This window comes from Lathyrus oleraceus, chromosome 1 (assembly GCF_024323335.1).
Source record: "Lathyrus oleraceus cultivar Zhongwan6 chromosome 1, CAAS_Psat_ZW6_1.0, whole genome shotgun sequence".
NCBI classification, from domain to species: domain Eukaryota; kingdom Viridiplantae; phylum Streptophyta; class Magnoliopsida; order Fabales; family Fabaceae; genus Lathyrus; species Lathyrus oleraceus.
The window spans coordinates 431,289,792-431,361,880 of NC_066579.1; the positions used below are offsets into that span (position 1 = coordinate 431,289,792).

Consider the following 72,089-nt stretch of genomic DNA (forward strand, 5'->3'; position numbering starts at 1 on the left):
GCAGTAACCTTACAATTACAGACGATTTTCTCTTACTTACACTTAGGGTTTCAATTTCAACCTTCTTAAATCTCTCCTAGTAGTATCGCGCATTCGCCTCGTCTTCGTTGCCATGTACATTTCACCTTTTATACTCTAATATGTCATCTATTATGTTCTTTATTTTTCATCTTTTATATTATTATTTTCTCTCCCAATTACATTTTTATCGCACCTTTCTTCTCAATCCCACATCTCTTATGTTCTTTTTTTCATTTTCTCTAATCTCTCATCTCATAATTCTTATTTTATGTTTTATTATAATGTCTTTGATATTATTTTATGCTACTATTTTATATATGTTTTTTATTCCACTTTTTTCTAATATAGTCTTTTATATATCGAATGAAAAGTTTTTTTGTTTAAATATGATGAGTTTTGATGTTATTTAGTAATGTATGAATGACTAAACACAAAGTTATGTTATTTTTTGTAGGTGTGTGTATGACTAAATAAAAATATTGTAAAAAACCGAATCAACCGAACCAATACAAACCGCACTAGTTTGGTTTGGTTTTATTTCTAAAAATCAACAAAACCAAACCGAACTGCATGCTTTTTTCTTTTGCGGTTCAGATGATTTTTATCGTCAAAACCGCTCACACTGTACCGCGAACACCCTTACTTAGAATGATTTGAAATCCCTGATTCCTAAATATGATGAACATGAAATGCTAAAGATGATCAAAGATAATTAGATGATATATATTTAACATATAAATATTATAAACAAAATGAACATTAGTCTAGTGGTTAAAAATCTCGCCCACAAAAGCTTAGGTACTAAGTCCGGATTTCATTGTTAGCAAAAATTACAATTTTTTCAATGTGCAACTATCCAAAACTGTAAAATTATATTTCGTCCATGTAATATAGGCGACTTTTGATTTACCCCATAGTAATAAAAAATATATATATTTAAATAAAAAAAATAAAAAAAATAAATAAAAAATTTAAATAAAATGCCACGTGGAATAAAAAACACACGTGGACAATCACATAGGATTTAAAAAAGATTATGGATTAAAATACTCAATCAGGAGTCAAACACACATAATCTAGACATCATAATGAGGGAATACAAAAAATTACATGGGATGAACTAAACTCGGTAACATTACAAAGTGAACCAACACTAATCTAGATTTAAGTATGGGCAGAGTAAAACCTAACTTGGATTTGGTTTGCATAGTGTGAGCATTTATGGGCTTAACTAGAACATATTTGGATTTAGGAGGTACTCCCTCCCTCCGTCTCATAAAAAATGTCATATTTAAATAATGCGTTATTCTTAAAAAAATAATTAGATGTGTTAATTTTAATGATAAAACTAATATAATTTACTAGAATACTTTTATTAATTATAGTTATTAAAATAGTTGAACAAAGTTAAAGTTAATAAATAAGAGTATATCAGTGAAAAAATAATAATAAATATTACATTAGTATTGTAAAAAGATAATTATTTTGAGATAGAGAAAAAAATATAAATGAAACATTTTTTATGAAATTGAGGGGGTATATAGAAAGACAAGACAAAAATTTGTTTGTTATCAATTTTACTGGATGAGAAGTTTAGGGAAATTGAGGGAGTAGATGAAGATTTAGTTGGTGTGTGTGATATTTGAAATATGACAATAATTACTCTATAAAATAGGAGAAGTTCGTACAAGTTTGACTCGTGATTAGGAGTTGAGTTATTATTATCTAGACTTGAAGGAGTGATATGAGAGGAACTTTTCCAAGACGTTGATTTTAGTGTATGTTTTATTCTTTGGTGATAAAAAATAATTTCTGAAAACATTAATCTGGTAAAATAGATATTGTTTAAAAATGAGTTGAATGTGAAGTAAATTATCTTTGAATACATTTAAGTAAAATTGAGATAAAAAATTCATTTAAACTACAAAATTATAAATCATAACTTCAAGTTATATTAATTCTTTGAAACAAAATCAATTTCACTTAACAACTATCAAACATGTTAAAATAAAATTTACTCCTTTATAATTAATTCTTGATTATTCAAATGTGAAACCAAACATATACTTAACCAAAGTGCCATGCTTTCTCAACTCAGAACACTTACCAATCCAGCAGAACAGATACTCTTCAAGCGGTTAATCTAGGCAACTAGTGTTGAATTGTAATTCCTTGCGTCGAAGCATGTTGCTCGACATGAACAAGAAAGTGTCGAACCACCTAGTGTGTTGAGTTATGTTAGTGTGTCGAAGTGTCGAAGCATGTTGCTTCACACAGGATTTCGACTTAGGCCTATTTTTAGTAATGTTATCTATTTTGGGCTTTTATAGTTTTGGGTTTTGGCTTGGGGTCCAAGTTAACCTAAATCTATAAATAGAGGGAGTAACCTTTATTCTTGTAATGAAGTGAATAAAGTATTTATAACATTGTAATTCACAGTATTTTGCAGTTGCAAAGTGAATAACAAGTTTTCCACAGTTTGTAGGCAGAGAGAAATTCTTGAGAATTTTAATTATTCTTCTTCTTCATCGTTCTTTACTTTCTTTCTTTCTCCATTGTTCTTCTTTTTTCATTGTTATTGTGTGGGTGATAACAATCTTGTTCATCAAGATTGATTGAAATTCTCCATAGGTTGTGGTGGATTTCTAACATTTGGTATCAAGAGCTCCAGTTTAATCGACTCGTGGGAAGAAAATCACAATGGTAACGAATCATCTAAACGAGTATTTTCCAGCAAATCTTCTGATTCCCAAGAACAACAATTATGAGAATTGTTGCAAGTAGATACAAGTAGTATTTTGTTATCAAGATCTTTGGGATCTTGTGAAGGAAGAAGTAACAACGCTTGCAGAAGACGCGACAGATCAAGAAAAGGTTGCACATAAAGAATTGAAGAAGAAAGATTATAAAGCTCTCTTTATAATCCATAAATGTGTTGATGCAGATAACTTTGAAAATGTTAGTGATGCAGAGTCAGCGAAAGAAGCATGAGAAATTCTGGAGAAATCGTTTGGAGGCGTAGAGAAGGTGAAAGAGGCGGAGTTACAAACTCACGAAAAAACGTATGAATTGCTTCAGATGGAAGACAATGAGAGCATAACTGATTTCTTCACCAAGGTTACGAAACTGGTGAATCAAATGAAGGTATGTGGAGAAGTGTTGACATCAAGATCTGTTGCTGGAAAGATCTTGAGGTCGTTGGCTCCAAAGTTCGACCACGTGGTAATAGCCATATAAGAGCCAAAGGATTTGTCAGAACTAACAAAGAAAGAGCTTTAAGGGGCGCTTGAATCTCATGAACAAAGAATGGCTGAAAGAGCTGCAAAAAAGTCGAAGAGTAATATGGCTTTGCAGGCTCAATCAACAAAAGGAAGAAAAGGTAAAGGGAGTTGGAATGGAAACAAAGTCACAGGAAGCTACAACAATTCGACTGGTCGAAATCAGCAAGAAGGATACTGGTCGAATCAGAAAAAACCCTGGAATCAAGGCAACCAAAGAGGTGGTGTTGTAGGTAGAGTAAATGTGATGGTCAAAATCCAAACAAGAGTCACATTTAGTGTTACAATTGTCATAAGTCTGGTCACTATTCTAGTGATTGTCTATAAAAACAGAAGAATCAAGAAACTTATGCAAAGCTGGCAAAACATGAAAAAGAAGAGATGTTGCTGATGGTTATAACAAGAGATGAAGAGAGATTTGAGGATCAATGGTACTTAGACTCAGGATGCTCATCACACATGTCTGGAAGAAAAGATTGATTTGTCAACATAAAGCTCTAAATGAAGAACACAGTGAAATTTGAAAATGACAACACTTTAACAACTAAAGGTGTTGGTGATGTTCTGATTATGAGGAAAGATGGCAAGAGGTCAGTAATTTCAAATGTGTTGTACATACCAGACATGAAGAGCAAATTGCTCAATATAAGACAGTTAGTGGAAAAGAACTACAAGGTATCGATCGAAGACAAGATGATGAGAGTTCTCAACTCAAATGGAAGGTTGATTTTGAAGGCTCCAATGTCTCAGAATAAAACCTTCAAGATTTAGCTTAATGTGATGAAGCATAAGTGTCTTGCAACATCAACCAATAGAGATGAATGAATATGGAATTATAGACTTGGTCATCCAAATTTCAAAGACATCATAGATATGAAGAGAAGAAATATGGTTTCAGGATTACCATAAATCGACATTCCAAATGAAGTGTATGAAGAATGTGTGCAGGCGAAGCAGCACAAGAACAACTTCAGTAAGGATGCAGGAAGCAGGTTGAAGGCGATTCTTGAAGTCATATACTATGATGTATGTGGTCCTCCCCAGGTGGATTCGATTGGATATAACAAATACTTTATTACATTCATATATGATTTCAGTCGAAAACTATGGTCTTACCTGATCAAGAATAAAAGTGAAGTGATCGAAATATTTGCCAAGTTTAAATCTATGGTTGAAAGATTAAGATTTTAAGGACTGATGATGGTCAAGAGCATGTGTCGAAAGACTTCAACGCACTATGTGTGAAAGAAGGGATTGTGCATGAGGTGGTTCCGCCCTACACTACATAGCATAATGGAGTCGCAGAAAGGAAGAATATAACCATCATGAATATGGTTAGAAGTATGTTGAAAGACAAACATCTACCAAAAGAATTATGGGGAAAAGTTGTGTCGACTGCGACATATATCCTAAACATATGTCCGATGAAGAAACTAGAAGGAATCGCACCAGAAGAATGTTGGCCTGGTGTTAAGCCTAGCTTGAGTCATCTGAAGGTATTTGGTTCTATAACACACAAACATGTGACATATCAGTTGAGAAGAAAACATGATGAGAAGTCGAGTCAGATGATCTTAATAGGATATCATTCGACTGGAGGATACAAGTTGTTCGATCCACTAAATAAGAAAGTGGTGATCAGCAGGGACATGATCATAGATGAGCTTAAGGAGTGAGATTGGACTAAGAATATCAAGAAAGATTCAGTGAGAATCTTTTGTGATGAACGAGCTAATGAAGTCGAAAGAGAAGTTTGACATGAATAAGTCAGAGGTGAAGCAGACATCAAAGAACAAGAGACATGCCTACAAGGTTGCAAAAATGTGTGATTACATCAGATGATGTGGTAAATGAAGAAGGTGAGCTGGTACACTGTGCTTTCTACGCAGATGTTGAACCAGTCAATGCAGTTGAGGTATTGAAAGATTTGAAGTGGGTGAAAGCAATGAACGAATAGCTGAAGTCAATTGAAGTCAACAACACTTTGTCACTTGTCGAATTGAAGACAATCGATGTGAAGTGGGTATACAAGGTGAAGTTGAATCTCAAAGTAGAAGTGACTTGACACAAGGCGAGACTTGTGGCAAAAGGATTTCTTTAAAAAGAGGGAACCGACTTCGACGAAGTTTTTGCACCTGTTGTTAGGATCGAAACAATCAGGTTGGTTGTTGGTCTAACAAACATTAACAAATGGAAGATGTGTCAGATGAATGTGGAATGTGCATTCCTGAATAACCCCTTAGAAGAAAAAGTTTATGTTGCACAACCAGCTGGATTTGTGAAACAAGGCGAATAAAGAAAGGTGTATAGGCCGCATAAATCCCTACACGGACTTAAACAAGCTCCAAGCGCTTGGAACAAGAAGATAAATGACTTTCTATGGGATAAGGAATTTGTGAAGTGTAAATCTTAACATGGAGTATATGTAAGAAGAAGCAAGAGTGAATTGCTTATATTATGTCTCTATGTCGATGACTTGTTGATAACATGTAGCTGCAAGAAAGAGATCGAAGACTTCAAATTTGATTTCAACAAGGAATTTGAAATGTTTGATATGGGTGACATTTCATACTTCCATGGCATCGATTTCTACAAGAGTGGTAGATGTTTGATGATGCATCAAAGAAGGTATGCAAGCGAAATACTCAAGAGATATGAGATACAAGATTGCAACCTAACTTCGACTTCAGCTGAGCCCAGATTACAACTGTCGAAAGATTCATATGAAGATGATGTCGACCCAACCCAATATAGAAGACTTATTGGGTCACTTCGGTACCTTTGTGTCGCATCCGCGAAAAAACAACCGGCGAGCTGAAATAAAAACACAACACAGAGCCGCCACTGCGCGTTATTTATCCCAAGATAGGGAAAGGAAACGCTCAGAGAAACCTGAAAAGGAAATGGTCTCGCGACCAAAGAGAAAGGGTAAGGGAGTCGGTTACGCAAGGGGAAGGTATTAGCACCCCTCACGTCCGTCGTACTCGACGGGATCCACGTTCTAAGAAAAGAAAAGGTTGCTAAAACATCACACACACACACACCGAAGACAACACAGGTGGGGTTAAGAAGAAGAGAGCTCGATAGGACGTCGCATCCTATGCCTACGTATCTCGTCTGGAACGAGAATCAGAGCTGCCGTAGTTCGGCTCACGCACGCCAAACAAACAAATAAACACACCGGCAAACATGGAGCCTGAATGCCAATCACTGGACTTACATCAGCATCCGAACCAAAACGCACACAAGAAGGCAAACGTGGAGCCCGACCGCCAATCACTGGACTTACGTCGGCATCCGAACCAAAACACACAAAAAGATAACAAGCAAACGCACACAAAAAAGAAAAAAAGTGCCCGGAGAGACCTCGCACGGTCTCCTGCCTACATACCTCGTCTGGAACGAGGATCAGGGCGATGTAGTTCCCCCGAAAGGGGAAGAATGAACATGCAAACTAGTAGGGAGTCGGGAACTCGAGCCTACAAGTCATCAAGCAAGCCAGAAGAGACGCTGAGACGTCAAAAGAAACGGCACACACAGACTAACAGGGAGTCGGGAACTCGAGCCTGATAGCTGCCAAACAAAACACACGCAAAAAAGAAAAGGGTGCCCGGAGAGACCTCGCACGGTCTCCTGCCTACATACCTCGTCTGGCACGAGGATCAGGGCGATGTAGTTCCCCTGAAAGGGAAAGAAACTCTAGCCAGAAACCAAGGGAAGACACACTACCAGGGAGCTGTACTCGAGCCTAGTGTTGTCATGCATCATTGCCCTACGTTGAGGTTTCTACCTACTTGCACAACTGCAAGCTAATCCTATCCAGGAAGGAAGCAAGCATACAAGCATACAAGCCAACAGAGCAAACAAATATTCACAAAGCACACACTATAACCAGTCAAGTGAGGCTCAAACAATGGGTTTGACTGCCGAAGCAAGTCATCTGTACATGGGTATTATTCGCTCTTAACCTTGCCATTGAGAGGCTAAGGTGAAGCAGATGAAAGGTGAAGTGAAGATTAGACTTCACAGCTCTTATCCCTGACCAGGGAGAGCCTCAGACAAAGGAGCGTGGGTCCAGAATGGAGGGACCCTTCTACGCTCAAAGACTCTGACTCGATTGTGCAACAGCACAAGATCTTGGGTTTGTGTCCCAATGCATCAACACACAGCCGTGTGAGCAGAGGGACGACTCAACAGAATAGTGGGGGATAGATTGCATATCCCTTTGATCCACCAATTGCCTCATAGAGGTCTTTACCTGCTTGGCACAAATGTAAACAACCACAAACATCGCCTCTTAAGGAGGACTTCAGACAGTTGCCTGGCCAAGTAACAGGCCAGGTCTTCCAGACTACATGAAGAATAGAAGTCCTACCTCAAGTGGTTTAAAAACCAAGCAGCAGCAAGCAAGTTCTTAAAGAACTGTAAGCGACTAAATGTACCTGAAATCAATCAAGTATCATCAGTACTCAGACAAACCAACAGTAAACAGCAAATGTTAATCTATACAGACAACACAAGTTAATGCACACAAGTGCAAGCTATAAGCTCAATCTCAAGCATCAATCCTTACAAAACAAAGTCATGTTAGTTCCTAAACACCAACCAAACTCAATTCAAATTGCCTTTGAAGCAAACTCCTTAAGCATTGTGCATTTCATCCTGAAAATCCACACCAAATGTGAGAAACTAGACCACTAGGCCAAGCCTAGGGTCCAAAAGGGAGAAAAAAATCTAAACAGCAAGCCAAACCAATCCAAAATCAAATTAAAACCATTCAAAAGCAAATGCAATTGGTCCCATGCTTATACCATTCTCCATTATCATTTTATGCACAATTTATCATCAAACATGCAATTTGCAACTTCAATTGACCAAACAGAACTATCTCACTCAAAAGCATACCAAAACAATTCCAAAAATCCTCAAATAATTCACACCTAAACAGGACACAATCAACAAGTAGCATATCAATTTTCAGCTCAATTGGACAAAAGGAACTAGGTCAATGAAAATCAAGAAATCCAGACACAATTATTCAAGCCAATTCATAGCATCAACACAAGCATTCACTTCAAAAATTCATAAAACAGTGAGAACAATTAAGAAATGAATGGGACCAAAATCATGATGTCCTATAATGTGTCTACAATCAACATACCAAATTTCATCTTCATCCAAAACCATATGAGAATTTCACAAACAATATACAAACATGTGTCACACAATGTTACCAAATGAGCATACAGTGAAGAAAATTATCAATCAATTGGAAAATGCCATAGAAAAATCCAGAACAATTCACATGTTATCTTGACATACCAATGATCATTCATGCAAAATTTCAATCCAATCCAACAATCATAGGTCATGCAAATGAAACCAGAAAGTTGACCTAGCTAGGTGTGACACAAATTGTCACACCTAGATTCAAAAATTCATATCTAATCAACCAGGTATCCAAAATTCACAAACTCTACATGAAAATCACCATCAACATGTCCAGAATGAGCACAAAAAATTTCAATCATTTCTTTAAGAGTATGAGCATTTCATGTTAAAAATGGCAAAACATGCAAAAAATGTACACAAGTCAAAGATCAATAGGCCAGGTCAACATTTCTCCATGCACAACTTATGGTACCATGCCTATAAAAAACTAGAGAGAATTTGGGATCTATCAAAAAAAGTCTCACTATTTTTGGATTTAAATTGAATTTTCTATGAATTTTATAAGTTAAATGAATAATGAAATGAATATTTAAGTTAATTAATGGATTTAATTTACAACAGTGGCATTTGCGTAATTATCAAACCCAAGGTCCAAAACGCACAGCATCAATAATGCCGTGTCAGCGTATGAATGGATGGAATAGGCGGCAAACAAAAAATTTGAATTGAAGCCACAAAAACAAGATCTGTACGCGAAATTTCCAGGCTTCTTCATCATCAACACGCGTGTCCAAGTGTTCTTCAACGGCAGATTCGGTTTCGCTCATTTCATCACCAAAATTCACAAACGGATATCCATTGGAAAGGTCTAAGCATGAGGATTTCAAATATGTAACCTAATTAACCTAATTCCTACTGTAGCTCACGGATCGAGCGATTAAAGTTCCACATTCAAACATTCAAAGCATGATAACTCAATCTACAGTTAATCATAATCAAAACTAAGCACATCACGACGATCTACATGCAACGATCTTTCAAACGCACATCACAATTAAAGCAACGGTGAGTTTCGAATTCTAACCTTGAATTGAAGACAGTGGTGATTCCTTGAGCTTTTGCGCGCGTTTCCTTAAAACAGATGAAGAAGGAAGTATAGGAAGGTGACTTCGATGCCTAGCTTGATCCAATGTTGCTTCTAGTGGAAGAAATTTCAATTCACCATGGATGAGCACCACTTGAACAGTCGCGGATTTGATGTTTTTGGCCAATGAAATGATGAAACAGTTGAAGTAGAAAGATCAAAGAACACGAAGCAAAAGGAATTTTGGATTTTGGTGGAGAATTGAAGGAGTTTGGTTGAATCTTGTTCTTGAATGTTCTTGATGAATGTGGAGAGTTGGAGGGAAAAATTGTTAGAGATTTTGTGAAATTGTGATTCTGATCCAAAGTTAGTTATGATTAGGCTCTTATACTTCCACTTAATCACACTCTTAATCATCCAATTAACCAAAATGAAATGTGATTAGCAAAAATGCATTTTACTAAACAAGGGCAAAATGGACTTTTCACCCTGGGGCCCATGACAGCTGTATGACAGCTCACACACTCTCCAAATTCCATTTGTGATGTGTTGCAACTTGTCTCATGGCAATTGGTTTTGTATTTTCCAATTTCACTATGTCATGCCAAATTGTGTAATTTCAAGTGCAAGTTCAAAATGCCTTTGCCAAATATTGGACTTTGGAAGTTTATGACAGTTGAGACAATTTCTAATTTGCATTTGTGAGGTGTTGCAAAAATCCCCATGCCAAAATTCCCATTATTTCTCAACTTGGACCATTTTGCCCTTGGATTTTTAACTGTGCACTTTGAAAAATGACTTTTTGCATTGACCATTTTTGATGAATTCCAATTATGCACCATGAAAGTACATGTCAAATGGAATTTGCACATAAAAATATCACTCAATTTGGACACTCCATGTGGAAGTTATGCCACTTTGATTATGGGTCATTTTTGAAATTGAATGGACCATAACTTGCCAACCATACATGGGATTTTTAAGTTCCTGGACTTTTTGGAAAGGTTAGACCAAGATCTACAACTTTCATGTTGAACAAATTTCCATTTGAAGCTTACTTGGACATGTAAATTTGTGGTCAAAGACTTTCCATTTTTGGAAACTTCCATTACAAGTCACTTTCTATTTTTGGCAATTTTTGTCCTGACTTTATTTTCTCCATTCTTGAGCTTTGACATGCCAAATAACACTTGTTCCAACATGAATGAAGTGTATCCAACTCTCTCCCACCTCCAAATCCATAAAATCAAGCACAGTTGACCACAGTTGACTTTTTCAACTGATAGATGAATTTGGCAATGCACTGGTCAATCTGAGCCCCAATCTTCTGATGAAATGGCCCAAGGATGAAACCCTAGCCTCAATAAGCTCAAAATAATCACATGATGATCCCCATATCCATCATAGACCCCATCTCCTAACCATGCCCTGATTGGCCCAATGCAACTGATTAGGGTTGACCAGTGGTCAAAACCCTAATCTCAAGGAACATGCTTCAAACACTTGATGATGACAAACCATGATGACGATGACGAATCTTTTTGAACAAGATGAAGACCAATATCCTTGAGAATCACAAAACCCTAATCTGGACCTCCACATCCTCAGATGATCAATGATTAGTCCAATGAAACCCTAGCTTGCACATGACCTCTTATCTTCTGACCAAGACTTGGGAGAATGGATTTGCATAATGTAACCACATGATATGCAATATGCAATGCCTAATGACCTAAAATGATATGTAATATGTTATGCTAGTCCCAAAAGAGGAGGGCAAATTTTGACGTGTTACAGCTGCCCCTATTCAATCCACTGTGAACCTATCGATATGAATAGCCTCGGCTTTCAGATGATCAGGATGAAGAGTGATTGAATACCAAGAACAGACGAACAATTTGCACTCTGATGGGTAAATAATTAACAACACCTGTCAGAATCGGCAACGAAACAACCTTGAAGGAAAATCCGTCTGGTACGGAGAAAGTCAGCCTGATCACCGAAACAGCAACGTCGACCTGGATACCAAAATAAATGGTAACGCAGGGATAACCACGGCCTGAACACCACATATCCGCTGGGGATTATTATTCTCTCTTCTTTTTATGCTTTTCTTGAACCCCAAAATTTTTCTGATCTTTTCTTTTCATTTTCTTGAACCCCAAAATTTTCTCTTGCGCAAATGATCCTCGGATCACCGCATTTGAACCCCGCTCTCCTGTTTGCCACATAATGAACCCCATTCTCCAGTTTGAACCCCAGAATCGCGCTGATCGCGTAACGCCCTCTGATTTTATTTCCATCTCTGCTCGATAGAAAAATTTCCTCCAATATCGCACTATTGGGGAACATTGCTGATCTGGCGTCATAATGCTAAACTCCACAGAGCAACATCTTTACCAACCAGTGAACCCAAATCCCAAGCGGTAACCACGGCTTGAGTCGCGCTGATCGCGTCATGACGTTGAACTTATCCAAGTAACATCTTCACCATCCGGCGAAACCAAATATCAAGCGGTATTCACGGCTTGAATCGCGCTGATCGCGTCACGATGTTGAACTTATCCAAGTAACATCTTCACCATCCGGTGAAACCAAATATCAAGCAGTATCCACGGCTTGAATCGCGCTGATCGCGTCACGATGTTGAACTTATCCAAGTAACATCTTCACCATCCGGTGAAACCAAATATCAAGCGGTATCCACGGCTTGAATCGCGCTGATCGCGTCACGATGTTGAACTTATCCAAGTAACATCTTCACCATCCGGTGAACCCAAATATCAAGCAGTATCCACGGCTTGAATCGCGCTGATCGCGTCACGATGTTGAACTTATCCAAGTAACATCTTCACCATCCGGTGAAACCAAATATCAAGCGGTATCCACGGCTTGAATCGCGCTGATCGCGTCACGATGTTGAACTTATCCAAGTAACATCTTCACCATCCGGTGAAACCAAATATCAAGCAGTATCCACGGCTTGAATCGCGCTGATCGCGTCACGATGTTGAACTTATCCAAGTAACATCTTCACCATCCGGTGAAACCAAATATCAAGCGGTATCCACGGCTTGAATCGCGCTGATCGCGTCACGATGTTGAACTTATCCAAGTAACATCTTCACCATCCGGTGAAACCAAATATCAAGCGGTATCCATGGCTTGAATCGCGCTGATCGCGTCACGATGTTGAACTTATCCAAGTAACATCTTCACCATCCGGTGAAACCAAATATCAAGCGGTATCCACGGCTTGAATCGCGCTGATCGCGTCACGATGTTGAACTTATCCAAGTAACATCTTCACCATCCGGTGAAACCAAATATCAAGCGATATCCACGGCTTGAATCGCGCTGATCGCGTCACGATGTTGAACTTATCCAAGTAACATCTTCAGCATCCGGTGAAACCAAATATCAAGCGGTATCCACGGCTTGAATCGCGCTGATCGCGTCACGATGTTGAACTTATCCAAGTAACATCTTCACCATCCGGTGAAACCAAATATCAAGCGGTATCCACGGCTTGAATCACGCTGAACGCGTCACATCTCCATCTCTGTCCGACGGAAAAAATCTCCTCCAGTATCGCACTACTGGAGAACATCAAATCTCAAGCGATAATCACGGCCCGAGTAACTGATACTTGCAATACTGATGATTTTCCAACTAGTGAAACCACTCCTCAAACGGTAACCACGGCTCGAGTAGCATCTTCACCCATTGGCAGAACCATATCTCAAACGGTAACCACGGCTTGAGACTAGCCTATGCTTGCAATGATGCATGATTGATTTTTCTGCGTAATGCTCCATAATTATGGAAATGCTACGCGATTATTTATTTTTTCTATGCAATATGCTATGCTTATTTACATGATGAATGCATAAAAAATATCCCCCTCAAGGGACTCTTCTGGGGAGCACGAGACGCTCTGTTGAGGAACTCGTCAATACTCCGATCTCCACCCCGCTGGGGAATAGCACTGTTGCTGCTGGAAAAGGTAACCCTTGCTGAGGAAACCTCCTTTGCACCCAATCCGCTCGGGAAACTGCTGGGGATAAGAACCACCAACACTCTGTGGGGATACAACAGTCTTCGATTTGCTGGGGATATCAATCCCGACTCTGCTTGGGGAACCCTCACAGATACCTGTCGACTTCACCGGGGAAATGCTCACAGATAGCTCTGCTGGGAAACAGCCACCTCCAGGACTGACGACTGGGGAAACATTCGATCTGAAACCTGCTGGGGATAACCATCCTGACCCTGCTAAGGGAAACGAATGCTACTCCGCTGGGGAATCCATCCAATCCACACCTAGGATACTCAGCTGGGGATGCAGATATCCGTCTGCTACGGAAACTTGTCCAATCCACTGGTAGGATGAACACTGCTGGAGATATATTTCATTGAAACCCGCTCCACTCGGGGAATAGCAACCTTCAGACCGGGTGGCTGAGGAAACACCGTTCTAAACCTGCCGGGGATAACCATCCTGACTCGGCTGGGAACCACAGACCTCGGATCTGCAGGGGATTTGGTCCTCTAATTCTGCTTGGGGACCTAGCTGGGAAATGAGAAAAATTGGTACAGAACACCCGTCGACTCATCGAACCATGGTATCAACCTCCCAATCTTGTATCAGCTTTCCACTTTTGAGAACTCCCAGACTCGTCTGGACCTTTTCTGCTCCATCATCTTGTACTCCCAACCGCTTCGCGCTCGAAGGAGAGCGAACTCCTGGGGATTTATACATATTCTTCGATCTTCCGACTTTGAAGAGTCTCCTTGATTAATTCCAAAGGCCGTCGGACGTCCCTCGTCGTCTTCTCATCACTTTCATTCGTCCCTGATTGGACCCTACGGGGAATTCTACAGACTTTCTAATCTTCCGATTTTGAAGAGTCTTCTTGATTAACATCAAGGATCGTCGTACGTCTCAACGTCTCTTCGTCATCCCTTCACATTCGTTCGTCCCTGATTGGACTCCATGGGGATTTGTCTTTCAACAGCTTCCACATCACAACCTGCAAGTGAGTGAAAAATATCTAACAGTTCCTGCAAAACGGATCGTCAGATAAAACCGTGCCCCAGGCGTGTCAAGATTTCAACACTTGGGTCACTCATCCTTCCGAATAAGATTTCAAGCTTTCAATCTTATAAACATGCATTGGAAGGAACCTGTATGCCTTAAAATGCAAAATTCTTTATCAAAAATAATCTGGATGTTTTTGCAATCAAAGCGGTAATGAAAAAAAAAAACAAAATTATTTGACTGAATATGCATTTTATTTATTGAAAAGGTGTGGCTCAAATTGAGCAATACAAAGGAAGCAATTCCTGAAAAGAGGTAATTGCGCAAAAGGAAAAATCTATCCTAATGGCAATGTGAAACCCGTGATCTCATCGAGTTCCAACTCGGTTACACCCCATATGTCCTCAGACTCTCCATGCTTTCTGCCTTCTGAACAAGACGATTCCGACTGATCCCTACTGGGTATTGTCCATGTTGCTTTAACCAAAGCGCAAACGATCATGCTAGACGCAGTTGTTCGTTTCAATCCCTCTTTTGCCTGGACCGCCCTTTCGGGTTTTCAGTCCACCGGGATACCCATTTTTGCCTAAGCCGCCTTTTCAGGCTCTCGACTTGCCGGGTGTACATTTTTCTTTTTATCCCTAATTTTTGCCCGAACCTTCCTTTCTGTTTTTTGGTTCGCCGGGATGCCCATTTTTGCCTGGACTATTTTATTCTTTTCGTCCAGCGGGTCTCTTTATACGAAGTATTTTTTAACTGCGTCCGCATTCACAGGGGATGGAAAATCCTCGCCATCCATGGTCATCAGCAACAAGGCTCCACCAGAGAAAACCTTCTTGACCACGAATGGACCCTCATAATTCGGTGTCCATTTGCCCCTACGATCATTTTGAGGAGGAAGGATCCTTTTCAGCACCATATCACCTACGTGATATACCCGAGGTCGCACCTTCTTGCCGAAAGCACGCTTCATCCGTTGCTGGTATAACTGCCCATGACAGATGGCTGCCAGCCTCTTTTCCTCTATCAGGCTTAACTCTTCGTACCGGGTCCTTACCCATTCAGCCTCTTGCAACTTGACATCCATCAAGACTCTCAAAGAGGGAATCTGAACCTCAACAGGTAATACAGCCTCCATTCCATATACCAAGGAGAAAGGCGTTGCCCCAGTAGATGTACGCACCGACGTTCGATACCCATGCAATGCAAACGGCAACATCTCATGCCAATCTTTATAGGTTACCACCATTTTCTGCACAATCACACCGTCGGTGCATTCAAATGTTATCCGGGCAACAAAAGCTCATTCACCTTAACCTCCCCATCAGACATCAGAATCCGTTCAGATTCAGGGTCAGGCCCCTCCTCCGGGATCGGTTACTCCCAATCTTTCGATCAGAGCACCTCGAGATGTCCTCATCAGGGAACTCAAACTTCATCGGTTGATAATTCTCCACGGGTTGTTGGGCGAGGTAATCAGACAATACACTCCCCTTGATTGTTTTCTGAGCGGTGTACTGAATATCACATTCAATCAAAATCATTGGCCCTTTCGCAACCCGTCCGGTCATTGCTGGCTCTTCAGATATTTACTTGATCAGATCCATCTTGAAATCCACAAAGTGATATGAACCAGCATATACTGTCTCAGTCGGCGAGCAGCCTATGCCAAAGTACATCAAGTTTTCTCGAGCAGTGAATGTATTGTTTCACAGTCGGTAAACTTTTTGCTAAGGTAAATTGCATGCTCTTTTCGACCAGACTCGTCATGCTGACCCACTTCACCTCGTAGACCCCTCGAGGGCTGTCAAGTACCAGATTAACAGTTTCTTTCCATAGGGAGGCAACAGAATCGGAGGTTCTTGCAACTTATTCTTTTTATTTTTTCCATGCCCCTTGGCAATCATTATTCCACCTGACCGTTTGATCTCTTTTTTCAACATCTTGAATATGGGTTCACACGTGGCTGTTAGGTGAGATGTGAACCATGACATGTAGTCCAATCTACCTAGGAGACCACGAACCTCTTTTTCCATTCTCAGTTCAGGCATTTTTCTCTTTTTTCCTTTTTTTTTTTTTTTTTTTTTTTTTAAGCAGGATCAACCTTGATTCCTCTTTTCCAATGAACCCCAACAGCTTACCGGATCGCACTCTGATAGTGCACTCACTTGAATTCAACCTCAGTTTGAATCATTTCAACTGGTCAAACGACTTGCCCCGGTCTGCCAGATGCCCCTCTCCTGTTTGGGACTTTGCTGTCATGTCATAGCATAACATTCAACTTCATGATGAATCATATCATGAAACAAAGTCACCATGGCTCTCTGATACAGGCACTGGCGTTCTGCTTCTCCAGAGGACAGTCTCCTTTCCACGGTATCTTGTGCGCAACGACACCGGTATCCGACCCTGGCATATCCTGACATGACCAAGCGAAGGTATCCACATGCTCTTTCAACAGGGCTATCATTCTGCCCTCAACTCGCCTCTGAAGCGGCCCCATTTTCCTATTTCCTTCCTGACCTCGGCGGTGCTTGGAATAACAATCTCAACCCGCTTCACGTGCGGATGAATCAACTTCTCCTCTTGTTTAACATCCTGGCTAATTCCAGCAGATCACAATCTTCTTCGCCTTCTTCTTCAGCCTGATTGCTCGGATTGTCGAAGTCATTTGAGGTGTAACAGAATTGTTATCAACGAGATTCGGAGAATTATTTTTTGAATTCAGAACAAGACAAATCAAAAAGGAAAAAACGAAAATAAACATTGCCATTTTTATTTGTTTTTAAACTGCAAAAATAAATGAAAAACAGGGAACACCGCTTTTTTGACTGAAAAACATCCATTTATTAATGATGCAGAAATATTGCAAATGTAAACATGAGGTGGCCCTTACAATGAACCATTACGTGTCGGGCAACACGTATGGCTTTCATGCAGATAAAATCAAAACAAGAAACATTACTCTTCCGAATGAGTGACAGTGCTGATTTTTCAGGCCTTCCAGTTCCCTGGTACGCACGATTTTATCCACGATTAATTTCACAATCACTGTCAATTTCTTCACCCACTGTATAGGCGTGATCTGAATCTAGCATTCCAGCACTGACAAAGGTGAACGACGGACGACGTCCTCTGTTCTGCTCGGACGAGTCTTGACCTGGATGATAACCAATCCCAAACATATCCGCCTTTACCATAATGCCTATGATCTGTCCCCAGCCTGGGATCCCTCCATTTCTTACCACTTCCAATGCCTGCTTGTAAGAAGAAATGGACGGCTTTTTCTCTTTATCAACACCAACGACATTTTTCACCTTGACAGTTTCAACTGCCAGACTGGGTGCTTTACACCTTACATCGTCCATTTCTACTTTCATCTTTCTCTGGACCGATTCCCCAATTACTACACACCCCTTTGTAGCGATGGCCGCACAACAATCATCAACACGAGGGAAAGCTCCATTTTTCGTCGGGCGTTTTGGGACCACAGACATGGGCATTCTTAACTGATCCTTCTCAGTCACCTCTATCCCTTTCTTGTCCTTCGACATCATCTCCACTTTTACAGGACCATGCCTTGTCACGGGGTTAACACTATCATCTGTCGTCGGTGCAAAATTGATTGCCTTAGAATCCACCAAGTCCTAGACCACATGCTTAAAAGCTTTGCAATCCTCAACATGATGTCCGGGTGCCCCAGCATGGAACTCACACCTGACATTCTCATCATAACTGGCAACCCTCTGATCCGGTTTCCCTGGAACCAATATCCTTGGCTGCACCAACCCAAGATCTTTCAACCTTTTAAACAGAGAGGCATAAGTCACGGGCGGCTTATTGAAATGACGGTCTGTCGTCCTTCTTCTCACTGGGCCCCTAGCTTTTTGTGTCCTCTGTTGAGGTGGTGGTTGCCGCTGTTGTGCAGATTGATTACTAGTAGGGATTGTTACCGTATCAGCATATGGGTGATAACGATCCTTACCGTGTTCTCTTTTGGCCTGCACACCACCTGATTCAACTTCCTTCTCAAGATGACCATTGCCAGAGGGCTTCTTTGCTACAGAGCCAGAGGGATTTGTTACTTTGGATGACGGAGCCTTTCCCTGAACTTTCTCCTTGATCATCCAGCCCTCAATCCTTTCCAATCTCTCGGCCATGGCTTTCTGCCCCAAGGCAAGCCCTTGCACAACACTGAACAAATCCCTCACCATCTCTTTCAGTTCGAGGATGTCGGCGTTGGGAGAATCCATCAGTTTGGATTTGTTGCCCCTAGCAGGATATCTGAGCAAACAAGCTATGCGCACCGGTTGACACCTACAAAACAGCAAATGGGTTAATATGCATGAATGCAACATCTATCCATATGAGGAAGATTCCGTCCTTTGATTCTGGTTTCATCGAGACGGATAATATTTTGACATCCACATTCTGAAATTCAAGATGTCTCTCAACCAGATTCTCAATCAATAATACTCCCCATATGGCTAGACATAGGTTCGATGCAGATGAATGCAAAATGAGAATGATGCAGATGAATGCAATGGGCCATCCTCCAAGTCCTCTGATCATCTGTTGCTCTGAATCACAGCCCTGATCTCTGAACCGATCACAACCATCTGAAGTCTGGTTAACCACAAATCCGACTCAAGGGTCCCGAAATAAATGGGAGATACATCATCATCATCATCAAACCATCTCTGAGCAGATACCCATAACCATCTGAATCGGCCCGGGGAATCCTGAAATAAACGGATCCCCACTGATAAAATCGGCCCAGGGAATCCTGAAATAAACGGATCCCCACTGATAAATACCACGGACAGCATTCCGGCGTCTCAGAAATAAATGACCATAAATCCGACTTATAAATACGACTCTGATCCACGGAACCAAAAGTCACCATCAAAGTCACCATCTGAACATGCATCTGAAAGAATCACCCTCCCCTCACAGGTAAATTCTAAACAGGTCATCCTAAGGCGGACAATAGTCTCGACGATCGGGCAGAGATACTCAATGGGTTTGCCCTTTCAGGTGTGCCATTGTAGCTCTCCTGAGATCGTCTAAACCAAAGATCCGGGAAATGATCGGTCACCAGAGTCAATAGTTCAGATGAAGTAACTCAACCAAAGTGGAATACCCACAGAGGCAAGCACTATCAAATGAACCTCGTCCGACTTGTGGTACATCATGCTGCCAGGCACATATTGACCTAACATGAAGGAGGCAACATGAGACCACACTAGTCCTAGGTGTATACTCGGGCCTGGGTTTTAGCCCCACTCAGAACACCCACCCCCACAGAGGAACCACCTGCACAGAGGACGGCAACATGATAGTATGATGCATGCAAATATTTATGCAAATATATACACAGTCAGAATAATAAATGTAATAAATACAGCAAAACAAGCAACCTAAACTATCCTAGAACTCTAGGAAGGACTCGCTTAGGGAAGATGGACCAGCACAGGTCTACATCTATGCCAGTCCCCAGCAGAGTCGCCAGCTGTCGCATCCGCGAAAAAACAACCGGCGAGCTGAAATAAAAACACAACACAGAGCCGCCACTGCGCGTTATTTATCCCAAGATAGGGAAAGGAAACGCTCAGAGAAACCTGGAAAGGAAATGGTCTCGCGACCAAAGAGAAAGGATAAGGGAGTCGGTTACGCAAGGGGAAGGTATTAGCACCCCTCACGTCCGTCGTACTCGACGGGATCCACGTTCTAAGAAAAGAAAAGGTTGCTAAAACATCACACACACACCGAAGACAACACAGGTGGGGTTAAGAAGAAGAGAGCTCGATAGGACGCCGCATCCTATGCCTACGTATCTCGTCTGGAACGAGAATCAGAGTTGTCGTAGTTCGGCTCACGCACGCCAAACAAACAAATAAACACACCGGCAAACATGGAGCCTGAATGCCAATCACTGGACTTACATCAGCATCCGAACCAAAACGCACACAAGAAGGCAAACGTGGAGCCCGACCGCCAATCACTGGACTTACGTCGGCATCCGAACCAAAACACACAAAAAGATAACAAGCAAACGCACACAAAAAAGAAAAAAAGTGCCCGGAGAGACCTCGCACGGTCTCCTGCCTACATACCTCGTCTGGAACGAGGATCAGGGCGATGTAGTTCCCCCGAAAGGGGAAGAATGAACATGCAAACTAGTAGGGAGTCGGGAACTCGAGCCTACAAGTCATCAAGCAAGCCAGAAGAGACGCTGAGACGTCAAAAGAAACGGCACACACAGACTAACAGGGAGTCGGGAACTCGAGCCTGATAGCTGCCAAACAAAACACACGCAAAAAAGAAAAGGGTGCCCGGAGAGACCTCGCACGGTCTCCTGCCTACATACCTCGTCTGGCACGAGGATCAGGGCGATGTAGTTCCCCTGAAAGGGAAAGAAACTCTAGCCAGAAACCAAGGGAAGACACACTACCAGGGAGCTGTACTCGAGCCTAGTGTTGTCATGCATCATTGCCCTACGTTGAGGTTTCTACCTACTTGCACAACTGCAAGCTAATCCTATCCAGGAAGGAAGCAAGCATACAAGCATACAAGCCAACAGAGCAAACAAATATTCACAAAGCACACACTATAACCAGTCAAGTGAGGCTCAAACAATGGGTTTGACTGCCGAAGCAAGTCATCTGTACATGGGTATTATTCGCTCTTAACCTTGCCATTGAGAGGCTAAGGTGAAGCAGATGAAAGGTGAAGTGAAGATTAGACTTCACAGCTCTTATCCCTGACCAGGGAGAGCCTCAGACAAAGGAGCGTGGGTCCAGAATGGAGGGACCCTTCTACGCTCAAAGACTCTGACTCGATTGTGCAACAGCACAAGATCTTGGGTTTGTGTCCCAATGCATCAACACACAGCCGTGTGAGCAGAGGGACGACTCAACAGAATAGTGGGGGATAGATTGCATATCCCTTTGATCCACCAATTGCCTCATAGAGGTCTTTACCTGCTTGGCACAAATGTAAACAACCACAAACATCGCCTCTTAAGGAGGACTTCAGACAGTTGCCTGGCCAAGTAACAGGCCAGGTCTTCCAGACTACATGAAGAATAGAAGTCCTACCTCAAGTGGTTTAAAAACCAAGCAGCAGCAAGCAAGTTCTTAAAGAACTGTAAGCGACTAAATGTACCTGAAATCAATCAAGTATCATCAGTACTCAGACAAACCAACAGTAAACAGCAAATGTTAATCTATACAGACAACACAAGTTAATGCACACAAGTGCAAGCTATAAGCTCAATCTCAAGCATCAATCCTTACAAACAAAGTCATGTTAGTTCCTAAACACCAACCAAACTCAATTCAAATTGCCTTTGAAGCAAACTCCTTAAGCATTGTGCATTTCATCCTGAAAATCCACACCAAATGTGAGAAACTAGACCACTAGGCCAAGCCTAGGGTCCAAAAGGGAGAAAAAAATCTAAACAGCAAGCCAAACCAATCCAAAATCAAATTAAAACCATTCAAAAGCAAATGCAATTGGTCCCATGCTTATACCATTCTCCATTATCATTTTATGCACAATTTATCATCAAACATGCAATTTGCAACTTCAATTGACCAAACAGAACTATCTCACTCAAAAGCATACCAAAACAATTCCAAAAATCCTCAAATAATTCACACCTAAACAGGACACAATCAACAAGTAGCATATCAATTTTCAGCTCAATTGGACAAAAGGAACTAGGTCAATGAAAATCAAGAAATCCAGACACAATTATTCAAGCCAATTCATAGCATCAACACAAGCATTCACTTCAAAAATTCATAAAACAGTGAGAACAATTAAGAAATGAATGGGACCAAAATCATGATGTCCTATAATGTGTCTACAATCAACATACCAAATTTCATCTTCATCCAAAACCATATGAGAATTTCACAAACAATATACAAACATGTGTCACACAATGTTACCAAATGAGCATACAGTGAAGAAAATTATCAATCAATTGGAAAATGCCATAGAAAAATCCAGAACAATTCACATGTTATCTTGACATACCAATGATCATTCATGCAAAATTTCAATCCAATCCAACAATCATAGGTCATGCAAATGAAACCAGAAAGTTGACCTAGCTAGGTGTGACACAAATTGTCACACCTAGATTCAAAAATTCATATCTAATCAACCAGGTATCCAAAATTCACAAACTCTACATGAAAATCACCATCAACATGTCCAGAATGAGCACAAAAAATTTCAATCATTTCTTTAAGAGTATGAGCATTTCATGTTAAAAATGGCAAAACATGCAAAAAATGTACACAAGTCAAAGATCAATAGGCCAGGTCAACATTTCTCCATGCACAACTTATGGTACCATGCCTATAAAAAACTAGAGAGAATTTGGGATCTATCAAAAAAAGTCTCACTATTTTTGGATTTAAATTGAATTTTCTATGAATTTTATAAGTTAAATGAATAATGAAATGAATATTTAAGTTAATTAATGGATTTAATTTACAACAGTGGCATTTGCGTAATTATCAAACCCAGGGTCCAAAACGCACAACATCAATAATGCCGTGTCAGCGTATGAATGGATGGAATAGGCGGCAAACAAAAAATTTGAATTGAAGCCACAAAAACAAGATCTGTACGCGAAATTTCCAGGCTTCTTCATCATCAACACGCGTGTCCAAGTGTTCTTCAACGGCAGATTCGGTTTCGCTCATTTCATCACCAAAATTCACAAACGGATATCCATTGGAAAGGTCTAAGCATGAGGATTTCAAATATGTAACCTAATTAACCTAATTCCTACTGTAGCTCACGGATCGAGCGATTAAAGTTCCACATTCAAACATTCAAAGCATGATAACTCAATCTACAGTTAATCATAATCAAAACTAAGCACATCACGACGATCTACATGCAACGATCTTTCAAACGCACATCACAATTAAAGCAACGGTGAGTTTCGAATTCTAACCTTGAATTGAAGACAGTGGTGATTCCTTGAGCTTTTGCGCGCGTTTCCTTAAAACAGATGAAGAAGGAAGTATAGGAAGGTGACTTCGATGCCTAGCTTGACCCAATGTTGCTTCTAGTGGAAGAAATTTCAATTCACCATGGATGAGCACCACTTGAACAGTCGCGGATTTGATGTTTTTGGCCAATGAAATGATGAAACAGTTGAAGTAGAAAGATCAAAGAACACGAAGCAAAAGGAATTTTGGATTTTGGTGGAGAATTGAAGGAGTTTGGTTGAATCTTGTTCTTGAATGTTCTTGATGAATGTGGAGAGTTGGAGGGAAAAATTGTTAGAGATTTTGTGAAATTGTGATTCTGATCCAAAGTTAGTTATGATTAGGCTCTTATACTTCCACTTAATCACACTCTTAATCATCCAATTAACCAAAATGAAATGTGATTAGCAAAAATGCATTTTACTAAACAAGGGCAAAATGGACTTTTCACCCTGGGGCCCATGACAGCTGTATGACAGCTCACACACTCTCCAAATTCCATTTGTGATGTGTTGCAACTTGTCTCATGGCAATTGGTTTTGTATTTTCCAATTTCACTATGTCATGCCAAATTGTGTAATTTCAAGTGCAAGTTCAAAATGCCTTTGCCAAATATTGGACTTTGGAAGTTTATGACAGTTGAGACAATTTCTAATTTGCATTTGTGAGGTGTTGCAAAAATCCCCATGCCAAAATTCCCATTATTTCTCAACTTGGACCATTTTGCCCTTGGATTTTTAACTGTGCACTTTGAAAAATGACTTTTTGCATTGACCATTTTTGATGAATTCCAATTATGCACCATGAAAGTACATGTCAAATGGAATTTGCACATAAAAAGATCACTCAATTTGGACACTCCATGTGGAAGTTATGCCACTTTGATTATGGGTCATTTTTGAAATTGAATGGACCATAACTTGCCAACCATACATGGGATTTTTAAGTTCCTGGACTTTTTGGAAAGGTTAGACCAAGATCTACAACTTTCATGTTGAACAAATTTCCATTTGAAGCTTACTTGGACATGTAAATTTGTGGTCAAAGACTTTCCATTTTTGGAAACTTCCATTACAAGTCACTTTCTATTTTTGGCAATTTTTGTCCTGACTTTATTTTCTCCATTCTTGAGCTTTGACATGCCAAATAACACTTGTTCCAACATGAATGAAGTGTATCCAACTCTCTCCCACCTCCAAATCCATAAAATCAAGCACAGTTGACCACAGTTGACTTTTTCAACTGATAGATGAATTTGGCAATGCACTGGTCAATCTGAGCCCCAATCTTCTGATGAAATGGCCCAAGGATGAAACCCTAGCCTCAATAAGCTCAAAATAATCACATGATGATCCTCATATCCATCATAGACCCCATCTCCTAACCATGCCCTGATTGGCCCAATGCAACTGATTAGGGTTGACCAGTGGTCAAAACCCTAATCTCAAGGAACATGCTTCAAACACTTGATGATGACAAACCATGATGACGATGACGAATCTTTTTGAACAAGATGAAGACCAATATCCTTGAGAATCACAAAACCCTAATCTGGACCTCCACATCCTCAGATGATCAATGATTAGTCCAATGAAACCCTAGCTTGCACATGACCTCTTATCTTCTGACCAAGACTTGGGAGAATGGATTTGCACAATGTAACCACATGATATGCAATATGCAATGCCTAATGACCTAAAATGATATGTAATATGTTATGCTAGTCCCAAAAGAGGAGGGCAAATTTTGAGGTGTTACACTTTGTCACACAAGGCTTGACTTAGCATACAATGTAAGTATGATGAGTAGATTCATGTAGAAGGCAAAGGTATCACATCTAGCAACGAAGAAGAAGATACTAAGGTATCTAAAAGGAACTCTCGACTATGACATTTTGTTTCCTATAGTTGATGAAGGAAAATAATTCAAATTAGTGGGATACACCGACTCAAGTTGGTGTAGTGATGCTGAGGATCGAAAATCCACAACTGACTATGTGTTTATACTAGGTGGTGCACCAGTTGCTTGGAGTTCGAGAAAGGAACCAGTAGTGGCATTATCACCGTGCGAAGCAGAATACATAGTGGCTTCTCTTTGTGCATGTCAAGCAACGTGGATGGTGAATTTGGTCGAAGAGATAACAACGAAAAGTCATGGAGCAATTGCCATGAAGGTCGACAACATGTCATCTATAAATTTGGCAAAGAATCCGATAACACATGGTCGAAGCAAGTACATCGAGATAAGATTCCATTATCTTCGAGAGCAGATAGTAGATGAGAAGATGAATGTGGAACACTGCAGAGCTGAGAATCAGATTGCAGACATCATGACGAAAGGAGTGTAGGTCGAAGTGTTCAGAAAACTAAGAGTTATGATGAATGTAGATAGCTTAGATACAATGAATTAGGTGGTGTGTTGAATTGTAATTCCTTGTGTCGGAGCATGTTGCTCGACATGAACAATGAAGTGTCAAACCACCTAGTGTGTTGAGTTGTGTTAGTGTGTGGAAATGTCGAAGCATGTTGTTTCACACAGGATTTAGACTTATGCATATTTTTAATAGTGTTAATATTTTGGACTTTGACCTGGGGTAAAAGTTAACTTAAATCTATAAATAGAGAGAGTAACCCTTATTCTTGTAATAAAGTGAATAGAATATTCATAACATTGTAATTCACAGTATTTTGTAATTGTAAAGTGAAAAACAAGTTTTCCACAGTTTGTGAGCAGAGCAAAATTTTAATTCTTCTTCTCCTTCATCGTTCTTTACTTTCTTTCTTTTTCCATTGTTCTTCTCTTTTCATTATTATTGTGTGAGTGATAACTATCTTGTTCATCAAGATTGATTGAAATTCTTCATAAATTGTAATGGAATTTTCAACAACTGGGATCAAACACCAATTCATCTTTTATGTCTTCATTTCTGATAACTTTTGATCATAAATGTAACAGCAGTTTGAATTTGAATTAAAAAAAAAGTGCCTTCAAGCCATTAAACACTTTCCCCTTTAAATTTTTTCTTCCACTTATGCTTTCCTCGTGAAGCTGTGGAGGTGGTGTGCTGGTGCTTCTGTAATGTGGTTGTCCCGAAAATGAGGCAGAAAATGGAAAATTGATAAATTCAAATGATAAAAGAATGCATTATTTTTGGTCTCTTGTAGACCACCTACATGGACGCTCGTGATAATAGCTTCGTTTCACAAATATGAAGTTCAAGGCCGCACTTTCTTGCATCTTGGCTCATTCTAACAAGTGAAACAACAATAGAAAGTCAACTAACTGAAAGCACAGAAACTTGAAGGAATATATTGCACAAGTATATGAAATGATGCAAGTCTTAGCTCTGCCAATACCCTGTTTTTTCCAAATAAATGGTGTGTGACAAATGTCATTAATAACGAAGCATAAAATAATTTCTTTGAATGTGACATGTAACATCTTTTGATGTTAAGCAACTTATGCATGTGAGGAGAAAGGGGCTTTCCTACAATAGAAAGTATTTACTGAAAATGACTGCAAGTTAGCAAAATCTTCAGCCATGTCTCACTGCCTCTATATCTAATCACCAAGTGTTACCTCAAAAACAATACAGCATTGTACTCACAAGATGTCATTACCAGTAGTCTTTACAGGAACAAAAACCACCTCTAAAATGGTGAAACCGACTACGATCCCTGATAACAATCTCTCTATCATAAACCTTTGATATGAGTTTGATAGCCATATGACAATCTGCGCAGACTCTTAAATTCTTCACGACCCTGATTGGAGTCCCTGGTGCTGTATTCAAGAGCATAAAAGCAATTGCAACTTTTTCACTATGATAAGACAAAGCTTGTTCCTTCTCCTCTTCCTCTATGTCCGCAAGCACATTTGTGGTATGAGGCACATAACCTTCTAACTTCAACAATTCCGTGATCTTCTCTAGCAGTGCATACACATCCTGACTCCGAGGATGAGACCTATCCCCCATGGTAAATTCAAAAACACGGTTTCCCAATTCAACGAGACTATATCCAGGCGTTTTCCAAACTCCGTCCTCTATCATCGACCTCCTCACTGTCTGGACATCAGACCAACGACGTTCAGAGGCATAAAGATTTGAGAGAAGCACATAATCCCCGCTGTGTTTAGGCTCTAACTTCAAGAGGTGGGATCTTGCTATCTCTCCCAAACCCAAATCTCCATGTATTGTACACGCCCCTAATAAGGTCCTCCAAATAACAGCATTTGGCTGCATTGGCATATTCTGAATATATTCATAAGCTCGTTTCACTAAACCAGCCCTACTCAATAGATCCACCATACAACCATAATGTTCTATCCTTGGCATAATACCATACTCCTCTTTCATCCTTCTAAAATAATTGAACCCTTCATCCAACATCCCACAATGGCTGCAAGCATACAAGACACCAACAAAAGTGATCTCACCAGGCACAAGCTCTTGCCTTTCCATTTCTTTGAAAAACTCAAGTGCTTCCTCACCAAACCCATTAACAGCCAAACCAACAATCAAAGAAGTCCAAGAAACCACATTTCTCTCACTCATCTCACTAAACACTTGCTGTGCCTCTCTTATGCTCCCACATTTTGCATAAAAGTCCAACAATGAATTATTCACATGCATATTCTGTGTCAACCCAACCTTCAACAAATACACATGAACCCTACGTCCTAACTCTAGAGCTCCAAGCTCAGCACAAGCAGACAACAAACTAACCACAGTGAACCCATCTGGCTCCACACCCTCCAAACTCATTTCCCTAAACAAAGTCAAAGCTTCATTAGGCCTTCCATTAAGAGCAAACCCATTAATCACAGAATTCCAAGCAACTAAATCTCTCTGATCCATTGACACAAACACCTTGTGTGCACTTTCAGTGTCACCACAAGCAGCATATATATGAAGCAAACTATTCCTAACAAAAATCAAAGACTCAAACCCATTTCTTACAGTAACCGAATGAATCACTTCCCCTTCTCTAACATTCAACGACTTTGAAATAGCCTTAAGAAGAAAAGGGTAAGTGTGAGTATCAGGTTCAACGCATGAAACCAACATTTCACGGTAAAATGGGAGTGCAGGAGTAGAGTTATCACTTTCAGCATAACCCCGAATCATGGTGTTCCAAGTAAACACATTTGGATTATGTAACATGGTGAAAACGTTGTGAGCGTAAGACATGGGTGCGGAGAGCGAAACAATTGTGAAAATAAGGTACTTTCCCATGTCGGGGTTGTTGAGTGGGACATTGTGTCTTATGGAAAATGCATGGATTTGTTTTAGTTTGTGTTTGGAAGAGGCGCAGTATTGTAAGAGAGCAATGCATTTGGTGAGAATGTGTGGTGTTGGGTTTTGTGGAGTAGTTGAAAAGAAGGATGAAAAATTGAAGGAAGGGAAATGGTTTTTGGGGTTGTGGAAGAATGAGGAAAACTTTGAGGATACGTTCATTTGTTTCATGTGATGAAATCAAATTTGTTGCAACAAGGAATCAAACTAAGTTTGAACCTTAAATCTCAATTTATTGTCGGGATCGTTCGTTCAATGATGATTATCACTGTCCTCGACCATTGAATATACTACTTGCTGCCGCTTGAGTTGAGACTTGAGATTTCTCCATTTCAAAGTACACAAGACTCGAGAGGGGAGGCGCAGCTGTATAATATACTCCATGTAGTTTAATTTGAAGATTTTTTAAGGGAAGGGAGGATACCAACAATGTATTTTGGTGAATTCCTATTTACCCTACAACAATGTGTTTAGCTTCAAATGTGACCAATGCCAACAAGATTTTAGACATTTTAATAAAAGATAAAGTTGTGAAAATGGATGTCCTCATTTAGCATTTCTTGTGTTTACATTTGAAAGTGTCTTTACATTATGGGAATCATCGGTGATAGAATAGAATATTTGTTATAATGATTTCTATGTAATTATGTTGTTATAATTTGTTATAATGATTTCTATATAGTTATGTTGTATTATAATTAGACATTGGACTAAACATTGTATTTATATAATGAAAAAACTTATGGATTCCAATATCTTACATAGTATTTGATTTAACCAATCCCTTTCTCTAAAAATCTATTAGTCGTTGTCGTGCCAACCACTTTTTTTGTGCCGCTTTTGTCTACAACGTCGTCGTGCCACCCTCTTACTGTGTCGTCACCGTCGAACACACAACAATGCTCTGCTCGCGATCAAACATGTTCTCTGCTCTTTCACGCATATGTTCTTCGTCTGTGCTTTTTCCTTTCGCACGCCATGTCAGATTCCGAACACAGCGACATCGTTGATGATGCTCATACAACTGCCACTGTCCCCTGGTGGTTTCAGCTAGCCCAAGACCGCCACGATCACAAGTTCAAAAATTGATTTTCATCTCGCTCTTGTCGTCTTCAATATTAGGAACCACGTTCCTATTATTCTTGAGATGGAAAAAGATAAATAGGGAACTTGGATCGAGTTTTCTGCATTCATGCTCGCCCACATCGAGTGTTGCATCACATCGTTCTATTTATAGGAAAAACACCTCCAACCCTACCAACGTCGAGCATGAACAATGAACCACTCTTGATTCCACTGTTCTTTAGTGGATTTATTCCATTATTTATACTGATTTGATGACCACTATTATGGAACCTGACTCCATTGCAATGGAACCATGGAATCGTTTGGCATGTATTTTTCAAGACAATCCAACACTCGCATGAAGGATTTCCCAAATGTCTCTGCTTATTGTTAGTGTCTTAAGATGTTCTATGAACAGATTATCTAGAGTAATCCTCTTCTTTCCTTTTATCATGCATGTTCCATGTTCACTTTGGAAGAATTCAGTATGGCTAAAATGACAAGTAATGGTTATCATATTGCCATGCACACAACTCAATAGCAATCTCCTGGTGACACCTCCCAACGCAAAAACCGCCACACCGACAACCGCAATGATTTTCGTAACAACCAGGGTTGCGGTAAGGGACGAGGACATTGTGGTGACACCCAAACTGGTGCTCCTAATGCTCATCCATCTTGGTCTTCTCCTCCTTGGCAATAGCAATAACAATACTCAGTATGGCAACCATGGGGTTGGTCTCCCCCACCATGGGCCATGCCTCAAAGCTCATATACCACGTCCCAGTGGACACGCCACAACGGTCCTCTGAAGAATCCAGGCATCCTAGAAAACATCCTCATGCACATGCAAATATACTACATCATCTCAAACACCGACAAACATTGAGACCGATATGCACACCATGTCTTTCCATAGTCCTGACAATTAGTGATACATGAATATTGGTGCAACATCTCACACGAAAACATCACAAGGTAATATCTCGTAGTATTCTCCTTTAAGTAATTCAAATTAGAAATTTATTATTAGCAATGGCCATGGAATTCCAATTCACGGCACCCGACACACAAATACCCACCTCTCACCAACCACTTAACTTAAACCATGTCATGCATGCCCCAAAAATTATTTAAAATATAATTTATGTGCAAAAACTCACCACTTACAACAATGTCTCTATTTTCTTTGACCGTTTTGGTTTTACTGTATCTAATTTTTCATACCAGGATCCCTCTCATTAAATGTGATAGCCATGGCGATCTCTATCCAGTCACCACTCCCTCCGATTTTTTCGGTCTTACTTTCAGTCTATGGCACAGTCGTTTTGGTTACCCTGACGTTTATATTTTGCACTCAATTCGTAGTAATAAGTTCATATGTTGCGAGCCTTTTAATTCTTCTACCATTTGTGACTCTTATGTTTTAGGCAAACATGTTAAGTTGCCTTTTTTAACTCTCAAACTATCACTTTGATGCCTTTTGATATTTTACATAGTGATTTATGGACGTCTCCGATTTTAAGTTTTGTTGGTCATAAATATTGTGTATCATTTTTGGATGATTTCATAAATTTCTTGTGTACCTTTCCTATTAGCAAAAAATCCAAAGCATTTGAAACGTTCACGTCACTTACAAACCTTATTCGCACACAATTTTGGAAAATATAAAATATTTTCAATGTGGCAATGACGGTGAATATAGTAATGAGCTATTTTGAAAGTATTGCATTGATCATGGTCTTCTTTTTTCGTTTCTCTTGTCCCCATATATCCTTATAAAATGGGGAAGCGGAACAAAAAATAAGAATCATCAATAATATGATATGCATTATACCTCATTCCTCTGTTCCCGCGTCTTGTTTGCATCATGCTCTTAAAATGGAAACATATATTTTCAACATTCTTCTCCATAACATCTAAAAGTTTTCAAATGGCAACATATCAGTCCCCAACACAATTCTTATATCACTGATATCCCACCCGCCCACATCTACGAGTTTTCAATTGTCTATGTTAGCCTTTGTTTTTGTCCTTTAAAATTCATAAGTTACAACCTCACTCTACTCCACGTGTCTTTTTTGTGTTACCCACTGAATCATAGAGGCTATGAGTGTTTTGAATTGTTAAACAAAAAATTAATAATTTCACGACATGTTATCTTTGATGAAATCCAAGTTCCTTTCACCAAAATACACTATCTTTTCTCTCACTCTTATAACTTCCTAAATGATGACCTACACCCTTATGTTGTACATCAACGGCAAAATCACATGTTACCATTTCTTGCAAATAATCAAACAACACTAGAAACCATAACAAAACACCTACCCTTATCAATGAACCAACAACCACTCTTTGACCCCCTCTCAAACTAGTTCAACCACCGCGACCTCTTCTCCCTTTACCTCACCACCAACCCAACCAACCCCACCTCCACCTACACAGACTATCACCACCCATATCATGAAAGACATTATTAAACCCTACGAGATATTCACCTTATCAGTCTCTAAACTTGACCACACAATCTTTCCCATGCCTAAAACCCCTAAGCTAGCCTTATCCGACTCAAATTGGAAATTCGCAATACAACCTGAATTTGATGTTCTTATTAGAAATAAGACGTGAGATTTAGTTCCTCGTCCTTGTGATGCTAATCTTATTTGATGTGTGTGGATTTTAAGGCATAAGAAAATTTTCAATGGTTCCTTTGAGTGTTATAAGGCCCGTCTTATAATTGCTAATCTTATAACTGCTCTATCTAAATCCTGGCCCATCAATCAACTATATGTATATAATTCCTTTTTACATGGTGATCTTCATGAGACTATTTACATGCATCATCCATTGGGTTTCCACGACCCTCATCATCCAGATTATGCTTTCTGTTTGAAGAAGTCACTTTATGGTCTCAAGCAAGCACCTAAAGCATGATACAAACGTTTTGCTGACTGTGTAGCCACCATTGGTTTCCACCATACCACATCATACCACTTTCTCTTCATATATCGATAAAGTTATGGCATGGCCTACTGATTGTATGAGAACCACAAGTGCACAGTTGTGTCAAGTAATAAAAAGATCGAACCCATAGAGAGATGTGTGCTTACCAAAATTTACTTCAATTATGTTTATCTAAACCGAACACAAAAGAGTTTATTTAATGCATATTGAAAATATAAATTAGTAAATGAAAAAATAAGACACGAGATTGTGATTGCAACTCTAGACTCACTATAATGATTTATCCAAAATCGATTATGAGATTAATTTGAGAGTTTTCACAGAAAAGTAGATAAAAATGTGTGTCACCCACTTTCGTGGCGTGCACAATCTAGACATTGATTTCAGAATGGATAACGACTTTCTTAATCAAGATCAAGTCGCTTTGTTAGTGGTGCCTTAAACTCAATTATTTAGCAATCCACTTTTAGACAACGATGCATATATTTCCGAATCATGCTTGTGTCCATGTTACCTTTGCTTTCGCAACCAACATAGACTTGTGAATTGTAACTCAGATTCTAAAGTAAAAAGACACTTAAGGATTTTTCTCGTAATACATAGCGGATAAATTCATTAGGGGTTTTCATGAGATAACCTCTCATAACCCCTTATCCTTAAGATACTATTCACTCATGGTGAGGTAAACAACAACAATAAACAAGTTTAGAAGCATTGCAAGAAAATAGGCAAGACTGAAATACCAAAAGTGTAGAGAAATTACAAAAGTTTGCAAAAACTTAAGTTAGGAATTAAATAAAATACAAAGAGAATAACAAATGTATGGTATGCTAGTAGTATAAGTGATGATTTGTCTTGATGCCTAAGTCGAGTTTTTCCCATTACGTCCGCTGACGTATGGTTGTATCCTTTCCTGGTTATCCCCAGTAGAGTTGATTTACCTCTCCGTTGGTCTTGGTAAACGTTGAGTTTTTCCTAGTTGTCCGCTGGCATCTAGTTTGAGATTTCTGTTCCCCATTCATCGTGTGTCGATGTCTGGATGTGGTTGTGCTTTTGAAAGAAGAAAAACAACGAGAAAAGACGAATCCCAGCAGTGTGCAAATTTCTACGGTTCTTGGTATTCAATCCCTGTTTACCCTGAAAGTCTGACAGTCGTTGCTCTCATCCCTTCGGGTTCCCAGTTGATTGAATAGGGGCAGCTGTAGCACCTCAAATTTGCACCCTACCTTTTGTATATACATTTCATGATTAGGTCATTAACATAACATAGGCCACTGCATAACATTGCATTGTCCATTTGCCCAAGTGCAAGCCCACTGACAAATTAGGTCAAACTGGTCAGGAGAATCAGTCAATCCAGCAAGCATATGCTATTTTCATTGGAACAAAGCCATATGGTTGATTTATCAAGTTCATATGGTCTAAGGATCATTTTGAAATGGTTTGGCCAAAGATTGGATGATCAAAGCTCATCAGTCAAGCTGGATTTCAGCTGGAACCATAGAAAGTCAACTGTGGTCAACTGTGGTCAACTGTGCCTGATTTTATGGATTGGAAGGTGTGAGATGGTTTGAAAGGCCTCATTCATATCCATATGAGTCTCATTTGACATATCAAAGACCAAGGTTGAAGATTTGGAGGTCAGACAAGAAGTTTCCTAAAATGGCAGGTGACCTGTAATTTCAGCTGCCCAAAATGGAAACTTTTTCTCCTCAAAATTACTTCATCATACAAGCTTCAAATGGAATTTGGTCCAACATGAAAGTTGAATATCTTGATCTCACCATTCCAAAAAGTCCAAGAACTTGAAATTCCCATGTGTGGTTGGCAAGATATGCTCCAGTCATTTTCCAAAAATGCCCAAAATCAAAGTGCCATAACTTTCACATGGAATGGCCAAATTGGATGGTTCTTCTTTGAGCAAACCCAATTTAACATGTACTTTCATAATCCATCATCACATTTTGCCAAAAGCCTTCACATAAAAAGGTCATTTTTCAGGTGTACTAATTAAAAACCAAGGGCAAAATGGTCCAAAACTCAAAGTACATGGAATTTTGACATGGGACCAATTCCAATAGCTTCTAAATGAAATTTGTGACTTGTTCAAATTGAAAAATCACTGTTACATTGCATGGAATTCTCCGAGGGCAAAAATGCCAAATTGCTTACAAGTGCACATTTTGCTAATTATCCAAAATTGTTAATCATGATTATGAGGTGGATTAGGCAATCATATATAAGCTTAATTATAACAGAAACTCAAGGGGAATAATCACAATTTTCAGATCAAAGCCAAAAAATCTCCAAATTCTCTCACTTTCTCCACTTTTCAGAAAAACACTTTTCATCAATTTTTGAAGAATTTCATCATTGCTTGTGCTCTTTCTCTATTGATTCTTCATGTGCAGGTGATCTTTGAGTTCTGTTTTCAAGAATCGAAGCAAGAACCGATCCAAAACTCCACTGTTGAAAGCTTCACTCATCAATGGCAAATGGAAAATTCTTCATCTCCAAGACTTGTTGAGCTGCGAAATCATCATCAATCATCTTCATAATCATCACACTCCATCTGTTTTCATAAATCGGAGCAAGAAACGCACGGATTCACGAGCTGCACGTCAATAAGGTTGGAAATCAAACTCGTTAATTCATGCAATTGTTATGCGATTTAGGTAGAGCACACGACATAGAACAAACTGCAATTTGAATCGTGTTAAAACATTGAGTATCCGTGGATAAATCTTGAATTGAAGTTCGCATGATAAAGCTAGTTTTGATTAGATCTTTGTGTATGTTAATTTCTGGACAAAATTGATTGCATATCCACGATCCTCGTTGAGAGACGAAGAGATCGGTATAAGGCTCGCTCATTTTCGTCGAGATTTGCTCGAAACCGCAGCTGGAGATGGAAGGACGAAGATGAACACGTGAAAAGCTTCAGGAAGTTCTGGAAATCGCGTTTTGATCTGCTTCTGTACCGTGCCAATTTGAAAACGTGTTTGCCGCCAGAAACCGTCCAATGAAACGCTGCCAGCACATTAATGAGATACTGTGCGTTTTGACCAGGCAGAGTGGTATTTACAATTATGCCACTGCGTCTTAATTAATTCATTAACACTTTAAATAATTATTTCATAATATTAACAAAACTTTAAAAAATCATATAAAATCCAATATTAATCCAAATTAGGTGGCAATTTTTTTGTTAGATCCCAATTTTTCTCTAGAATTTTTTAGGCATAATAGTTCATGTTGTGCCTGGTAGAATTTTAGAATGGCTTATTGATCTTTATCATGTGTGCAATATTTGTATGTTTTACCATTTTAATCACCAAATAATCATGCTAGCTCCAAATTGAATGAAATTTCATATGATGATTCTTGGCTCATGCCTGGAGATTTTGATGTATAATTTATGATTTTTGGATCTCTGGATTGATAGATATGATTAATTCTTTTTGAGTGTGACAATATGTGTCGCACTATGCTATGCTGAGTTCATGAATTATTTTTCCATGCTTTCCTGAGTCCTATGGCTCTGATTTTTTGCATGAGATGACTTTTATATGTTAGGTTTCACCATGATTTTTTTGTGGATTTAATTGATCCATTTCCTAATTGATTTGGATTTTTGATTGCTGTTTAGCATTTTTGGATTATTTCTTGAGTGACAAACTTACATGTCTTGTTAAATACTCATCCCTTATCCTATGAATATGAAATTTGGTGGAGTGCTTCCTAACATGTATAGCTTTAATTTGGCTTTGGTCCCATTCATTTCCCATTTGATCTCACTGTTTTACAATTGATTGAAATTGACACTTGGTTTGTGACCTAGTTTAGGTTGATTTTTGCATGCCATGGCATGTTGGATTTAATTCCCATAGCTCCACTAGTCCAAATTGCATGAAAATTGATAGGTAGCTCATTGAATATGTCCTGTTTAGAGTAGAATTTTTGTGGAATTTATTGAGCTGTTTTGATATTTGTTTGGTTGTGATCATGCTGTTGACTCATATGTGGTTCATACTTGACTACTTTGACTTAGATTGTGCATAAAATGAAATTAGTGCATAGTTTTGATGTGAGGCCAATTAGGTTCTCTTTTTAATTGAATTACCTTGATTTTGATCATGTTTCACTTGCTGTTTTAACATTTTTCCATCCTTTTGACCCTAGGCTTGTCCTAGTGGTCTTGTTACTCATGTTTGAGTTTGACTTTGACTTTGCAGGATAAGAAGTAAAGGGCTTAAAAGGAATTAATGCAAGTTGAATTGTTTCACTTGACTATTGTAAACTAACTTGTTTGTGTTGTAGGGTGCTTGGTTCACTTGGACTTGGTGCTATGCACATTATTGTTTGATTGTTGATTGATTCTTATGTTGTTGTTTTGTTTATGTTGGCCTGATTGTATTTGACTGATTTCAGGTACCCTTAGTTGCTCAGTTCTTTTAAGGACTTGTATTGCTTTGCTTTGCTTGATAAGCAATTTGCACTGAGGTATAACATTCTTGTCTCCATGTAGTCTGGAAGACCTGGCCTGTTACCTGGCCAGGCACCTGTCTGAAGTCCTCCTTAAGAGGCGATGTTTGTGATTGTTTACTTTTGTCCCCAAGCAGGTAAAGACCTCTATGAGGCAATTGGCGGATATAAGAGATATGCAATCTATCTCCCGCTATTCTGTTGAGTCGTCCCTCTGCTCACACCATTGTGTTGATGCATTGGGACACAAACCCAAGATCTTGTACAATGTACAATTGTGTCAGAGTCTTGAGTGTAGAAGGGTTCCTCCATTCTGAACCCACGCTCCTTTGTCTGAAGCTCTCCCTGACCAGGGATAAGAGCTGTGAAGTCTTATCTTCACTCTCCTTTCATCAGCTTCACCTTAGCCCCTCAATGGCAAGGTTAAGAGCTAATACTACCCCTGTACAGATGACTTGCTCTTGCAGTCTTACCCTTTGATTGAGCCCCATTTGTGTGCATATAGTGTGTGCTACTTGTGAATGCTTGATTTGCTGTTTACTTGTGTTGAATAGGATAGGCTTGCTTCCTATGCAAGTTAGCTAGAAACCTTGACTTAGGGACAACTTTGCATGATAACAGCTAGGCTCGAGTCGTAGTCTCCCTAGTTGTGTTTCCCTCTGTTATCTGGTTCGGCTAGTCCTGTGTCCCTTCGTAGGGGAACTACGTCGCCCTGATCCTCATACCAGATGAGGTACGTAGGCAGGAGATGAGCAGATCTCTCCGGGCGCCTGTGTCTTTGTTTTGTGTTGTCGTGTGCTCGGAAGCTGATGTAAGTCCATCGAGTGGCATTCGGGTTCTAGTGTGTGTTTGTTGGTTCGGATGTTGATGTAAGTCCAGTGATTGGCATTCAGGCTCCATGTTTGCCCTCGCCTGTGTCTTGGTTTTGTGTTGTTGTGTGCTTGGAAGCTGATGTAAGTCCATCGAGTGGCGTTCGGGTTCCAGTGTGGGTTTTGTTTGGTTCGGATGCTGATGTAAGCCCAGTGATTGGCATTCAGGCTCCACGTTTGCCTTTGCCTGTGTTTGTTTGTGTGCGTGTTAGCCGAGCTACGAATGCTCTGATTCTCTTTCGTCCAAAGGAGATACGTATGCATAGGATGCGACATCCTAGCGAGCATGTTTTCCCCCAGTCCGAACTACTTTGACTCTGATGTCTATGCCTGATAGACTAAGTAGGCCCAGGATGCGACATCCTGCCGAGTCAGTCTTGTTTGTTTTCTTGTGTCTCCTTCAGCCTGTATAGATGTTTATTTGAGCAGTGTTTTAGCAACCATTTTCCTTCCTTTAGTGCGTGGATCCCGTCGAGTACGACGGATGCGTAGGGGTGCTAATACCTTCCCTTCGCATAACCGACTCCCGATCCCATTCTCTTTGGTCGCGAGACCATGCTTTTTCCAGGTTTACTCTGAGCGTTTCCTTTCCTTCTTTTGGGATAAATAACGCACAGTGGCGGCTCTGTTGTTCTTGTTTCCCGCCGGTTTTTCGCGTAATGCGACAGCTGGCGACTCTACTGGGGACAAGTGAAGTTGACCTCTTGCTGGTCCATCTTCCCTAAGCGAGTCTCTCCTAGCGCTCTCTAGGTTAGGGTTTGGTTGCTATTTGCTGTTATTTATTGCATTCATGATTATTATGTTGTATATATGTGCATATCTGTTTGCATGCATCATACTGTCATTGAGCTGTCTCCTGTACAGGTGGTTCCTCTGTTTGGGGTGGGTGTTCTGAGTGGGGCTAAAACCCAGGCCCGAGTATACACCTAGGATTAGTGTGGTCTCACGTTCCTCATTTGCTTTATCAGCATATTGTTGCAACGTGACATACCACAAGTCGGACGAGGTTCATCTGAGGGAGCTCTTCCTTTGTGGGGTACTCCACTCTGGTTGAGTCACCTCATCTGAGCTATTGACTCTGGTGACCGATCATTTCCCGGGTCTTTGATTGAAACGATCTTAAGAGAGCTACAATGGCACACCCGAAAGGGCAAACCCGTTGAGTATCTTTGCCCGATTGTCGAGATCATTGTCCGCCTTAGGATAACCTGATTAGAATTTACCTGTGAGGGGAGGGTTGATTCTTACAGATGCATGTTCTGATGGTGACTTTGTTAGTGACTATTGGTTGATCAGAGTCCTCTTTAAGAGTCGGATTTATGGATCTATTTCTGGACGCCGGAGGTTTGATCCTGGCATTGATCGGCGGGTTCCGTTTATTTCGGATCCCCAGGTTGAATTTGAGAGTACCGGTTCAGAGGATCTGGCTGTCGTCCGTTCAGTGGATGTTCCTGTGATAATGATGTAATCTCCGGTTCCGTTTATTTCGGAATTCCCCCAAGTCGGATTTACGGTGACTCAGTTGACTGTGACTGGTTCAGAGAATGGGTCTTCAGATGACTAGATGGCGCAGTGACCTGCATTCATGCATTTGCATCGGTCTCATTTCGCATTCATCTGCATTCAACTCATGTCTGTCCGTACTCAGGGTCCATTATTTTTAATAGAGACTCAGGTCGAGAGACATCCAGATGTCAGAATGTTGTTGATAAAATTTTATCTGTCTCGGTGAAACCGGAATCAAAGGACAGAATATTCCTAGTACGGATAGACATTGCATGTGTGAGTCATACTAACCCATTTGCTGTTTTGTAGGTGTCAACCGGTGAGCATAGCTCGTCTGCTCAGATATCCTGCTAGGGGCAACGAATCCGAACTGATGGATCCTCCCAACGCCGACATCCTCGAACTGAAAGAGATGGTGAGGGATTTGTTCAGTGTTGTGCAAGGGCTTGCCTTGGGGCAGAAGGCCGTGGCCGAGAGATTGGAAAGGATTGAGGGCTGGATGATCAAGGAGAAAGTTCAGGGAAAGGCTCCATCATCTGAAGTGACAAACCCCTCTGGCTCTGTAGCAAAGAAACCCTCTGGCAGTGGTCCGCTCGAGAAAGAGGTTGACTCAAGTGATATGCCAGCAAAGAAAGAACGCAGTAAGGATCGTTATCATCCTTATGCTGCTGCTGTAATCACTCCTGTTGGTAATCCACTTGTACCACCTCAACAGAAGGCACCGAGAGTTAGGAGCCAGATGAAGAAGAAAAAGGAGGAGCGTCAGTTCGAGGAACCACCTGATACCTACACCCTTTTGTTCAGGAGATTGAGGGATTTGGGGTTAGTCCGACCAAGGATTTTGATTCCCGTAGCACAACAGAAGAGGCCTGCACACTATGATGAGAATGCCAGGTGCGAGTTCCATTCTGGGGCACCCGGGCACAGTGTTGAGGGTTGTAGGGCTTTCAAACATGTCGTCCAGGACATGGTGGACTCCAAGATCATCAGCTTGGCACATATCATGGATGGGGATGTCAACCCTGTATCCAGGAAGGGTCCTGTAAAGATGAAGATGGTGAAAAAGGTCAAGAAAGGAATAGAGATGACTGAGGAAGATCAGTTAAAGGTTCCCATGGCTGTGGTCCCAAAACCTCTGATGCAGGATGGAGCTTTCCCTGTTGTTGATAATTGTTGTGCGGCCGTTGCCACAGAGGGGTGTGCATTGATGAGAGATACAACCCAGAAGACGATGGAAGTGGAAATGGATAGTGAAAAAGTTGAAACACCCAGTCAAGCAATTGAAACCATCAAGGTAGAGAATGCTGTTGTTATTGGGAAAGAGAAGACGCTGTCCATTTCTTCTTATAAGCAAGCTCTAGAAGTGGTGAAGAACAAAGGGGCCCGAGGTTGGGGAAGAATCATTGACATAGTGGTGAAGGCAGACATGTTTGGGATCGGTTATCCTGATCAAGAGTCGTCTAGACCAAACAGAGGACGTCGTCCACCGTACATCTTCGTCAGTGCAGGAATGCTGAATTCTGATCATGCTTGTTCAGTGAGTGAAGAGATCGACCGCGACCGCGAGCTAGAGCTGTGGATAAAGTCGTGCGTACCAGGCGATTGGAAGGCCTCCAAAAGCATCACTGTCGCTCATCCGGAAGAGTAGTTTTTCTGTGTTAATTTTGTTTGCATGAAAGCCATACGTTTTGCCCGAAACGTACTGGTCCATTGTAAGGGCCACCTCATGTGTCTCATTTTGCAACATTTTGCATCAGTAATAAATGGATGTTTTTGTGATCAAAAGCGGTGTTCCCTGTTTTTCATTTTTTGCAGTTTTAAAAAATAAAAATGGCAATATTTTTATTCTCTTTCCTTTTGATTCATTTGGTTCCGACCACAAAAGTGACCACCCTCCTGATCTCATCGATAACAATTCGGTTACACCTCTATATGACTTCGACAATCCAAGCTATCATGCCGAGGAAGAAGGCGAAGAAGATTGTGATCTACGGGAAATAGCCAGGTTGTTGAAACAAGAGGAGAAGGTGATTCAACCGCAAGAGGAGCGAGTCAAGATGGTAATCCCGAGTACCGCCGAGTCCAGAAGGGAAATGAGAGTTGAGGCCGCTTCAGAGGCAAGTCGAGAGTAGAATGGTAGCCCTGTTGAAAGAGCAGGTTGATATCTTCACCTGGTTGCATCCAGATACACCAGGGTGGAATACCCATATTGTGGGGCATGAGCTACCATCGAGAGAAGACTATCCTCTAGTGAAGAAGAAGGCCGGTGCCACGGATCAAAGGGCTACGGAGCGACTTTGTTTCATGATATGATTCACCGTGGTGTCACGTGCCATGTTGATGACATGATGGCAAAGTCCCAAGCAGAGAGGGGCATCCGGTGGACTTGATCAAGTTGTTTGACCGGTTGAGATAACTCATACTGTTGAGTCTAAGTCAGTGCACTTATGGAGTGCTGTCCGGTGAGCTGCCGAGGCTTGTTGTGGGCAAATCAGAGGAATCGAGGTCGATCCTGCGAAAAAAAAAAGAAGAAAAAAAAAGAAAAAACAATACTAGAAACGCCTGAACCAAAAACAAACAAAAAAAAGAGAGAAAAGAAATCAAATGGTCAGGTGGAATGGTGACTGCCAAGGGGCATGGAAAGGAAAATAAGTAGCAGGAACCTCTGATTCTGATACCTTCCTTGGAAGAAACAACTGTTAATCTGGTACTTGACAGCCTTTAAGGGGTCTATGAGGCGTATTGGGTCAGCATGACTAGTCTTGTCGAAAAGAGCATGCAATTTACCTAAGCAAAAAGTTTATCGACTGTGAAACAATACACTCACTGTTCGAGAAAACTTGATGTACTTTGGCATAGGCTGCTCGCCGACTGAGACAGTATGCTGGTTCATACCACCTTGTGGATGTCCAAAATGGATCTGATCAAGTATGTGCTTGAGAAGTCAGCATGGACCGGACGGGTTGCGAGAGGGCAAATGGCGTCAACTGAATACGATATTCGGTATACCTCCCAGAAAGCAATCAAGAAGAGGGTATTGTATGGTTATCTCGCCCAACAACCCATCGATGATTCTCAACCAAGGAAGTTTGAAGTCCCTGATGAGGACATCTCGAGGTACTCAAATCGAAAGATTGAGAGTGACCGATCCCGGAGGAGGGGCCTGACCCTGAATCCGAACGGGTTCTGATGTCTGATGGGGAGTTTAAAAGTGAATAAGCTAGTGCTTCCCCGATAACATTTGAACGCACCAACGATGGTGGCTGAGTACGAAGTCGGTATCCTGAGTGTCGTACTTCGATGCGTGCATCTGCTGGGGCAACGCCTTTCTCACTCAGGTATGGGATGAGAGTTGTACTACCATTTGAGACCCAGATTTCGTCGTGGAGAATCCAGATGGATGAGAAGTTAGAAAAGGGCGAGTGGATAAGGACTCGGTTTGACGCGTTGAGCCTGATTAAGAAAAGAGTTCGACAGTTACTTGTCATGGGGCAGTTGTACCCGGTAAATGAAGCGTGTTGTTAACTAAGAAGTGCGACCTCGTGGGTAGCATGGAAGAGATGTGGTGTTGAAAAGGATCCTTCCTCCTCAAGACGATCGTGGGGCAAGTGGATAAACAGTTATGAAGGTTCGTTCGTGGTCAAAAAAGTCTCCTCTGATAGAGCCTTGTCGTTGACGACCACAGATGATGAGGATTTGCCATCCCCTGAGTGCGGACGCAGTTAAAAGATACTTCGTGAAAAAATTGACCCGCTGGACAAAAAAAGGAAAAGAGTTCAGGCAAAAAGGGGCATCCCGGCGAACCAAGAAAAAAGAGAAAAGGTTCGGGCAAAAGTTAGGGATAATAAAGAACTATACACCCGGCAAGTCGAAAACCCCACAAGGGCGGCTTGGGCAAAAAAGGGTATCCCGGTGGACTGAAACCCGAAAGGCGGTCCAGGAAAAAGAGGGATTGAAACGAACAACTGCGTCCAGCATGATCGTTTGTGCTCGAGATGTGACTTGGATAATCTCCGACAGAGATCGATCGGAAGCGTCTGGTTCAGAAAGCCGAAAGTGCGGAAAGTCTTGAGGACATATGGGGTGTAACCGAGTTGGAACCCGATGAGATCACGGTTTCACATTGCCATTAGGATAGATTTTTCCTTTTGTGCGCAATCACCTCTTGCCAGGGTTTGCTTCCTGTGTGTTGCTCGATTCTGAGCCACCTTTTTGTTTCAGTCAATAAATGCGTTCAGTCAAATAGTTTTGTTTTTGTTTTCATTACCGCTTTGATTACGAAAACATCCGTTCGTTTTGATAAGAATATTTGCATTTTGAAACATAGAGGTCCCTTCCGATGCATGCTTATAAGATTGAAATCTAGAAATCTTATTCGGAAGTTTGAGCGACTAAAATGTTGAAGTGTTGACACGCCTGGGGCACGCTTTTATCTAACAATCTCTTGTGCAGGTGCTGTTAGATATCTTCATTCGCTGACAGGTGGTGATATGAAGCCTTTTAAAAAAAGAAATCCCCACAGAGTCCAGCCAGGGGCAAGGGATAGACGAACAATGAAAGGACGGTGAAGGATTACGACGACGATCCTGGAAGGGGTTAATCAAGAAGACTCTTCAAAGTCTGAGGACCGGGAAGTTTGTATGAATCCCAGGAGTTCGATCCCCGTGGAGTACGGAGGAGCCGGGAATACAAGGTGATGAGTCAGGAAAGTCCAGATGAGTCTGGGAGTTCTCAAAAGTGGAAAGTCAACACTGTGGTAGGATGGTGAACACCAGTGTTCGACAAATCGAAGGACGGCCCGTGACTGATAGGCCGTAATTCCCCAATGGGTTTGAGAGTGTCACCTCCCTAGCAGATTCGAGATCGGTGCCTCCTCAGCAAGCCTGAAGGCTACCATATCCCCAGCGGAGTGGTGATTGTTTTCCAAGTCTGAAGCTGTCTTCCCAGCAGAGGTTGTGTTGATGGTATTCCCCCAGCAAGGTCCCCAAGAGGACCGGATTCGGCAGGGCCATCCCCGGTAGAGGTAAGCATGGGCTGCCTCCCCTAGCAGGGTAATCTCCAAGCGGATCGGGTTCGATGGAGGTCGTCCCCAGCGAGGTTGTCTTTCCCCATCAGGGTGGAAATTGACGTGGTATTGAAATCTTCAGCAGAGTTCCTGGAGCTCCCCGGTGTTGTCTCTGGAGGAGACGTGTGTTTTTATGCATCCATCATTTAGACAAGCATAGCATATTGCATCATTAGTGCATAGCATTTCCATGATCATGGGGCATTGTGAAAAACAAAAAAACTCATGCATCAACATTGCAAACATGTCCATTAGCCCTTAGCCGTGGTGACCGAGAATGGATTGTTGGAAAGAGTTTAGCATCGCTTGGATCGGCTTCAGAGTTGGGTTCCCCAGCATGGTTGAGAGGTTGGTGTTTCTCAGCAAGCGACTCCTTAGTCGAGTGGGTATCCCCAACAATACAATTCCCCTAGCAGATGTGGGTGTGTCTGATCTCTCCATGTAGAGTCTACCCCTTAAGCAGAAAGTGTCTACCATTTCCTTCTGTGTTCCCCCACTAAGTTAGATCCTCGTGGATGACGGTTGTTTCCGTTCCCTCCCTCACGGGACGGGTTTCCCTATTGAGTTCTTTCCTCATTAGGTTGAGTCTTGTTTCAGTCTGCCTTTCGGGATTGATCCTAAATTGGCTCCCCGTTGACTGTTTAGTGGCTTCTACCTACAAACCGGTAGCTGTAAGTCCTATCGTCGTGGTTTTCTACCTACAAGCCGGTAGTTGTAAAATCCCACTTTCATCCCCTAGCAGAGGTAGCCTTTGTGGTTCATTCTGTTTGTTGGCTTCTACCTACAAACCGGTAGCTGTAAGTCCTATCGTCGTGGTTTTCTACCTACAAGCCGGTAGTTGTAAAATCCCACTTTCATCCCCTAGCAGAGGTAACCTTTGTGGTTCATTCTGTTTGTTGGCCTCTACCTGCAAACCGGTAGTTGTAAGTCCTATCTTTGTGGTTTTCTACCTACTAGCTGGTAGTTGTAAAATCCCACGTTCTCTCCTTGTTGTGGAGTTAACCCTCTGTGCTCATCCTAGTTGATGACGGTTTCTGTTCCCGTGGTTTTCTGCCTACAAACCGGTAGATGTAATCCCCTCTTTGTAGTTATCAGTGCCCGGTTTGCGGTATTGATAGTCTTGTCCCCTCTGGATACTTGCCTTGATCAAGCAGTATTGCCCCCAGTGGGTCTTCCCCTTCCCTTTGGGTATTTGCTCCGAGTTAGCAACTTTATCCCTTTTTGATTGGTCATCTTTTGCATACCTAGTCTGGTACCCCGATGCCTTTCTTTTCGATCGTTTATCCATTTAACAATCAACCCGGTTATGGATAATCTTCCTTGCGAGGTTATTATCTACGTTTTGACGGCTATAGATAATATATCTCATGCGCTCTTGGGTCGAAGTCGTCCTCCCCAGTTGAGTAAGATTCGTATTCCTTTGTTCGGAATCGAATGTCCATCCTTTAACAAGTTTGCCTTTGCTCTCTTCAGGATGATGTCGGTTGATCTATCCATTTAACAATCAACCCGGTTATGGATAATCTTTCTTGCGAGGTTATTATCTACGTTTTGACGGCTATAGATAATATATCTCATGCGCTCTTGGGTCGAAGTCGTCCTCCCCAGTTGAGTAAGATTCGTATTCCTTTGTTCGGAATCGAATGTCCATCCTTTAACAAGTTTGCCTTTGCTCTCTTCAGGATGATGTCGGTCGATTTATCCATTTAACAACCTCCAATCCGGTTATGGATAATCTTCCATGCGAGTATGTTGTCTACGTTTCGACGACTATAGATAATCTCATGCACTCTCTGGTCAGTCTTTTGATTGCTTTCTCCAGCAGAGTAAGATTCGTATTCCCTGTGGAATCGAATGTCCATCCTTTAACAAGATCGCTTTTCTAGCCCTCTTCAGGATGTTGAGTGTTTTGGAACACAAACCAATTCACGTTTGGTCGGTCACCCGTTTCATACCTACAACCCGGTATCCGTGGTGTTCCTTCCTGTTTGCTCATTGTCGTGACCTTTTTCCCCAGTGAGATCCCCTGCAAGTGTGTAGCCTTGCCCAGGCATGTAGATGTCAGTATCCTGTCAGTACCCGCGTGTGTTGTTTCTTTGGTGTCGGTAAACGCCATCTTTCGGTGCTTTCCCAGTCATGCGTAGTGTCTGGTCTTCTTTGGTGACGGTAAACATCATCTTTCGATGTTCGTAACGTCGTCCTTCCTTCCCTAGTGAAGAATAATCCTCCTCTCCGTTGGTGTCGATAAACGTCGAGTTTTTCCCGATCATCCGTTGATGATTTGGTTGTGTTCTCTCTCCCCAGAAGAACTTCCTCCTCTCCGTTGGTGTCGATAAACGTCGAGTTTTTCCTATGCGTCTGCTGGCGTATAGTTGATATCTTTCCCCACAGGGTCGTCCCCAGAAGAATCCTCCTCTCCGTTGGTGTCGATAAACGTCGAGTTTTTCCTATTCGTCCGATGACGTCTAGTTGCTTATCCCTCACAGATCATTCATTAATGACTGTTGATTCCCCTCAGAAGTTTCCTCCTCTCCGTTGGTGTCGATAAACGTCGAGTTTTTCCTATTCATCCTATGATGTCTAGCTGTACCTTTCCCCATGCGGATTTACCTCCCCGTTGGTTTCGATAAACGTTGTGTTTTTCTCATTCGTCCGACGACGTCTGATTGTATACCCTATTCTCCAGTCATTCATTAATGTCTGGTTGATTTCCCAGCCAGAATCCCCAGTAGACGTCCTATTTGGTGTCCGGTTGTGGTCTCCCTTTCGTCCGTTGACGCCTGGTTGAGTTTTCTCCTTCTCCGTTGGTGTCGATAAACGTTGAGTCTCCCATTTCGTCCGTTGACGTCTGGTCGAGTGTTCCTGGTCGTCCCAGTTGATTCTCCTTCTCCGTTGGTGTCGATAAACGTCGAGCGTCTCCCTTTCGTCCGATGACGTCTGGTCGAGTCTTCCCATTCATCCGATGATGTCTGATTCACCTCTCCGTTGGTTTTGGTAAACGTCGAGTTTTTCCCATTACGTCCGCTGACGTATGGTTGTATCCTTTCCTGGTTATCCCCAGTAGAGTTGATTTACCTCTCCGTTGGTCTTGGTAAACGTTGAGTTTTTCCTAGTTGTCCGCTGGCATCTAGTTTGAGATTTCTGTTCCCCATTCATCGTGTGTCGATGTCTGGATGTGGTTGTGCTTTTGAAAGAAGAAAAACAACGAGAAAAGACGAATCCCAGCAGTGTGCAAATTTCTACGGTTCTTGGTATTCAATCCCTGTTTACCCTGAAAGTCTGACAGTCGTTGCTCTCATCCCTTCGGGTTCCCAGTTGATTGAATAGGGGCAGCTGTAGCACCTCAAATTTGCACCCTACCTTTTGTATATACATTTCATGATTAGGTCATTAACATAACATAGGCCACTGCATAACATTGCATTGTCCATTTGCCCAAGTGCAAGCCCACTGACAAATTAGGTCAAACTGGTCAGGAGAATCAGTCAATCCAGCAAGCATGTGCTATTTTCATTGGAACAAAGCCCTATGGTTGATTTATCAAGTTCATATGGTCTAAGGATCATTTTGAAATGGTTTGGCCAAAGATTGGATGATCAAAGCTCATCAGTCAAGCTGGATTTCAGCTGGAACCATAGAAAGTCAACTGTGGTCAACTGTGGTTAACTGTGCCTGATTTTATGGATTGGAAGGTGTGAGATGGTTTGAAAGGCCTCATTCATGTCCATATGAGTTTCATTTGACATATCAAAGACCAAGGTTGAAGATTTGGAGGTCAGACAAGAAGTTTCCTAAAATGGCAGGTGACCTGTAATTTCAGCTGCCCAAAATGGAAACTTTTTCTCCTCAAAATTACTTCATCATACAAGCTTCAAATGGAATTTGGTCCAACATGAAAGTTGAATATCTTGATCTCACCATTCCAAAAAGTCCAAGAACTTGAAATTCCCATGTGTGGTTGGCAAGATATGCTCCAGTCATTTTCCAAAAATGCCCAAAATCAAAGTGCCATAACTTTCACATGGAATGGCCAAATTGGATGGTTCTTCTTTGAGCAAACCCCATTTAACATGTACTTTCATAATCCATCATCACATTTTGCCAAAAGCCTTCACATAAAAAGGTCATTTTTCAAGTGTACTAATTAAAAACCAAGGGCAAAATGGTCCAAAACTCAAAGTACATGGAATTTTGACATGGGACCAATTCCAATAGCTTCTAAATGAAATTTGTGACTTGTTAAAATTGAAAAATCACTGTTACATTGCATGGAATTCTCCGAGGGCAAAAATGCCAAATTGCTTACAAGTGCACATTTTGCTAATTATCCAAAATTGCTAATCATGATTATGAGGTGGATTAGGCAATCATATATAAGCTTAATTATAACAGAAACTCAAGGGGAATAATCACAATTTTCAGATCAAAGCCAAAAAATCTCCAAATTCTCTCACTTTCTCCACTTTTCACAAAAACACTTTTCATCAATTTTTGAAGAATTTCATCATTGCTTGTGCTCTTTCTCTATTGATTCTTCATGTGCAGGTGATCTTTGAGTTCTGTTTTCAAGAATCGAAGCAAGAACCGATCCAAAACTCCATTGTTGAAAGCTTCACTCATCAATGGCAAATGGAAAATTCTTCATCTCCAAGACTTGTTGAGCTGCGAAATCATCATCAATCATCTTCATAATCATCACACTCCATCTGTTTTCATAAATCGGAGCAAGAAACGCACGGATTCACGAGCTGCACGTCAATAAGGTTGGAAATCAAACTCGTTAATTCATGAAATTGTTATGCGGTTTAGGTAGAGCACACGACATAGAACAAACTGCAATTTGAATCGTGTTAAAACATTGAGTATCCGTGGATAAATCTTGAATTGAAGTTCGCATGATAAAGCTAGTTTTGATTAGATCTTTGTGTATGTTAATTTCTGGACAAAATTGATTGCATATCCACGATCCTCGTTGAGAGACGAAGAGATCGGTATAAGGCTCGCTCATTTTCGTCGAGATTTGCTCGAAACCGCAGCTGGAGATGGAAAGACGAAGATGAACACGTGAAAAGCTTCAGGAAGTTCTGGAAATCGCGTTTTGATCTGCTTCTGTACCGTGCCAATTTGAAAACGTGTTTGCCGCCAGAAACCGTCCAATGAAACGCTGCCAGCACATTAATGAGATACTGTGCGTTTTGGCCAGGCAGAGTGGTATTTACAATTATGCCACTGCGTCTTAATTAATTCATTAACACTTTAAATAATTATTTCATAATATTAACAAAACTTTAAAAAATCATATAAAATCCAATATTAATCCAAATTAGGTGGCAATTTTTTTGTTAGATCCCAATTTTTCTCTAGAATTTTTTAGGCATAATAGTTCATGTTGTGCCTGGTAGAATTTTAGAATGGCTTATTGATCTTTATCATGTGTGCAATATTTGTATGTTTTACCATTTTAATCACCAAATAATCATGCTAGCTCCAAATTGAATGAAATTTCATATGATGATTCTTGACTCATGCCTGGAGATTTTGATGTATAATTTGTGATTTTTGGATCTCTGGATTGATAGATATGATTAATTCTTTTTGAGTGTGACAATATGTGTCGCACTATGCTATGCTGAGTTCATGAATTATTTTTCCATGCTTTCCTGAGTCCTATGGCTCTGATTTTTTGCATGAGATGACTTTTATATGTTAGGTTTCACCATGATTTTTTTGTGGATTTAATTGATCCATTTCCTAATTGATTTGGATTTTTGATTGCTGTTTAGCATTTTTGGATTGTTTCTTGAGTGACAAACTTACATGTCTTGTTAAATACACATCCCTTATCCTATGAATATGAAATTTGGTGGAGTGCTTCCTAACATGTATAGCTTTAATTTGGCTTTGGTCCCATTCATTTCCCATTTGATCTCACTGTTTTACAATTGATTGAAATTGACACTTGGTTTGTGACCTAGTTTAGGTTGATTTTTGCATGCCATGGCATGTTGGATTTAATTCCCATAGCTCCACTAGTCCAAATTGCATGAAAATTGATAGGTAGCTCATTGAATATGTCCTGTTTAGAGTAGAATTTTTATGGAATTTATTGAGCTGTTTTGATATTTGTTTGGTTGTGATCATGCTGTTGACTCATATGTGGTTCATACTTGACTACTTTGACTTAGATTGTGCATAAAATGAAATTAGTGCATAGTTTTGATGTGAGGCCAATTAGGTTCTCTTTTTAATTGAATTACCTTGATTTTGATCATGTTTCACTTGCTGTTTTAACATTTTTCCATCCTTTTGACCCTAGGCTTGTCCTAGTGGTCTTGTTACTCATGTTTGAGTTTGACTTTGACTTTGCAGGATAAGAAGTAAAGGGCTTAAAAGGAATTAATGCAAGTTGAATTGTTTCACTTGACTATTGTAAACTAACTTGTTTGTGTTGTAGGGTGCTTGGTTCACTTGGACTTGGTGCTATGCACATTATTGTTTGATTGTTGATTGATTCTTATGTTGTTGTTTTGTTTATGTTGGCCTGATTGTATTTGACTGATTTCAGGTACCCTTAGTTGCTCAGTTCTTTTAAGGACTTGTATTGCTTTGCTTTGCTTGATAAGCAATTTGCACTGAGGTATAACATTCTTGTCTCCATGTAGTCTGGAAGACCTGGCATGTTACCTGGCCAGGCACCTGTCTGAAGTCCTCCTTAAGAGGCGATGTTTGTGATTGTTTACTTTTGTCCCCAAGCAGGTAAAGACCTCTATGAGGCAATTGGCGGATATAAGAGATATGCAATCTATCTCCCGCTATTCTGTTGAGTCGTCCCTCTGCTCACACCATTGTGTTGATGCATTGGGACACAAACCCAAGATCTTGTACAATGTACAGTTGTGTCAGAGTCTTGAGTGTAGAAGGGTTCCTCCATTCTGAACCCACGCTCCTTTGTCTGAAGCTCTCCCTGACCAGGGATAAGAGCTGTGAAGTCTTATCTTCACTCTCCTTTCATCAGCTTCACCTTAGCCCCTCAATGGCAAGGTTAAGAGCTAATACTACCCCTGTACAGATGACTTGCTCTTGCAGTCTTACCCTTTGATTGAGCCCCATTTGTGTGCATATAGTGTGTGCTACTTGTGAATGCTTGATTTGCTGTTTACTTGTGTTGAATAGGATAGGCTTGCTTCCTATGCAAGTTAGCTAGAAACCTTGACTTAGGGACAACTTTGCATGATAACAGCTAGGCTCGAGTCGTAGTCTCCCTAGTTGTGTTTCCCTCTGTTATCTGGTTCGGCTAGTCCTGTGTCCCTTCGTAGGGGAACTACGTCGCCCTGATCCTCATACCAGATGAGGTACGTAGGCAGGAGATGAGCAGATCTCTCCGGGCGCCTGTGTCTTTGTTTTGTGTTGTCGTGTGCTCGGAAGCTGATGTAAGTCCATCGAGTGGCATTCGGGTTCTAGTGTGTGTTTGTTGGTTCGGATGTTGATGTAAGTCCAGTGATTGGCATTCAGGCTCCATGTTTGCCCTCGCCTGTGTCTTGGTTTTGTGTTGTTGTGTGCTTGGAAGCTGATGTAAGTCCATCGAGTGGCGTTCGGGTTCCAGTGTGGGTTTTGTTTGGTTCGGATGCTGATGTAAGCCCAGTGATTGGCATTCAGGCTCCACGTTTGCCTTTGCCTGTGTTTGTTTGTGTGCGTGTTAGCCGAGCTACGAATGCTCTGATTCTCTTTCGTCCAAAGGAGATACGTATGCATAGGATGCGACATCCTAGCGAGCATGTTTTCCCCCAGTCCGAACTACTTTGACTCTGATGTCTATGCCTGATAGACTAAGTAGGCCCAGGATGCGACATCCTGCCGAGTCAGTCTTGTTTGTTTTCTTGTGTCTCCTTCAGCCTGTATAGATGTTTATTTGAGCAGTGTTTTAGCAACCATTTTCCTTCCTTTAGTGCGTGGATCCCGTCGAGTACGACGGATGCGTAGGGGTGCTAATACCTTCCCTTCGCATAACCGACTCCCGATCCCATTCTCTTTGGTCGCGAGACCATGCTTTTTCCAGGTTTACTCTGAGCGTTTCCTTTCCTTCTTTTGGGATAAATAACGCACGGTGGCGGCTCTGTTGTTCTTGTTTCCCGCCGGTTTTTCGCGTAATGCGACAGCTTGTAACTGCCTAAAGACTGACATGGGTCGTGTCAAGGAACATGGGCTGGCTGTGCCAGCCTCGACTTTCTTGTATAGAGGGGGCTCAAATGGACCAACACGACCCATGTCATGGTACACAACTATATTATGTTGGTCTGGGAAAATTTGTACGAGAATGGCTCATTTTCGCTCGATCTTTGACTTTTCTTACTCTTATTCGTTCCATTGACCTCATATTACCTTAAATAATAAAAGGGAGACAAAAATGCATTAAAAGGAACTAGGATGATGAAAACACACATGAAATTAAAAGGAAACCATACAAAAGGCCAAAAGTCGATACATACACCCAATGGGTCGATACATCGAGGGCAAAGAATTTTTATTGAAAAAATTATTCAGTAGAATTCAACTCTAAACATGGGAGTCGACTCATTCACGTATGTATCTACTCATATATGCCTTTGTATCGATACATGCAAGGCAAGAATGAGCATGATCATATTGCTTCAAAAAACTTTCAGATTGAGTCGGCTCATTCGTAACTTGTATAAACTCATAGAAGGCAGGGTTGTGTTTTTAACTATTCTTCATTATGTTTTGACTCATAGGCTTGATGTATCGACACATAGACTTATTTTTCATGAAAATTATAAGGTTTGACTTGTAATGACCTATTTAATGTGATTTTAAATGTCTTAATATGATAATGCACATCCAGACATTGACAAATAATATCTAATGTGCGCAAATACTAAGTGTTCTAGTTTTAACATCATTCAAAATATATTTAAGCGGATAATGCACTCAGAGCACGACCAAGGAAACTTGAAACGTTCAAATCTCATCTGGACCAAGCTGGAGTCTCTCAAATGTTCATAGAACAGGACATTTGTTGAGCTTTCAGGGTCAATTAGTACCCACTTTATGTCTCAAACATCGCACTACACAATGATGACCATGTGGTCGTTGTTGTGAGGAAGGATATTCGCAACATCTTTACTATAAAAGATGATTTCGGGCTCTAGCTCCTTTCTAAAGTATGCTTTATAGATGGCGGGTACGACATTCACCATCAACATCTTCCGATCATACTTCAGACGGGAAGAGTTGGATTATCCACCTCAAGAAAATCATCCAGCTATGGTGTTAATGGATGCATACGCGTTGACATGTGTTGTGGCACCTCATTCTCCCACCATGCTGAAGAAGGTGACTGAGCAGTTGATAAATGAAAGATGGGTGCGATCTAGGTTAGTTTTATCGGGCCCCATGATGGGCACCAATTGTACTTGTTAAAAAAAGTTCAATGAGGGACAACCTCTTGTTGCGTAGGCCTGTCTAAGACTTTAGGGTTTGAGACGTGCTAAGAGCTCACCCACCCGGGAATAATGGAGAGGTCCTATATGCTCTACTGAGGGAATTTTGTGATCATTTTACCCATTCTAAGATCGGGGTAAATATAGAAGGCTACTTGGGTTTGAGTTATAAAACTAGATGAGTAGTTTCCCTCTCTTTTAGTCAAAGATGTGTGAATGGAAAATTGGATTCTTCCTTCAATAGTGGAGGAGGCCATTTTTCCTCTACACTTGACCAATTTTGCTCATGCCGCGTATTTCACCAGTTGAATCAGGAGAAGAGCATGGTTCAAAGATAGTTAGGCACATGTCCAATTAGGCGACCATTTCAACAACTACTTCCATTGTGTCGAAGCTCGCACAACGTTTATTTCAATTGGTTTTCTATTGCTTTTTCATGGAATACCCTTTCACAACTTATCAAAATTATCCTATAGATAATCATGCAAGGTGTGATGGTCTAATTAGAAGTGACCAAGGTATATGGTTACGTGATTTTTTCAAAAAATTACTTGAAAGATGTAATGCTTATATTACTATATTTTAGGGGTGTCTTGAAGGAGTTAAGTCTTGTGCAAACTCGTGGATATTTAAAAGTTGAGCTTTATGTGAACTAAAAAGATTGTCGTTAATACATTGAGAAAAGGAAGTATGAGTAGTGTTTTACGTTGGGGATTAATTCAACAAATCACACATCGAAATCAAATTTGTCATTCATGTAGGGAAACAAATGCATGTGTTAATACTCTCGCATATATTGATTATGATCATAATCTCATTTTGATTTTGTATGAACAATGTCTTGCAAACTTCAGTTTTTTACTTATGATCTTTATAGCAACAATCTCTTTGAAAAAAATGTATTTGTATTCGTACCGGTACCCAAAACTGACACCAACATTTATAATTATGTTTAATTAATTAATTTTTTTAAAAATTGTTATTGGTATCGACATATTTGTGTGATATTTGTGTCTTATAACCTATTAATGGTTTGTTGGAGATTGTTACCCTTTAACTGATTTTTATTTAGCTTTCTTTTTTGATTTTGATCCACTTTGTTTTTAAAAAAAAGTTATAGCAGTATTATACTACATGAATATTAATTTAGATGAAATATACTAGCACTTCCAAATTCTGTTTCAGTTCCAATTGAAAAAACATCCACATAAGGTTTTTACCAAAATAAAATAAAATAATTACATAGTATCCCCATAACAACAAACATTGACATAGTTCACAAATAACTCGGTTTTACTAAATGAGAGAGGATAAGAAAATTCAATCAAATAATTCCCACTTGGTAGGGGACGGAGAATGATCGATAATCTCCCACTTGGTTGTAACAATAACAGGCTTCACTGTTGCATTAGAAGTCTTCAGTATATCCAGAGTTTCAACACACTTCTGCACCCTCTTTCCCTGTAAAACCAATCATCATTACATTTAATCAATTACCTTGTTATAAATTCCATAGGACTAACTAATTAACCATAATGTTAATATATAATACCGACACTTATAATTAAGTTTATCTTTTTAATTATTATTGGTGTCAGTGTCATGTTTCTGATGATCTTGCTAAAATACCTGTAAAATTTTCTGCGCAGAGGCATCTCCTTCTGCCGAAATGCTTTCCAATTTAATTGCTTGTCTCATAAGCATCTCAATCAACGTTATGATCTGAACTTCCGGTACTTTGATACCATTGGAGATTGATTTTTCAATCACAGAGACCTGCTCTTCTAGCTGATCAAGCTGGAGACACACATTATTGATCGCACGATTTGCAGTTTGGATCTTCGCATTAATCCGCATCTGAATGAATCGCCGCTCAATACTAGAAGCGTCTTGAATCAACACCAGCTTCGATTTATCTTTCACTCCACACACATCCAAATACTCTCCATTTTCTCGCTCTTTTCCTCTGTATATCAATCTCTGTTCTTCTACCTTCAATCCCGTTTCTTCGCTCATCACCTTCTTCACCTCCCCGAATGTTGCCGTGGAACTCACGTAGACATCGTGCCGGAGTGCACCGTAGGCGATTCGGAGGCGCAAATTGGCCACCGGAGCTTCAGGTTTTCCGATTCGTTTTTGAACTAACATTCCTCCCGGTCTCATTTCCCATTCGGATTTTTCTTCTTTCGTCTCAGGTTGAGACGACGTCGTTTCTCTTCTACTAGTGGTTCCAACGTACCCATTCAGTTTCTTCTTCATCATTTTCAACTCTGTTTTCTTTTCTCCCCGAAAGAGGGAAAATATAAATATTTATAGATTTACAAGTATTTTTAAATTAAAATTCTATTTAAAGACTTTGGTGGTACTTATTCGAGAGAGTAGGAATTTAAAGACTTTGCCACCCAAATATTATGTAGGGCTTCATTGGAGAATCTTGTGGACGAATGAGAATGTGCCACGTGTACCAATAAGTTGGTTTGTGTGTATATTGACATCAAAGTTTGCCGACAGTTGAAGGAACCATCTTGAAGAAACCACACATGGCCATCACAAGCCATGTTGCTTTAGCTTAGTATTTAAAACAGACACGTGGAGGAAATTCATTGGAGGATAGTCGTTTTAGTGATGGGTTAGTGTTAATTAAGATCGTTTATTGTGGTTGGTTTGTTTGTGTTTATTTGTTTCGTTTTCGATGGTAGGAGGATGAATGTACCAAATAGGACATTACTTAGCCTTCCAAGTTGAGAGTGATGAGGTATAACTAATATTGGCCGTTGATTAGAGTTCAAAGTCTAACCATCCAATGGTGTTTAATGGATCAAGACTTGTTGTGAGGTGTTGGTTGGATAGGGGGTTTGCTTCCAAGAGAATACCCTAATTATCTGTTAATATAGATGGATATGGTTTAACAACTTGAAGATGATTAAGTTATTAAGATTGGTATGAATTCAATAATAAACAACACTTTAATTATTACAAACCAACAACATAGATAATTGTCACAAAAATACTTAATTTTATTTTTAATTACATAATTTTTATATAAAAAGACAAATACCATATTACTAATTTGTCTGTTATAAAAAATATGTCTAAAAGTTATGTAATAAAATCAAATATGACGGTTAAAGCATAATCAAATAAATTTTACAAAATACTTATTATGTGTATCAAATAATTTGTTGTTGATAATTAAGTTATATGTATGAAGTATCTATCGCTGTTGAATAGTAATTAGTAACACATTAAGTGAGTTTTTATATAGTTTTTTTTTCTATATGTAAAATAGGAGATCGAAACTTTGACTAAAAGTTGAAAGTATCTAAATCTTTTACCTTTAGACTATTCACGTGTTGGTCCTTGATGAATATGTGTGTTTGTATGATTATTAAACTGATAAAAGAAACATTCTTATGTAAATTAATTAGATACTTTAGTAAAAGGTGCTACCTTGCCAAATGGATTTAGTTGTCATTGACAAGGACATGGCTTTATCAATGTTGTTGTTGAGAAGTCGTTGTCTTCAGAATAAGATAGTGTCATTATATTGGATGGAAAATATCAATAAAGATCAAATTTATTATATAAAAAAATAAATACAATTTTATTTTAATTTTTTTAATAAAATAATGCTAGAAAAATATGAATATTTGAGAGATTAGGTATGATCTAAAAAAAGAATAAAATAAATCAAATATATATAAATGTATCCAAACTCTTACGAACAAGTCAAATCACTATCATTAAACTATAAATTGAATGTTAAAGAGATGTATAATTCGACAAATCCAACATATCTATCAAGAACTCTTCCTTAATGAAAATAGGTAATATCTCTCACCACTGAAAAGTCTCAATCTCATGTTTCTGAGTAGCTAGTCTATAAGCACACTTATTTTCTTCTATGTAAATATGTGTATAAACCCTATTTAATAGAATATTTTTGCAATTGGACCACTTGTTTCGGAGATCCATGGAATAAGGGTATCCATTATGACACAACGGAGGGCCGTTTAAGAGTCATTTTTTATCTAGACATTAGAATACCCTCTAAGACTCATTGCCTCTAAGGCAATCATAATAGCAAGAAGCTTTGCTCTCAACACGTTCATGTCTCCCAAGTTTGCAAAGAAGACTCCCCGAAAACCTCTATAGTGGTCCTTGCAATTGCCTATGTCGCCTCTAAGTGAACCATCTGTGTTGATCTTAACCCACAAAGTGTGTGGTTTACGCCTGAAAAGTGTAATAATTTTGGGTGTGTTTCAGTATCTTTTATCAATTTGGGAATTGTCAAGAATGTCATGCTCTAATTAATGATTAGCAATCCAACCTTTTGAAAATGAGGGGTTGATCTTAGTTAAGGCTAAAATCATCTCCACCACCACTGTCACCAAAGATGTAGAAGCTTTGAAACTATTGTCCTTTCTTGCTAGCTAGATTTGATGGATAATGTGAATCAGGGCTACGATAATCGCATATTTGAGCTTGAAATTGTTGAACATGTGACTCCATACACAAGAGAGGGGGGGGGGTGAATTGGAGAGGTTTGAAAACAGATGGTTGAAAGCAAAATCATTTATAAAATCATAGTTTAAAAATATTTTGTAAAACAAATGAACAAATTGACACCAGAAAAACAAAGGGAAACAAACTACTGGAAAGTAAAAGAGATAAGGAGAAGAAAGAATACTAGAGAATTATTAGGTTTGACCTTAAGGTGACCCATTTATGTCCCCAAGTATTGTTCTTTAGAGTATCCAATAAATTTGAGAGCTTTTAAAAGGATGTGCCCATGAACCTCCTTATACAAGGAAATGAAGTTTTAAGGAAAACTTCTAACCAAACAGTGAACAAGGCTTATAACGGTTATTCTCCAAACCAAATTGAAAATTTCCATAGGGTGATCTCAAACCAAGACGGAGTTTTGAGTTGGCTGTCCTCATATCGAACTGGGGTTTTACAAAAGCTGACCACAAACTGAAATGAGATTTTTACCAGGTTGATCTCGAACCTACTAGGTTGTTACACCAGGATGAACTCATGAAACAGGAGAGATTTTAAATGGGTTGATCTCCTGATAAAGCTTTTAATCAGGTTAAGCTCAAGAACCATTATGGAGTTTTTTATTGGTTGATCTTCATGATCCAAAATAAAGTTTTTTCTTCAATGCGAAACTCACGAACTAAACAAAGACTTCCTAAGACAATCCCTATGGAAGAACTTTTAACTGATTTATCTCGTATCCAAAATAAAAAATTCCTATGGAAGAATTATTTACACAAGAGAAAATACATTTTTGGTAAAATTAAAATTTTACCCTAATATAGAACAATTATCCTCACTTAGACTCAAGAACACTCTCGAAACACTATGGTTAAAATTTATGAGAAAAAATGAGAGATTTAGAGAAATGATGTGAGAAATGAAAAATGAGGTTCATACTCATTTTCTGGATGTGAAGAAATTGATAGAGAAGCTCTCTATTTATAGGTTAACACACGGTATAAATTTGGAAACAATTCACGGGTCAAATCAATGCTCTAACCTATTAAGATAATTGATGAGGCACCAAAAATAATCGATTGTTAAGGCCGTAAATGAAAGATTTTGGTACATATTCGTTACCAATCATTAAGAGATTTTTCCAATCGATTTTAGATTCAACTAAGCATGATATAATCGATTAGGTTAAAAGTCGAATCAATTATTTAGTTTAAAAAAATGTCTTTTAATCAATCATACACTCTTCTAATCAACCGGATAGGCCTCAAAAACATGTTTTTGGTGATTTAAATAAAATATGAAAGGCTTCTCAAAAGTTGTGTGTGTGTGTGACTTAGCCATAATATTTCCAAAAATACCCTCGTGTCTTTACAAGACATTGGTCACTCAGACAAACACAACTACGAGAGCTTTCATACTCCCTCTCTTCCACAATTCCGAAGCTTCAAGTATTGGCATCATTATCTTTGATTATTGCACCATACAAGAACCATGAGTCTTCTTAACGAGGCTTCAGATATCATGATGTCGATTACCATCATGTGAGAGTTTGAAAGGTTAAACCATCCGTGACCCTTGAAACATAAATATTTACTTGAAAGTCTTTTGACCATAGTGTTGACTTTAAACAAATGTCTTGATCTTCAATAGCACATCTTGATTAATGAGGATAGCTTGATCATCATCTTGTTCATCTTTGATTGTTTGATCTATCTTTAGTAAATGATTGACTTCAAGTGTTGTCATCATAAAAAATAAGTAGTTACTCAGTTGACTTGCAGCTTTGCTATCCATAAGCTTAACCATCTTGGATCACTTTGACTGTACCTACAAGCACATAGTTCATATTATCCCCCTTTTAATAATGATAAAACATCTTTCAGGTAGATGGTAAAAGAGAAAACAAATAAATAAATTTTGGAGTGGTTAAAATCCCTCTCACATGAGTATATAATATACTTTACTTCCCCTTAGAGTGTTTATCCTCATTTGACATAATAAAAAAAAGGAGAAAAACTATGCCAGAAAGTTATTTTAAATATGAAAGCACATAATCTAAATATAACACCCATATTTTACTAAAGAAGGAAAAACATTACTTCATTAATTCAAATACCAGAATTCAAATGACATATAGCAGGAAAAGTTGGAAATTTAAACACACATGTATACTACAATAACACATAAGTTAGACTACTCGTTGCCATTAATATCATCATTTCTTGAAGTGTTTCTCTTGATAATATCCATGTCCTTTTCCAAGCTCTAAATGGTAATAGTGTTTTATTAAGATATTTCTAGAAGGTTATTAATGACTCTATCATTATTGTGGGTACATATTCGACTTCAACCATTTTTTCGTTCCTCATTTCTCCTCAAAAGATATGAACCCCCATGCTTATGAGATAGGACAAGTTGATCTTATAGTGGATATGATCCACTATTTCACACATAGAGTCAACTCTAACAACGACTAATATCTAGATGACCAAAGATTCATATGGTAATCTTGTTGATCGATTTTGCTTGCAGTAGATCATATAGAGAAGCATCCCATTGACCCGACTTATTTGAATTTTTTTAGTTAATAACCATAAAGAAACTATATCCTCTCTAATGATGTCTTCAAGACTATCCTGTCTCTGGAGGAGTATCCTTGTGATCAAATAGTGTGCTACAAAAATATTTGCCTTTAAGTAACTTGCTTTGATAGGATGTTTCCTATATTCCATAAGATTTATGACAAAGGATATGATAACCATCGAGAGTTTGAATCTTTTGAACTTTATTGGCCCATTATAGGTATACGATACTTCATAGAAGGGTAGTTCAAATATTCTACTGAACTGGTCTATATGAATTTCAACTTATATTCCTTTTACATATGTCTTCTTGGATAGATCTTCAAACTTCAGTTTAGAGTAGAATTCTCTTACAGGATCCATGAACACTCGATCTGGTATTTCGTGAAGAACTCCCTTAGTAAACCTTGGCAAATTTTCACATATGACTTGAAGTTATTAAGAAATTTTTCTTCCATAACAACAAGTCATAATACTTTACAATTGAACATTCCCCTCCTTTCTTGACTTATCGATGATGATCCTTTTGAGAATAATATTCTTGAAAAATAGCTTCCAATGGAGAGGCTTCTTATTGGAGCCATATATGATTATACTAATGTAGTAGAGTATAACTCACACAATAACACAAAGAAGGAATAAGAATAAGAGAAAAGGATGATGCAAAAGAAGGTGATAGGAGTACTTATTTATAACGTTATTTCTGAGCATTTGCATGTGTAAAAACTCCACAAAATCTTTGAAAATTTTGCCCAGAAAAGATCAAAACCAAAACTTTCCAAAACATGCCTCCTAATCGATTATTTTATGGACATAGGTTGAGATTTTTTTTCTTCGTAGCCTCTTTTTACACCCTTTTTCATTCAGATTGCACCCTCTTTTTAAAAAAATTGCTAAAAACTTAAATATTTCATCAATAATAATAATTTTAATTTATGAACAAATAATAAACCACTTACTTGGAGGGTTAATTAGAGCTTTTTGATTCTTCAATATCTAAAAAGTGCACCACCTTAAATCTCAAATGAACTTGAAAAAACTCCCCCTTTCGAGGGAACGAATAAACTTTATCGCACATCCTTCTCTAAGAATTGTTTAATACGAGAGTTGGTTTAAACAACATGTTTGATAAATCCGTTAGAGACTTATCACCATAACCTAATACAAGGTTAATGATAATAAATAATCATAAGTGTTGAGAAGCATCCTCAATCAACAGTTCTTTGATCTCGTTCATTTAAATACACCATATACGATCATACTTAGATCACTAGCATCATAATCATCAAATGCCATTAGGCACATCATATATACTTAAATCTATACATCTTGCTTTGCACATCTTCATTTAATATGCATTAATGCTTCATTAAAATCTGCAAAACATCCCTCCAAAACAAACTACATTTTCAGCTTTGGTGCCCAAATCTTTTTGGGTCCTGGTGTGTTAGTAGTTCTAAGAGGTCAAGGGTTACTACATTTATACCGTCTTAGTTTATCATGACATAAATCCTCTAAGTGACAAAACCTATTACAAAGTAAGCATTTATAAACAGGACAATTTAATTTCTTCCTATTTAAGTTTTTATTATGCGATCTACTCGTTTTAAAACTTAGTCCAATTTTATTCAAGGAAGACTTTGGATTTGATATAATAAAATCTAGGTTTTCTTTCCCCTTAGTAAATTTATTTAGGGTTTCATGAAGATCTTTCACTTACTTCTTCATTGAGACACAAGTTTCATATTTACTAGCTTGTCTTCTAAGATTACCCATTTCATATATCTGTGTTTCATTGTTATTCTCTAAAAACTCAATGTAGTCTTTAAGATCTAAGTTACGCTTTTCAATCGTATCGTGTTCCTCAATTAACTTAGCGTTTAATTTTAAACAATTGCTTGTATGATAAAATTTTACCACATAATCATCTTATTTGTGAGAAGCTTTCAAGCAAAATAGTTCATCTTCTTTGTTGGATGAAGATTATTCAAGGATTCTACTAGAGGTTGATTCTTCAAGATATTTACCAGAGGTTGATTCTTCAATATCTCTCTTTGACTATGATTCTCGGAAGATATTGCTTGTTGAGACTTATTTCTCATTTTTTCTTTCTAAGATTCCACTGGATGAAACTTTTCATATTTTCTCCTTTATGAAGTTTCTCCAATTGACGTTGAATCTTCTTAGGGTCGTTTGTTCACTAATATTGTTCTTACAGAGGAGACAAATGAAGTTTATTTTTCTTTTTCTTCTTCTTTAAAAGAGTTTTTTTTTATGAATTTGCTAAAGATTCTTTTAGGTTTGAGCTCATCCCTTCATATTTTAACAATTAAATTAACTCATTAAGTTTCTCAATAATTTCTTCCTTATTGGATTTTTTTAAACTTATAAACATTCTTATCTTTTAATTTATGGATTGGATCATGTTTCTTATTCCATTTCTTAACTATGATATTTGTTAGCTACAAATTTTTTAAATAGCTTCCAAGGTTTATAAATGTTGAACACCAACTGCAGTTTATGTTTAAATAATTTTTCTTTTCATTGTGTTCAATTATGAAACAAGTATTTGTAAAGTTATTTTCTATCCTTTGTCGCATAGTTGACTAATGCTAAGCAGATTATATTTAAGACCTTCAACAAGTATTATGTCAGAGATAATACTAGAAGATGGATTACCTATATTACCTTTACCAAGTATTACACCATTGTTGTTATCTCCTTAGATCATAAAACCCTTCTTCTTTGGCGTGAAGTCAATGAATGGGGAAATGTCACCTGTCATATGCCTTGAGCAACCACTATCAATAAACTGTATTCTTTCCATGGAGCAAAGACATTCAACTTACAAGATCAAACAAGAGTTATAGGTACCCAATTTTCATTAGGTCCTTGAGATTGAGTGGAAATCCTGTTGCATATTGGAAACCATTTAAATACACCTTTACAACAATAGTGACAAGTTAAATGATGATGTGAATGACTTTCTCTATTAGATTCCCTTACAATAAACTTGTACTTCTTGTACGACATATTTAAAGATCTCCTGAACTTTGCAGGATTAATAGCGAAGGTGACCTTTGGTTATAAGGCCTTGTTTAATTTGACTTTCTCACAACCAAACCAAGAAAATTTCTCTTCCTTAACATCAACTTTTGAAGCATCTAACGTGATTTTGTTAAGAGCTTCCATTTGTTTTTTTCATTTCTAAAACTTTGACCCCGAGGTATGAAAAACTCCTTTTATTTGAAGCCAGTCTTTTAAAATCATCTACGACTTCACCATATAGATTTTCAAAAGCAGTTTGTAATTCAGAATAAGACATATCATCAATAGGTTCAATGACTTATATTTTTATTCTTATGATGATAGGCCGTGAGACAAAAATTTGTCGCTTCATCACTTTCACTTGAGCTACCTTCACTTGAGGATTCACTATCACTTTCCCAAGCTATGTATGCTCTTATAGGATTGCTAGACTTCTTGTATTGACCCTAACTTTTATCCTTCTTAAGTTATGAATAATCCAACTTACAATGATTGACTTTTCCATAATTAAAACATGAAACTTTGGACTTTTCTTTCTTATTCTCATCTTGCTTTGAGGAGTTAACTTGTCTTCTAAAGTTGATGAGGTTATTGTCTGAGTGCTTTACTCCATTTCTCTTAATGTATTTATGGCATCGTTTAACAAAAACAACCCCATTTTTTCATCATCCAACTTCTCATTATCACTAGTTCCACTTTCACCATGCTCTTTTGCTGAGGACTTAAAACAAGAAGACACAAGAGAAATTGACGTCTTTTCTACCTCCTTGTCCTTGCTCTTTTCTTTCTTAATCTTTTTCTCATGCTTCTCTAAGCAAATGAGATCTTACTCATGTTTTTTAATCTTTCCAAACAAAGTAGTAATGTCTAATGTCAATAGGTTGTTAGCTTCCTTGATGGTGATGGCCTTAGGTTGCCATTCCTTATTAAGACATCTCAAAATTTTGATAGTAGCAATTTCATTGGAAACCGGCTTACCAAGTGAATTCAAACGATTTATAAGATGAATGAACCCCTTTTGCATATTGGAAATGGTTTCACTATGCTTCATATGAAAGAGGTTAAAATCTTGGTTTAAAGTATTGATTCTAGCATGTTTTACCTCATATGTACCCTGATGAGCCACTTGTAATGAGTCCCACATAGTTTTAGCAGTTTTGCAATTAGAAACACGGTAATATTCATCAACTCCTAAACCAGAGATTAGAATACTTCTTTCTTTCCAATCACAAGAATACTTTTTCTCATCATCTACATTTCATTGTGCTTCCGGTTTAGGTATAACAACACCATCCACATTGGTCATAATAATTTCAAATGGACTATTTTGGATGGCGTTCCATGCATTCATATCAATAGAATTGATATGGATACACATACAATCCTTCCAATAACCATAGTTTTCACCATTAAAAACAAACGTTTTATTATACACCCATTTAGGTTCGGAAGTCATAATCTAATAAGCATTTGAAGCACAAGATAAATCGGTCCTCGTGATACCACCTTTTAGACGAACGCAACGATCTAAAGGGGAGGGGGTGAATAGATCACAATAAAATCTTTTGTAATTAAAAATTATGTTTTGAAAATATTTACTATGGCAAGCGGAAGCAATTCCAGATCGACACTCGTCTATCCTGAACCATTATCGGAAGAATTGAATATGCATTTAAACCATATCAAAACGTATACTAATAATGAGAAAGTGAATCGATATGTTTTACAAAATACGTTTGAACTAAATCACACAATGATAATCAATTTCCAATGAAAATAGAAAACAGAAATTGATAAAGACAATATATCGAACACTTAGTGTGCAAACAATTTATGAAAGACTTCGTGTGCAATAGACACCAAGATTATTTCCCTTTATGTTGATAGTATGAAAATTCAATTGCAATTGTTTAGATTAAAACTGTCTTGCAAAAACAGTTTTAGAAACTTCAACACAACCTGAATATTTTCAGCTAAACAAATTTGCACTCTAAGTTTAATATCAAAATGGAGAGAGAGAGAGAGAGAGAGAGAGAGAGAGAGAGAGAGAGAGAGAGAGAGAGAGAGAGAGATTTACACTATAAGTTCAATATCAAAATGAGAGAGAGAGAGAGAGAGAGAGAGAGAGAGAGAGAGAGAGAGAAAGCGAGAGAGAGATTTACATTATAAGTTCAATATCAAAATAGAGAGAGAGAGAGAGAGAGAGAGAGAGAGAGCACCAATATTTCTTTAGGCAGCTTCTTAATTGTCCTTACTATGGGTACGTCTGCCCCCAATTCAAAATAGAATTGAGATATGTGAAATTAACCTTTGCAAGTGTAGTTTACAAGAGAAAAAGTAGAAATCCAAACCCCCAAACCCTGAGTTTGATGTTGATCCTAACTTTTTCTTTCCCCTTGATCTTAAGAAAGATCAAGTGACCCAACCTCCCGTTCTTCAAATCTTTCACTCGGTTAAATCCTCGTTACGAAGTCTTGTACAAAACCATCAAATCAATCATTGATCTTAGAGAAAAAAAACCTAACTAGTTTTATCAAAGAAAACCCCAAAGAATACTCAACCCAATTATGAACACAACAATCCTAAATTGGACCTTATTAATCTATTCTAGATGACAATCAACAAAAATGATTATGTGTAATTGTTGAATGTATGAAGAAAAAGGTTGAAGATGAAGAGACAATTCTTTGTATATTCTTGGTTTCGATTTCTATAAATGATGCATGAATGCATATTTATATGCATGTGTGTGTGTATAAAAAATAACAGACAAAATAAATTTTTAGTCAAAAAATTACAAGTATTGAAAAAAATAGAACGAAATGTATTGACACCAAATTCGAATGAGTTAATACAAAAGGCCATGAGTTGATATATACACCCAATGGGTTGATACATTGAGGGCAGGTAATTTTTCTTGAAAAAATTGTTCAGTAGGATTCGACTTCAAACACGGGAGTCGACTCATTCGCGCTATGTATCGACTCATAAATGCCTTTGTATCGATACATACAAGGAAAGGATGAGCATAATCATATTTCTTAAAAAAACTTCCAGATTGATTCGACTCATTCGCAACTTGTATCAAATCATAAAAGGAAGGTTTGTGTTTTTAACTATTCTTCATTATGTTTGGACTCATAAGCTTGATGTATCAACACATAAACTTATTTTTCATGAAAAATCATAAGGTTTGACTTGTAATGACCTATTTAATGTGATTTTAAATGTCTTAATATGATAATGCACATCACATAGACAAACAAGATCCAATGTACGCAAATAATAAGTGTCCTAGTTTTGACATCATTCAATACATATCTAAGAGGATAGTGAACTCACAACACGACCAAGAAACCTTGAAACGTTCAAATGTCATCTGAATCAAGATGGAATCTCTCAAATGTTCCTAGAATAAGACATTTGTTGAGCTTTCAGGGTCAATTAGTACCCACTTTATGTCTCATACATCACATTACACAATGATTCACATGGGGTCATTGTTGTGAGAAAGGATGTCGACGACATCTTTACTAGAAAAAATGATTTCGGGCTCTAGCTCCTTTCCAAAGTATGCTTTATAGCTGGCAGATACGATGATTTAATTTCTTCCTATTTAAGTTTTTATTATGTGATCTACTCGTTTTTAAAATTTAATCCAGTTTTATTCAAGGAAGAATTTGGATTTGATATAATAAAATCTAGGTTTTCTTTCCCTTTAGTAAATTTACTTAGGGTTTTATGAAGATCTTTCACTTACTTCTTCATTGAGACACAAGTTTCATATTTACTAGTTTGTCTTCTAAGATTACACATTCCATATCTTAGTGTTTCATTGTTATTCTCTAAAAACTCAATGTAGTCTTTAAGATCTAAGTTATGTTTTTCAATCTTATCACGTTCCTCGATTAACTTAGCGTTTAATTTTAAACAATTGCTTGTGTGATAAAATTTCTACCTCACAATCATCTTCTTTCTGAGAAGCTTTCGAGCAAAATAGTTCATCTTCTTTGTTGGGTGAAGATTATTCGAGGATTCTACTAGAGGTTCAGGGCCGGTTCTTTTCCTGTGCAAGCTGTGCAGTAGCACAAGGCCTCACTTTCTGTGGGGTCTCAAATTAACTTTTATTAGTGAATATAAAAAAATTAATAAATAAAAATATTTTTGTATCACATATAATAAATAAAATATTAAATGCTGAAAAATAGGATATTTGGAAACCAAACGTTTTTTTCTCCTTTCTCACACGTTCTCACTTCTCTCTCCTCTCAAACGTTATTCTCTTCTCTCTTTCTCTGTTAGAGCTGTTTGAAACCAGAAAAAAAATATCTTATTTTTCCTTTTCAATCCTCTCTTTTATTAGATTAGTTTATTCAATTAGTTACTTTCCATTTATTTTTATTGTGATTATTTGATTTTGAAGGTAGAAAAAATAGTAATTTTAGATTTATTTTAAATTTTAGGGTGAAATCCTATTTTAGTTCCTGTATCAATATTGATTTTATATTTTATGGTGGAAATGAGGGGTAACTTGTGTTCTTTATAAAATTATAATATATAAATAAATAAAATTTTAGGGTGAAATTGGATACTAGTATACTGTATATACTACTCAGTAGTATCGAAATTCAAAACAAGAATACTGTTGGTGTTGGTGACGACTTTTATACCTACTTTTTCTCATAAGACCAAATTGCAATTTGGAATCTTTCAAAGCAAAATTAGTATGTATTAGTATTGATATTTTTTATGATTAATTTATAATTTATTTAATCAAATGTAATTTATTTTCTTACTATTAATTTATAATTTGTTTTTAATTTATAATTATTAATTTTTTATGGTACTTGTCGCATCTCGAAAAATACGATTCCTCGCGATGGTCGCGGAAAAAATTATGTTCGAACAGAGTCGCCACCGAACTTTATTTATCCCAATGAAGGAATAGGAAAATATCGATAAAACCTTTTAGAAAATAGAATAATGGTCGTCGCAACCATATTCGGGTTCGGGAGTCGATTACGCAAGGGGAAGGTATTAGCACCCCTCACGTCCGTTGTACTCAACGGGAACCTTTTAGTCTAATTTGCTATTTGAATGTTAGTTAACTATTATTCGCTTTCTTCGAGTGATTAGAATTGGTAATAGAGATGGATGAAGACCTCAAAATGGAAAAAGGGAGGTTTTTTATTAGTGTGCTCGCGAAGATACAGCAATCTCCTGCCTACGTATCCTTATGGTGCAATAAGGAAATCAGAGCATTCGTAGTTCGGGCTACTACGAATATTTGGTGGGTTTTGTTTTGATGAACGACTGTGTAGGTCGGCGTTCTAACGGCTAAACGCTGGCATGTCTACTCTCGGGGGAGGCTCTAGCACTGGTTTGTTGGGCGCATTAGAAAGGATTGACAGTGTTCTTTTTGAAAGGGTTTTGGTCACGCGGGGGTGACAAGTTGAATTGATGTGTTTGGGTTTGATTGGTTTCGATCGCACGGGGGCGAGAAATTAGGTTGATTTGTTAAGGTGTTTTTTGGAGAACGACGAAAGATTGAGCAATGTGGGGTTCACCAATTGTCCAATTCTTTCGAGGAGTAATAAGGCGTCCGCCTTCTATTCCCTTTTTCGTTCGGGTTATTTTGAAAGTTTGTTTGTGGATGTTGAATATGCACGGTAGTGAGGCGTACGCCCCTTACTTGCTTATTCAAGGAATAATGAGGCGTACGCCACCTATTCCCTTATCCAAGTTTATTTAACGTATTTTAGTCGGAAGTCGATAATTTGTGCAATATGGCGTACGCCAATTATTCAAATAATCGAGAGATGGCGAGGCGTACGCCTCTCATCTTTTATCATCCGAAGTTTAAATTGTAAAAGATATGTTTGTATGTTGCATTTGATTTGCGAAGATAATTTTGAATTTATTCGATTGTGTTTTAATTGATGACGAAGATTCGAGCAATGTGGCGTACGCCAATTATTCGAATAATCGAGAGATAATGAAGCGGATGCTCACTATTCTCCTTTTCATTCAAAGATTAATTATTAAAATAGCGAATTTTGTTTTAGTGTATTATTTCATCTACTCGATTAATCAATAACCAAATAGGTTTCATTGTAAGGAAGCCCAAGAGTAAGCTATGTGAGGTTGATGGCGATGCTAAGAGCACTCGACTTACAAGGGTGTTTTAAAAATGGACTCGATATTTAAATCGAGAAAATTGTATGATTGTGCTTTTTGAAATTGGTTTGTGTTGGATGGTGACTTGGAATGAAATAAATCAATAAATTTCTAATTAGCCAAATTAAGTTCTTAAGATTTGAATGAATCAATTAATTAACTTAATTAAATTTAATTAGCAAAAATCATTTATTTAAACTCAAATAATCATGTTAATTAACATTAATTAATAGTAATTAATTAATTAGACAAAATTTAAATTAATTGACTAATTTAATTAAAAGAATGAAAATATATGATAATGTGGATTCACAAAAAAAATAATCGGATCGAATCGGTTAGAATGTGCTCATGAACCGGTTTATACATTGCGACAATTTGAAACGTCGTATGTAAAGATGAAAACACGGTGAAATATTCCTTTGATTTATTGAGACTTTGGCGGTATAACGACATAACATTATCGAACCCGCAAATTAAAATCCGATTTATAGCGACGAGGTAAAATGGTATAAAAACATAAAATTACATTCATATATCAAAAAAAAATATATATATATATATTTATATTTACATATCCAACGGTTTTATTTATATTTACATATCCAACCGTTTTATAATCACCGGCGGTATTCTAGCCCACCAAGATGCATAATTGTTATTTATGTAGAAACAAAATACACCTATATTCTAACAGCATGCCAAAATAAAAAATCAAGTTAACCATAATATGGGATAATGTCCTAATAACATAACTTGACAATTAACTTTCAAATTTTACTTTATACAAAATTAACCTTAAACGTGAAAGCATAAACAAGATAAAAAGAAAAGTGGAATAAGGAAGGAAGAAAAGAGAATCACCATGATATTCATAACCACCCGTCCGAGAAACATAACGGTAGCAGTGCCACAACAAATACTTAATAAACCGAAGCCTTATGTGAACCATTCATAAAATGAAAATTTTTAGCAGCAGAATTTCTAACATGATAAGGTGCCCACAATAAGAACAACTTAATTGTTTACAGGACTACTGCAATGTCGACATAAATCCAACACTTATTCCGAAACACATTCTGTCATGAAACATATGGAATCAAAATAAACTTCTGCAGTAAAGCCGACACGTAATGCAATCAAAATACCGAAACTAATTTTTGAGTTGTACACATGATTCAATAACTAAAATAGCATCAAACTATGGAACCATTCGTAATCAGTGTTTTCGGTTCGAGATATTACCGAATGCAGCACCGTTGATGAAGCGAATCTGGATCTTTCCGTTCCGAGTCTTAACAGAACCCTTACCTGCATAAACAACCAAACAAAAACCAGCAGCGAACCGATCAATAAAAACCCTCTAACTTGAAATTGTCCAAAACGAAATTGAAGCAAGTGGCATCGTCCTTGTTTGATATCCTATGGCACCACTGAGTTGTTTTCGGTTTGGTG

General features: G+C 38.8%; 2 protein-coding genes and 1 long non-coding RNA gene across 3 annotated transcripts in view; all 3 read right to left on the reverse strand.

The window, feature by feature from the left end:
• Positions 1-26,937: 26,937 nt before the first annotated feature.
• On the reverse strand, positions 26,938-29,385 carry LOC127079924 (pentatricopeptide repeat-containing protein At4g21065). The gene has a single exon (XM_051020275.1). It carries the CDS (start codon positions 29,078-29,080, stop codon positions 27,230-27,232), a length of 1,851 nt encoding a protein of 616 aa, XP_050876232.1. The 5' UTR covers positions 29,081-29,385; the 3' UTR covers positions 26,938-27,229.
• Positions 29,386-55,482: 26,097 nt separating this feature from the next.
• On the reverse strand, positions 55,483-57,113 carry LOC127079929 (BAG family molecular chaperone regulator 1). The gene is made up of 2 exons (XM_051020281.1): positions 55,954-57,113; positions 55,483-55,785 (listed from the first exon to the last, which is right to left on the reverse strand). The coding sequence occupies exons 1-2, from the start codon at positions 56,584-56,586 to the stop codon at positions 55,645-55,647; spliced, it is 774 nt and encodes a 257-aa protein (XP_050876238.1). The 5' UTR covers positions 56,587-57,113; the 3' UTR covers positions 55,483-55,644.
• A 14,368-nt stretch (positions 57,114-71,481) lies between these two features.
• Positions 71,482-72,089, reverse strand: part of LOC127079936 (uncharacterized) — a 1,462-nt gene continuing 854 nt past the window's right edge. Inside the window, exons 1-2 of the long non-coding RNA XR_007787996.1 lie at positions 71,880-72,089; positions 71,482-71,713 (exon numbers count right to left, since the gene is read on the reverse strand). The exon at positions 71,880-72,089 is cut by the window's right edge and continues 854 nt beyond it. This is a non-coding gene — a long non-coding RNA (uncharacterized LOC127079936). The remainder of the gene's footprint in view (positions 71,714-71,879) is intronic.

What these genes read in the sequence shown, in the direction of transcription:
- LOC127079929 (XM_051020281.1), bottom strand. Translation starts at nt 56,586, where the DNA reads ATGATGAAGAAGAAACTGAATGGGTACGTTGGAACCACTAGTAGAAGA. An exon ending in CTGCGCAGAAAATTTTACAG is followed by an intron (nt 55,786 to 55,953) that starts GTATTTTAGCAA and finishes TTGGTTTTACAG; the next exon opens with GGAAAGAGGGTGCAGAAGTG.
- LOC127079924 (XM_051020275.1), bottom strand. Translation starts at nt 29,080, where the DNA reads ATGAAACAAATGAACGTATCCTCAAAGTTTTCCTCATTCTTCCACAAC.